Source organism: Pecten maximus, chromosome 8, assembly GCF_902652985.1.
Source record: "Pecten maximus chromosome 8, xPecMax1.1, whole genome shotgun sequence".
Taxonomy (NCBI): domain Eukaryota; kingdom Metazoa; phylum Mollusca; class Bivalvia; order Pectinida; family Pectinidae; genus Pecten; species Pecten maximus.
In genome coordinates, this window is record NC_047022.1 from 12,103,447 (window position 1) to 12,175,535 (window position 72,089).

The 72,089-nt window shown below is 36.9% G+C and overlaps 4 protein-coding genes across 4 annotated transcripts in view; 1 reads left to right on the top strand and 3 right to left on the bottom strand.

Moving 5' to 3' along the window:
- Positions 1 to 18,439: 18,439 nt before the first annotated feature.
- On the bottom strand, positions 18,440 to 20,464 carry LOC117333776 (acetylcholine receptor subunit alpha-1-B-like). Its single transcript, XM_033893200.1, has one exon. The coding sequence runs from the start codon at positions 20,160 to 20,162 to the stop codon at positions 18,738 to 18,740; it is 1,425 nt and encodes a 474-aa protein (XP_033749091.1). The 5' UTR covers positions 20,163 to 20,464; the 3' UTR covers positions 18,440 to 18,737.
- A 4,252-nt stretch (positions 20,465 to 24,716) lies between these two features.
- LOC117332122 (acetylcholine receptor subunit alpha-1-B-like) lies at positions 24,717 to 25,736 on the bottom strand. Its single transcript, XM_033891005.1, has one exon. It carries the CDS (start codon positions 25,734 to 25,736, stop codon positions 24,717 to 24,719), a length of 1,020 nt encoding a protein of 339 aa, XP_033746896.1.
- Positions 25,737 to 40,267: 14,531 nt separating this feature from the next.
- Positions 40,268 to 48,864, bottom strand: LOC117332471 (TLC domain-containing protein 2-like). Its single transcript, XM_033891388.1, has 4 exons — positions 48,580 to 48,864; positions 47,137 to 47,219; positions 46,426 to 46,508; positions 40,268 to 45,154 (listed from the first exon to the last, which is right to left on the bottom strand). Exons 1-4 carry the CDS (start codon positions 48,792 to 48,794, stop codon positions 44,759 to 44,761), a joined length of 777 nt encoding a protein of 258 aa, XP_033747279.1. The 5' UTR covers positions 48,795 to 48,864; the 3' UTR covers positions 40,268 to 44,758.
- Positions 48,865 to 71,258: 22,394 nt separating this feature from the next.
- LOC117332472 (C-factor-like) overlaps positions 71,259 to 72,089 on the top strand; it is a 10,331-nt gene continuing 9,500 nt past the window's right edge. Inside the window, exon 1 of the mRNA XM_033891389.1 lies at positions 71,259 to 71,675. Within this exon, the coding sequence (XP_033747280.1) occupies positions 71,535 to 71,675 (141 nt within the window). The 5' untranslated portion in view covers positions 71,259 to 71,534. The remainder of the gene's footprint in view (positions 71,676 to 72,089) is intronic.

Here is a 72,089-nt window from a genome sequence, read left to right on the forward strand (position 1 = left end):
GATTGCTTTATAAGTACGTCTCTCTTGATCCACTGTTGCCCTTAACCTTGAATAACTTAAAATACGCAATGAGGTACAACGCCTTCTGTAGTTATGTCCATTATTGAAACAAAACTGGGAAAATATGATTACACAGCGGTTCTAACATCACTGATATTTCTAGAATATTGGTAAATTCTCATTTTAAGTTGAATAACTCTTTGATATAATCTTATTTCTCTTTACAGTAAGTGTAGTTGCAACATGTTGTTATAATTTGTCACGAAGGAGATTACACTCGCTTGTTTCCAACGAAAACCAAAAGTGGTTGATATAAGCTGAAACCTCGACCCATTCCATTCCAAAGTTTTTATTGAAAACGTCACTCAGTTATTCACTGGACAAAGCCTAGTAATTTTGACAGTAAATTGCTTATTATAAATTTGGAATCATATAACCTTTATTTCGATTCTCAAACTAATCTCCTTATACATTTGTATCTAAAAAGTATGTAAAAGAGAATTAAAAGAAAATACTATGTCTAATTTCTATGTATTTAACCTAGATACACTTTCATATTTTTCTAAACACAAAACGTTATTAAAGGTAATGAATGTAATGGAAAACATAGAATGCATCTCTCAACGAATACGAAACATTCAACTAGCGGAAAAAACAAAATGGCAAAACGTATTTTTTTTTTTAGAAAAGAAATCACTTTTGCATGCATATTTCCCATTCAGATCGCACGCTTAGTTCGTGTAGTATTTATAATAGGCGGTCGAAAACCTCAGTAATTATACGGCTAAAATTTCCCGATAGCAACCACGCGTTCTGCGCATGTCTAGAGGTGCGTTCGATTGGAGCAGCACGCGAACTGTTGACAGATTCACGGTCTCTTGGAACCATTATGAATATAAGAAGTCTAGAAGAGTAATTTTAAGGAGAATTTCACATTTCAAACCGTCACGCTAAATTTCCTAATTATATCCACCTTTCACTTGAACAGGAAACAGACATGTTTAGACCAGAATAGTTGTCAAACCGAAACACAACAAGAAACCCTTTGATGTAGGCCAATGTCACCAAGATCGCAAGGACAGACATGCAAAAAATACAGGCATTATCCAAAATGGTTTAATTATGAGAAAAAAATAATCTTTTTACAAGGGACAAATTATAACAGTTTTTCTACAAACACACCCGTTAACGTGATACGGTTCATGCTGGTAATTTCGCTGTAACAAAACGCCTTGGTAACGTATTAATAAGGTATTATGTAATGCCAGAAAACAAATGCCGGTCACGCATGCCCGGAAAAGGTAATTGGCTGATGGCGACACATGCTCGTGACTCTATCTTAATTACAGAAGTATGTACATTACAGTACCATGAATTAAGTGTAAACAAAAGAATCAATATGTACATTGTATCAACATTCACCAAAACAGCACGATGTCACTTTGAGTTGATTTAATTACCGTGAATGATTTTACCATTTTTTTCGAGCTTATCTTTGTCAAAATTGAACCAAACAGAGTATAATCATTGTACATATTACTGAATAGATATACCACAAATTGGCATAGTGTAAAGACAAAGGTATTTATCGAGTGGCCAAATAATTTGATGAATTCAAGCATATAGAATAATCAGAGTTCTTACTGACGATGAATTCAAGCATATAGAATAATCAGAGTTCTTACTGATGATGAATTCAAGCATATAGAATAATCAGAGAGTTTTTACTGACGATGAATTCAAGCATATAGAATAATCAGAGTTCTTACTGAAGATGAATTCAAGCATATAGAATAATCAGAGAGTTTTTACTGACGATGAATTCAAGCATATAGAATAATCAGAGTTCTTACTGACGATGAATTCAAGCATATAGAATAATCAGAGAGTTCTTACCGATGATGAATTCAAGCATATAGAATAATCAGAGAGTTCTTATTGATGATGAATTCAAGCATATAGAATAATCAGAGTTCTTACTGATGATGAATTCAAGCATATAGAATAATCAGAGCTCTTACTGATGATGAATTCAAGCATATAGAATAATCAGAGCGTTCTTACTGATGATGAATTCAAGCATATAGAATAATCAGAGAGTTCTTACTGATGATGAATTCAAGCATATAGAATAATCAGAGCGTTCTTACTGATGATGAATTCAAGCATATAGAATAATCAGAGAGTTCTTACTGACGATGAATTCAAGCATATAGAATAATCAGAGAGTTCTTACAGATGATGAATTCAAGCATATAGAATAATCAGAGTTCTTACTGATGATGAATTCAAGCATACAGAATAATCAGAGAGTTCTTACTGGTGATCTTATTAATTAATATGATATGCGATTGGCTATCTTTCGCAGCTCTTGGATTAGAATATTATCTTTGAATTTATACAGGTAACTTTTTGATTGAACATTTCCTGTAGGCAGCGTTCGCTAAGTTATTGCCTTGATTATAATACAATTAACTGATATTTTGTCTCAGTAACTTTTCAATGTTACAACCAACAAACGGTTGTTTTCTTGCAATTCGTATACACGATTCATGGATAATTTTTATTCTCTCTAGTTATTGCCCAGACGAAATATTTGGTAACGTTAATCAAATATCGCATGTGTACGGAACTTATCTAAATTTCAACACTACATTTTCACGTTTGACATTTGACTCTGGAACTAGGTAAGGAGTAGTATTGTTTTAATAGAAGTAAGACCCTAACAGTTGTGCGATATTCCTTTAAAAAACCAGAGAATTCTGACATAATAACGAAACCGTAATTCAAGCTAAACATTGATAAAATGAGGGCAGAATAAGGACAAACAAGAAATATCTTTAAAAAAGATAAACGGCATAGTTTTAAACAATGCTGGTGGTTATAATATAAAACTGCTGGTGAAATAAATTAACAAACCAATGCGTTTCAGCACAAATAACAAGATTATATCAGTTTGAATCATTTTTGGTGATAATAAGACTGCATTTGAATCAGGAATATAATTTTATTAATGTATCATTTGAAAAGATACATCCACTCTTTCAGCTTGCATTCAATCTTAACTTTGTTTCGTTTTTAACTGCATATCTGCATTTTGCATTGACCGCTACATTGACCAATCACATACTGCATCTTGACCAGTAACGCTACCTGTCGCGTCATATCCGGGCCAAAAGAAGTTTATACGGCTATGCCGAAAAATAAACGTTTGCATAGAGACCATTGAAAAAGTCCGAGGAGAATAAGGCCGGCTGTTCCGAAAGGATAAGCGACTTCTGCCTCATTAATGGCACCCGCCATACAAACCTAGGTCAAATCAGGGTCAAATCACATTCTCAAAATGAGAATTAAGGCAATGGCAAGAAAATTATGTTGTTTTATTTCCAAAGACATAAACTGCATCGAGGTAAATTTAAGATCCCCTCGAATCGTATAATAAACTATGTGCTTTAACTGTGAAGAAACAAGCTGCCTTGTTCAGTTGCGTACGTTGGTTCAAACACCTTGACATCAGATGGAAGCCTCAAAACGTGATAAAGGTTTCTCCTTTTAATGCGTATTTAAGGTGATAGGTGATTCTTCTATAAATTGTAACTATTAAAACATGCATAATTAGTATACAGGATATCATCTCAATTATTTTTATTTGTTTAATTGTCTATTTATTTTAGATTGTTTTTTTTTATAATAACCTGAAGCAGTACAACACCAACTTGCAGAAATGACTCATGCTCGGTCCCCATCGCTGTCAAGCTAGTGTTATAAGTGACTCAAGTGAATATTTGGTATTGTTTTTTCGTAGTATATAACAAGTTATTATAGTGATATAAGTCATTGTATTTGATTGATTATTTCCGTGAGACAGTAAAGGAACTGCCTAGGGAGTTAGTCTGCTGAGGTATTTTAGTTTTCAGAGAAGTACATAGTTGATGGACTAACACACATCACAGAGAAGGCAGGACAACAACGAACTAGTTTATTAAATTTGGTTTCGTAAAAGAATGAATGGAAAGAAGCAAATACCATTGTATACGTTCAATAAGCAATTAACCATTTGCACTATTACGTCTCAAACCTTTGTATATTTTCCTTATGCCAGTATAGCCAGGTCAACATCAATGACACTAAGTGCAATTATATCAACTTAAGATTTATATCAAGGTATATAGAAATGTGTTTAATAAAGATAACCAAACAAGTACTTCGGTGCTGACAAAGAAAGGAGCAATTTGAGATCAAATGAAAATCGACAGAAATGAACTAATTATTGGACGAGTACGTGGTGGACCGTCATGATTGACGCTTCGGTACTGAAACTGACGTTACCCATACATATGAGCTTTCCAAATACACCTCCTCACGGGAATATCATTATAACTGTTGGAGCCGGGGCCATTGAGGCATTCCGGGAGGTTTCAGAATCCCTGAGGTAAAGACCTGCTAGCTATTTACTATTACTTATACCGTAAACCTTGGCCTACCTGTCATCGCGTCATGTGTAATATGCACCCCAGTGAGTCGGATTCGGCCAACCGGAATAGGCATACTATTTGTCGAGAAAGGCTCCTTCGTATAATCCCGAACACTGACTACAGATTATAACAAAATTATAACAATGAAATTGAGGTTATCAAAATGTTGAAGATAAATATTTCTTAAGAAGATTGATAAATTATACTTTTCGGAACTTATCAGTAAGGAATGAGTGTCTGATGTTAGAAGGGACATTTCTTATTCAGCAAGATATTCATAATGTTGTAAGAATCCAAAAATATGTCTTTCGTAACACACACCACGACAATAAAGTGTGTTTCTTGTTGTCACGTGGTCTGAACAGTTTTGATTAACGTTATATTTATAACTACTTAACTTTCTGCATAAAAATAATATGATTCAATACAAAGTCGGTCGCTGAGAACCTTGAGAAAAAAAAGGCAGGAGGCTCAAAGTTCGTCGAAATAAGTCAATCCGAAAAAGATCACCAACGATGTGTCCATGACGTGAGTTTCACAGGCGAGGGAGGGGCGTGAGGAGAGATAATAAATTCCTCATAAAAGAATTTGATCTATTTTCTATACCACCATTTTATAATTGTCAACTTGTCGTCTAAACATGAAGCGGGATGCCTGATGGTGTAGTGACGATTGATACTCCCTGGTACCGTTGCTGTGAAACTGACATCTCATGTGACCTCTGACCTCTCTCGCGCTATCGCCTCGGTATCAGCTTACCGTAATTCATCAATTGCGTGACCTAGCGGCGAGGGGTCATTTGCCTCCCTATCAGCGAATTACACGCATGTTATTACGTAACGAACACGATTTGGTATTTAAAAGGTTGACGTGATCCTATTATAAATTACCTCCGTAGAGAAAAAAAACGCTTGATTCAAAATTTTATATTTATGTTATAATTTCTCAAAACGTCACTTAAAAACAGCCGGATAGGCAGATTGTTTATATTTGAATTTGAATGATTAAAGTTTAACCTCTGAAGGTCGAAGACATTTTAAATAGATGACTTCCATTATCAGGATGAGAGAATTGATCTTTTGAATATATTTATAAATATATAATCACATATCAGTTGGATGGATAACTTTGTTGGCCCATCATACAGAATCGTTTTATTTTAGTATATATACATATATATTCATATATTTCTATTTTTTTAAATGTTTCGGAAAGACGCAATAAAATGTTGCGTCACTTGTCCATAAGGACCTCTGGGATTCGATTTCCCGATAGGACGTGGAAAATGTATGGGGTCACTTGCCAGACCTGGGTTTTCTCCGAGTAAACGAGTTTCCTTCCAGAGTAAGACCCCTCGCGTGTATCCAGGCCAAAAAAGCTGATAGAAATAAAATGATAAATATTGTTTTCGTAAATAAATAAACAAATAAATGAAGTTTACATTCAATAGAAAAGACAAACATTATTAATATTACGGAGGTACCGTCTAGTGCAATAGCATTGGGCAAACTATTAATACCCTACCTAATCATGGCTGATGGGAATCAAACGTGTTCATTATATAGGCTAATATACCTGGAATGAAGCATGCAACATCTAATACACGAAGTGGGTCGGTTGAGTATGAATCACGTTTTTATTCACAGATTTATTTTCTATATTTTCTTTTTCTTTTCTTTTTAGGGGGGGAGGACGGGGGTGTGATAGGCTCCAAAAAGACTCAGTGAATAGAAAAAATCCATATGCACATAACTTCATAACGAGCGACGTGAGATGCGTTTCATTTGAAAAAAAAACTAAACTAAATTGTATGATGTCCAATAGCAAAACATTAAATTTCATATTTAAAACTAAAGACATTTTGCGTAAGAATCGCGGGCAGTGTAATCTTTGCCGACGTATATTGTAAAATGTAATGAAAGGTGAAAATGGCGGGAAAGCATTGTGGAGGAAGAATTTGTAACATTTAAAGTTGAAAACTTGGGTAGCTAATAAAGACCTGATATGGTAAGTGTTTGGTATCCTGATAACCAATCACATATTGCATATTTATACTTAGCCCGAATTTTGCTTTAGCTGATATTTTTTCAAACGTTTTTACCATTCAATAAGTTAGTTACATATTATAATTTCTGAACAATTATTAAAACTTACAAATTATAATTTCTGAACAATTATTAAAACTATGGGGCATGTCTATTGCGTTGTGGAAATCCAACAGAAAGATTAGAACCGTCTAAATTTCCCGGAATCCAAATGTTGTTAATGATATAACCACAAATTTTAATCTACGTGATACATTTTGATGATGGATAGATGTTCTGACTTCGTGCCACTGTTCGGAAAACGTTCTTTGCGTGATTTTATGAAAATATTCATATCTAAACCATCGCTTGCAGAATAAATCATTTTTGTCAGGTCAAACAATTACTTCGGGGTTTTATATGATTGCCTACTGTCAAAATTGTATAGTGCTGTTTCCGTGTAATATTGATTGAATATAAGTTGTTCAATTACTTTGATTTTATAAATTCTATTTCATTTAATTGTTTTTTTTTAAATTTTAGCACGATTACTACCGAATGAACTAATTATACATACTTAATCATTTGTATATAGAAATTTATCATGCAAAGCGTGCTGTAAAATAGTAAATAAACTGGTCATCTCAATTGAGTTTTAATCGAATATTTCAATTAGAATGAGTCACTGAAAAGAGGGACAATAAACCGTTACAGACAGACACACGTATAACTTGTATAAAATAATGAGAGATATGACGTCAGGAATAATTTAGAAAGCATAGCAAATCTAGGTCAGTGGAAGGACAATGATGTAGAGACTGGTGGTAGAAAAAATATCAATTGATGGGGTTGTTACCAAGCGAGTTCACTGTGTGGCGTGATTCTGATAAATCTCTACCTTATGATGTATGTGGACATTTATTTTTGTATTTACTTTATTTTAATTTTTTGTTTGTTTTTGTTTAAAGTCCTATTAACAGCTAGGGTCATTTAAGGACGTGCCAGGCTTTGGAGGTGGAGGAAAGCCGGAGTACCCGGAGAAAAACCACCAGCCTACGGTCAGTACCTGGCAACTGCCCCACGTAGGTTTCGAACTCGCAACCCAGAGGTGGAGGGCTAGTGATAAAGTGTCGGGACACCTTAACCACTCGGCCACCGCGACCCCCCAAAAAAAATGATTGAATAATGGTGGCCAGTGTTATTTTAAATGTTGTTTTTCATTTCTATGATTCTATAATAGTCATTTTATAAAGAACCTTGTCATTATGGATATTCGTCTTATAGAGTGATTTTTATAATGTTTTTATCATGTTTGTATTCTACCTTTGTATGATGTCATCTTTATGATATTTATTATTATATATGAATCATTGTTATTCTTATGAGAACGTGTAATAATGCTTTTGAATCATTCATGATATCCTGATGATAAAACGTTATGATGGTTTTAAACGATTCGTGCTATTCTTATGTTAACATGTTTTGATTTTTAATGATATATGCTTTTCTTATAACAGCATGTTTTTTTATAATCATGTAATTCTTCTAATAACATGTTATGATGTGTTTTAATAACTCTGACTAACATGTTACGATGTTTTTGTAATAAATTGTCATCTTGCATAAGCCTTTTTTAAATTCTATCTCTTGTTAGAGTGTTTAAGTGGAACATGCATTAAAGAATTTAGCGGACTCGTCGGTATTTACTACATTGATCCGAAGATATGAAATTTGCTTTGAAGTTGATATTGTAAACAAGTTTACATGTATATATATTTACCAAGAATCATGTAAACAGTTATAGGTACATCACGGAGCAGATGTTCGGCGAAATATTGTTTCCAATACATTAAAGCGAATTTTAATAAACGAGGACAGTGTTTTCTGTATGTGATAAATTCATTTTTGGCAAAATGGAAAAAAAAATATCGACTTAAAATTAATTGCTTCGCCTTTATTTTAAAATAAATGGACAGGAAACGTCTGAGTAAAAGAACGAGTTTCGTTTCTGTTTCTATGATTGCTGGTTGTTAAAAGATGAAATGACCAAGTAAATGGGAAAATGAAATAATAGATTAACACAAATGTTACAGTTCCGGAATACTTAAGGCTAGGTGACGAAAGTCGTGAAACACCAACGACGGTGTTAGGTAAAGTTATTGGTGTTGTCATGGTGCCAACATAATAGACATTTTTTTTGGGGGGGGGGGGGGGGGGGGGGGGGGGGGGGGGGGATTGAATCTCACCACAATAAAGATAAAGAATATCCTTACCCACCAAGATCACTACATAGGATAAATCAAGGGCGTGCAGTCATAAAAATGATTTTCATGAGAAGAAATATAGTGTAATTTGCATATCAATATTTTAGCCCATAGGTAGTAGTTCGATACCTGTATGAATATAGTATCAATATTTAAATCATGTAATACAAAATAATTAACATCAACTATTCCAAAATAGACTTGGAATATAACGTTGTCGTCATTCTTGATGTTACCGTATATTGACTATATATCAAGCCTTCCAATACCATACTGATAATACATACATATGATAAATAAGAATTGGGGCGCGAGGATTTATTTCAGCTGAAAAGATTTAAGGAATCTGTACACACAGCATTTTAATGTGTTGGTTTTTATACAGCGTTTTATACAGTTAAATCATCATATATTTTGTATACAGATGTATTATACATTTAAACTTTCTCCTCCTAACTGATACAATGTCTATACGTTAATTGCTGTACATTTTTCTCTGTACATTATATTTTTTCAAAAGAGAATTCGATAATACACTAGCCCCTACCTTACTTTATCATTATTTCAACTAATCCCCCCCCCCCCCCCCCCCCCCCCCCCCCCCCCCCCCCCTCCTTTTTTTTTTTTTTTTAATTTTTAACTTGTTTTGTTTCAAAGATCGGGAAAATTGTCTTGAAAAAACCTTCTTAATCAGGGTCATTTTTTAAAGCAGTTTACATAATGACTTATCGATACATAATTTTATAGACGTCTATAATGATATACAATAAATCGCATTCATATCTTATTTTGTTTCCAAATCATTTAAAGAACGTGCTTCTAACCAGATGGTCGTGTTCTTTTTCTGATAAAGATAATCAACCAAAAGTGTTTCCTCGACTCGTTACCATTGTAATAAACCAATCAACGGATCTAGATTTTTATTTGCATTTTATGTACAAGAATGCTAAAATGACATTTTGGTCAATGTATCTTTTTTCTTTCTTTAATTTTCCAGAAAATAGTCTATTTGCCTAATGTTCAGTTGTCACTGACTGACAGTTTGGCGTGACCCATAGAAAAGCAGCAGGGATGCTGTACGGAACGGCTACAAGCGTGGATAAATGGTTGTTCGCCCAAGTATCGCCTCCCCACTTCGTCCTTTGCTAGTCACCTACTGAAGCTTAGCAGCAGTTTTCGTTATTCGAAATTGCACGCTTCACTGCACTCAAGTTAATCTCAATGTTCCAGAACTTGTCAGACCTTGTAGATTTCATAGATAAACCTTCAGTTTTTCTGCTAACTTTGCATAACATGGATTTTCTAATAATTTAAAAATATAATTAGAAAACCAGCGAGTGATATTTGGCATTTTAATGAGGCTTTTTCGTGGTAATGTAGAAAAATTGTGTTTATAAAGGCTCGATTTTTTGGCTTTGGAAAAAAGTTTGTTTGGAAATTCTCATGAGAAATACTGCTACAGTAAACAAATGACATCTATAAACATGTGTTTACAAAATAAAAAAAATGTATTTACTTTGAAAAGTTTCCGTCAAGAGGCCAACCAACCCTGAGAATCATCATATGCTAGGTCATATATTCTCTAGTGTTTTTGAAAAAAATTCACACGAGCTGTTAAAAATAATAATTGCAAAAAGAAAACTTGGAGATAATGAAAATGTATTTTTCGATTGAATAAACAGTTAGCACCGGTAGATCATTTCCATTTTCTTGAATATTAATAATGTGTTACAATGATATTCAACAGAATAGTTTTCATATTCTCAAAATCTCGTACATCGACAAGATGTGTCACTGCAACTTTTTTTATCATTCTTTCAACAAAATTTAAATAATACATTTAAACCAAAGTAAAACAAAAATAAAAAAACTAACAAACCTACAGACGTTTCTCCATTTTACATAATTAAAGCGTGTCTGAAAATCCCTCGCCTGTAATGAAACATATAGAGTTTCCGTTAATAATTGGATCCACTACTCTCAAGTTTTTAATTTCCTTATTTTCGTTCCCGTTCCATTTTGTTTTTATTCAGGGAATTGCAATAATCATTTATGTAACAAAGAATAAAGTTCTATCACCGCATTTCTTATGATTTATAAATCATAAAAATGTATGCACTTATATACAAATAAAAAAATACTCCTCTTCGTAACAATCATTTTTTTGTTGGTTTTAATTTTGGTTCGTACTTTCTTTCGTTTCAATGTTGAATAATCCATCTGACCAGCAGACGAAAGTATCAAGAACATTAATTACGTAGGACTAAATAAAAATAAGCTCAAAGTGAGCATTAGAAAACCCTGGCGTTTACTTGTATAAAGCTTTGTCAAGTAAAAACCTGAGGTTGTATTATAAATCATACTGATCTTGATCAAATGTTTCATTGGATTAAACGAAATCATAAATCATTTTGGGTTTTAAAATCATTAAATCAAACTGTAATATAAATATTTACATTAATCACTGTATATAAATATGAACTCATACCAGGCTTTACACGAAAAATTAAGATAAACAAAAAAAACTCTGAAATAATCAATTTGTTTGAATGTCAGAAAAACATTGTAGTATAATAAACAAAATGAGGAGTTTTTGGGATCACAGCATCATCAACAATAGAACAATTACCTGTCAGTAATGGATAGTCAATGATAAGACTACACTCATTAATACCCGGGATAATCACAGTGTTGTATCATAGTGTTCTTCTCAATGATCAAAACCAGAGCATTCATGCATATATCTTAAGAAATAAAATAACATGTTTTGCAATTCCGACTTTAACACTATACAGTGCTGAACAACCTGGTGCATTTATCTACGTTTTGATCTACATGCACTGGTATAGGAGTGTCAAATTGTAGTCTCTAATTTCCTTTGGGGAAAAATCATTTATTAATTCCCTAATCAGATATATTTTTATGGCATAAGTGTCTTTGTCCCATCAAAACATAGCTCCTTTTGTCCCATCAAAACATAGCTCCTTCGGTCCCATCAAAACATAGCTCCTTTGGTCCCATCAAAACATAGCTCCTTCGGTCCCATCAAAACATAGCTCCTTTGGTCCCATCAAAACATAGCTCCTTTGGTCCCATCAAAACATAGCTCCTCTGGTCCCATCAAAACATATGTAGCTCCTTTGGTCCCATCAAAACATAGCTCCTTTGGTCCCATCAAAACATAGCTCCTTCGGTCCCATCAAAACATAACTCCTTCGGTCCCATCAAAACATAGCTCCTTTGGTCCCATCAAAACATAGCTCCTTTGCCAAGAAAACACAGTTCTGCTCAAAATACATGTCATGTGTTTAGGCGTTTCAACGGTGGACACAATTTTTTCCTTTACAGTTTCAAATTTATAAAGGAATAAATACGCATACACAAATTTACATTAGGGTAAGAGATTACTGTTATGACGGGGGGGGGGGGGGGGTAATAAAAGGTAGTTACAGTAAATGTCGTTACCCCTGTAAATGAATTGTAAGGTAGTTACAATAAATGTCGTTACCCCTGTAAATGAATTGTTTTGGATCAGAGAGGGAAATCGATAATGATGCTTTTAAAATAGGTATGATGCTAAGCATGCGTTTTTATAATAAATGATGTGTTTTACACAAATGGTTATAAACTTATTTTGTTTTGTTGCTTATTATGAAAATGTATGTTTGTTTTTGGTTTAACGTCCTATTAACAGCCAGGGTCATTTAAGGACGTGCCAGGTTTTGGAGGTGGAGGAAAGCCAGAGTACCCGGAGAAAAACCACCGGCCTACAGTCAGTACCTGGCAACTGCCCCACGTAGGTTTCGAACTCGCAACCCAGAGGTGGAGGGCTAGTGATAAAGTGTCGGGACACCTTAACCACTCGGCCACCGCGGCCCCGATCAGAGAGGGAAATCGATAATGATCCTTTAAAAATAGGTATTATGCTAAGCATGCGTTTTTATAATAAATGATGTGTTTTACACAAATGGCTATAAACTTATTTTGTTTTATTGCTTATTATGAAAATGTATGTCATGAAGGGTACTTCGTGATACATCTGAATATTTTTTGATGAATTCATTTTCATAACTTTTGAAAATTAAACCAAATATAACTGTAAAAATCACCATTGAGCGTTTTTATCACCCGTAATATGTGTAATGTATAACTAAGACTTTCCCTTAATTGCGAAAATCAACGTCAAATTTTAATTATATAATATGATGAAGGTAGTAGACGGAAGACAAAGAACAAAACGTCCGGCTCAGTGACCATAAAGTGGCCGGGCAAATTTTAAATTTTCCTCATTTGACATCAGCATGCCAAACGTATGATTTGTGTAGTCTTAATCCTACACTCATGAATAGTTGGTTTTCATGATACTGTGTTCTGTTACCTGGATTGTCAGCATACCTGATGCTACCTAGTCTATAGCATCTTAGCCTTATAAGTTTGAAGGAGATGTATTCCATTGTTATTGCTTTTGAGTATTGTTCTGATATTCAAGCCCTGTAATTACAATATCCAGTATACATCTATGTTGATATCCTCATTCCACCACTCAGGAAGGATTTTACTATAAAAATGAATTCATAAAACATATTCAGTTGCACCAGGAAGTATACTGTGCGACAAAAAATAAAAGGCTATATATTAAATTGTTTAAAATGCTATTTTCGAGGCTACCTTTTACTTGTTAACAGCGTGCCATTGTATTAACACAGAACAACATGTGACAAATTAGCATGAATATATCAGTATTTATTAGTGTATTTGTTGTACATTAATAAACCAATGTTTGAAGTGAGTGGAAGACCATGATATCGTGTCCCAGTGCCAGCATGGAAGCACTCTAACATGAAATATTTCCCATTCATCCTTGAACACCGTTTAGTTTAAGTTGATTACCAGTACCGGGTCTATCAACATCCCCTTATCCTGATTATACAATAACAACAATAGTTAATCAATTGTGACAATGGCTCCGATTTATTTCAATTTTCCGACCTATAGTAATATAAACATTCTTGATCTGTCCGATGCATATATATTTCTTACTTATATGACCTTCCTTATTTTGATGACGTAAACACTTTAAGGACCTAGACATTAATCAATACAACCATTAGATAAGCAAGTCGCAATATCTCCAAGTCTAGTTTATCCGCCAATTTGTTAATTAATATTTCCCAACATAAACAATTTCCAGCATTAAAACATGTAATGTACATATATAATAAGTGAAATCATCAATCTTTTTATAAGGTATAAGTATATACTATTTTTAAGTTATTTTCATGCAATATATTCGAAAATGGGTTGTTCTTCAATTTAAAGTGATACTTGGCTGGGAAACAGTACCCACGTTTGTGCGTCATTATTGAATGTATTCAGTTATTAAGTACAGCTATAACGTTAAAATTCGTTATCTCAACCTCTGGTAATTCGAAGCCCCTGTTCCACACGAATCGAAAAAAAATCAGTTCCCAGAGTAAAAGTTTTATATGAAATATAATTGATTATCTCGAATATTCTGGATATGTCGAACTCTTACAATTGGAAGAAACCTGTTTACATCGAAAATGTGATTGGAACTTATTTTATTTGCCTATTTAAAAATGGAATTAGGCACAGAAAAAACTGTCTTCTACCGTGATTGTTATCATATATTGTAAAGGAGCATATAAACAATGATATATAATTATTTAATCAGTAATATATTATGATGCGGTATACACTGAAACGGGTAATAATCAATCTATTATGTTACAGTATATACAGAAATGTGTACGTATCATTATATCATGATACAGTATACACTGAAATAGGTAATTATCACTATATCATGTTACAGTATACACAGAAATAGGTAATTATCAGTCTATTATGATACAGTATACACTGAAATGGGTAATTATCAGTCTATTATGTTACAGTATACACTGAAACGGGTAATTATCAATCTATCAAGACACAGTGTACATTGAAAAGGGAAGTTATGGATCTATTATGATAGAGTTTACACTGAAACGGGAAGTTATCAATCTATAGAGGATATCTAACAGTGTTTTCAGTAATACAAAATATATTTCACGAGTGGGCTAATATTTGATATTTTTCATGAGTGTGCAGCACGAGTGAAAAATATCTAAATATTAGCCACACGAGTGAAATATATTTGGTATTACTGAAGACACTGTTAGATATTCTGTTTATTACATTTTTTATCAACGAAAAACCTACCCAGTATGCTAATTAACTAGGCCTACAGCGATAATTTGTAAACAAAAAATGTAGTTCCCCCTGTCCAGGTGCTGAGATATATGTCGGGCTTTCTGATTGGTCAATTATTTTGGTATTTTCTCATCATTAATTTGATTGGTCAAATCAGCAAAAGTGATATTTTTCACTAATGAAAAATATCACTTTTATAGAATGAATAATTTTTTATATTTCACTGGTAAAAATGTAATACATTATGATACAGTATAGACTGAAACGGGAAGTTATCAATCTATTATGATACAGTATAGACTGAAACGGGAAGTTATCGATCTATTGTGATACAGTATAGACTGAAACGGGAAGTTATCAATCTATTGTGATACAGTATAGACTGAAACAGGAAGTTATCAATCTATTGTGATACAATTTACACTTAAATAGGTAATTAACAGTCTATCATGATACAGTGTACACTGAAATAGGTAATTATCAATCTATCATGATACAGTATACACTGAAATAGGTAATCATTGAAATTGGTAATTATCAGTCTATTATGATACAGTTTATATACACGTTAATATTTTAATCTTGGTCACTTCACCTTGAGTAAACGTAATTAAACAGTACAGACAAAAAGTCATTTCGGTTTCCATGCGGTTAGGAAAACATTAAAATCTAAGAAAGACAACTCGAACGGGCTACTTGTATCGGATCCAGCTTGCAGAAAATCTGGGGATTTTTATACAATATCTAAAAATTCAAAACAATTTCTGCAAATAGAAATTGAGTAAGTGATCTCGGATTAAAACTTTTAAGGTTTGGAATTATTTTATTAAGTTGCTTTTAGTTTAAAACGATATACAATGTATGTATTATCTTTGAAATGTATTTCATATAATCTATTACAAATACGATGAGAGTAAGAAAATAAGGCTGACCAGTCGAAGTGGCTTTGGTCAATCTTCCATACATAAAAGGGTTCATCAAAAGCAAAAGTACTGGTCAAATTAAGGTCACAGAGTTGGCCAAATATTTTAACTATACCATGAATAAATAGTAAACAATAGTTTAAGTATTTCTACCTACGTGTACATGTTTGTTTAAAAGCTCAAACTAGTGCTGTGTGAAAGGTTTTTGAGTAATGGCAAAACTTTTCTTTTAAACATTGTTCCATTTTAACCTATAGATGCGTTTATGTTTACAATGTGTGTGTGTGTTTTTGTTTTGTTTTTGTTTTTATAACCTCATGTTACACAAGAGAAGCTTTAAGATAACAAGTGTAAAGTTAATGGTGATTTCCTCCTTAAATATTATGCTGATGATGTGGGAGTATAGTAGGCTAACATATGTATTTTTTATTGTGACCTCGTATGGGTGTCAGATTTTATGTTATAAATTTTGGCACATTATCCTCTATAAAGAAAAAAATTACGTTGCACAATATGCACATTATACCTATGCTCTGTGTTTGAGTTAAGGAGTAATGCTACATTAAAATGTATGCAGCTCTCCCGGAAAAGAAGACCAAATCAGAATAAGGAACCATACTTTCTTTACCTCACATGCATGTTAACTTACAGTACCTGCTTCATTACTGTACTGACACGAAACAGGTTTAAATTACAGGAACAAATATTTTACCTGTCATACAAACACATAGATCGCTTCCTTTTATCCTCAATCAAGCTAAAGGAACTATATGTACATGTATTATCTTAAAGGCTTTGGGGAAAAGTCATTATTTTCATTGTTAAATGTGTTTACAAAAATCCAATACAACTAAGTATATTTCAATCATATGAACACACAGATAATTGTAGTTATATATCCAGTAGATTATAATTCTCCCCTTACATTTCTGTCTCTGATCTCTTTTCAACCCTTCACAAAGAGCGTCCTTCAGACTTGTGTATGGTTTGTGTATATGATAATCAAATATTGTCACAATCCAAGGTGTCTACGAAGTGGGATTTTTTTTCCCAAAATGTTTATTTGCTGGACGTGAACTCTCCATTGGTGTTACCTTTGGTCTGGAACACGCTGTTTGATAATTTATAAGCGATCACGGTTCGCTTTGGTTTGGTTTAGTATTGTTTAACGTCCTATCAACAGTTAATGTCATTAAGGGCGGACTCCCCTGTGTGCGAGATGTATGGGAAGGCTGCAGTATAATTGTGTTTGCCTCCTTGCGATATCGCGGACATAATGTCTATTTTATAGTGCTACCTCACTGAATGATACTGCTGAAAGCATTTAGATGCACACCTCGCCCGGTCACATTACACCAACAATAGGCAAACCAGTTGTACCACTCCCTAAATGCTCATCGCATTATTGATTATGATAATTAGTACAAAAGACAAACGGCAATGCATTGAATGTATTTGTTTAATAACTAATTAATATTTCTGTTAAATAATGACATAAGATACATTTGTACATCATCACACGAACCACACAAACTCTATAAACTAACAATGACTTGTTAATGTTATTGATTATTCTTTAACAACACAATAAAAGTCCCAACATCCCATATATATTGTTTGTATTTACAATCACAGATTATTTTATTGATGTGTAAATGAAGGATACAAATATATGAAATATTATTACATTTATTACATATATGACATTTGAGTCTGAAGCTCATTTACATTGTATCATTCAAACTACGACACAATTAAATGTTTAATTAATCACATATACAATTGAATCGATTTTTATAATTTTGATCACCATATTAGCGACATTGTTTCCAAATAATTGATTTTAGGTGAACATCGTCAAATTCGCCATCTTGTTTTAAATTCTATTAAATTTGAAGTGACTCCACTAATATAACGTCATGTTTTTTAATGCCGATATCTTTTCTGATAATATTGTATTATATATTATCTCATTGTTATGTAAATAATTACATTCACTGGCGGAGATGATGCCCATGTGATAAAAAACATAAATTTCTTACATTTCACATATACAAAATAACAATAGATATGTATACATGATACATGTATATATTGACATTTTTCAAATGCATGTATGGACATCTACTTCATGATTAAACGGTTATTTCATTTAAGACTTCTGTCGATATAATTCTCAAAGTCGATAACAAAAATCAATCACCACACTTACAAAAATGTATCAATACTTATTAATACTTGGCAATATTTACATTTACACTGCAGCCCCACTATATAACTTTACCAAGCTCACTTGGAAGTTATGGACTCACTTGGAAGTTATGAGTCCATAACTTCCAAATCTTTATTATGACGTCATTATTATAGTGACGTAATAATTGTAACGTCGGCGATAACGAAAGATGGCTACATTGAAAAGGCTGTTCCGTCTTTGACGATAATAATTTGTTTATTCATTATCAGAGTAAAATTCCTGGATATAGTCTTTCAAATTCGTTGTCAAATGTAAATATAAGCATTGAACTGCTTTCATTTGGAAGTTATGGGCTGATGAATGCCAACTACGCGCTTCATGTTGAATTTGCCTTTGTCCAGTTGGCATTCATCAGCCCATAACTTCCAAATGAAAGCAGCTGAATGCTTAAATAACAATCTAGGTGCCTTGATAAACCATTTTCGAGATTGCCATTAAAATGTGGGGCGAAAAATATCTGAAATGTCAGTGATTTATGCTTGGAAATTTAGCATTTTTCCATGCAGATGAAATTTCAAGTACCATTTAAAAATTACAGTTCACTCTATATTTGCGAAAAACATCCCAGACGACGTCAAATTTTAAACAAGATTTGTAAACATTGTGTAAACTACCATGAGGATCAGAACGACCGAAATCCCGAGAATGAAACAAACTTTGTCATAGATATTTGCCACAGTTTTCCACGTATATACTTCTAGATCATCCTCCGTAACCTCTTCCTGTTCCTGTTCCTGTTCCGGTTCAATTGGAACTGGAAGAATTTTTCTATCACGTGACACGTGTAAATGGTTTCCTTTGGATTTTGATCTTGGTGTCAACTCAGGGCTATTACTCATTCTGTCTGATTGGGCCATTTGAACCATCACGTGAATATCATTTGTTGATTTCGATGAAGTATGTTCTGATCGGATAGTGTCATCGCCGCCGTTTTCCTCGGCTTCCCGAACTCTCGTGATATGTCGATGGTGTTTATGTGAAACACATATCTTACACGTGAAACAGTCCGTGACGCGTCGCACCCACCTAGGTACTGGCTTCGTGACGTCTTTGTGATGAAGTGTAAGACCTAATATAGTGAATATACAGATTGAAGTTGACACGACGAAATCGCACATCAGAAAAAACGTCAAAACGGACACCGGATTAGAAGCTTTCGGTAACGTATCTGAAACTATGGTCAGAAACACAGACACGGCGAGAAGACACGTGACACTGTATCCAACACGCTCACCCGAATTAGCTGGTAATAAAAACACCATATTGCTCAAAAGAGTCAACATAATTACTGGGATGAACACATTGACAATGAAGAATGTGTACCTTCTTTCCATCGTCACTTCGTAAACAATGAACGCGTGCTCACGTGACGCAAGTCCGTATCCATTTGTTTTAGTGATAAGCCATTCCACATTCTCCGAAAATTGTGTGAAATCAATATTTTCTTGTGTTGCTTGAAATGTTAACTGACTTGAGGTGTAACCCCAAGCTGCAAATTCAAGTTTACATGTCTGTTTGTCAAACGGGAAATACGTCACATCCACGTCACAGGTTGTATCCATTACTTCGCCCACCATCCATCTCGCTGTTCCATTAGAATAATACAATATTGGCAGATCGTCAAACCCGACTGTCCTGATGAATTGATACGCATTCACTAAGGTTAGTTCCGGTTTCCATACCAAACTCTGTGGAATATAAAGTTTATCAACGTTGTCATGGTTTGCTGGAGTCCATGCCATTCTCGGGTCATTCCAGAACAGATTGAAATAGCCAACGACTGAGAATTTTCCAGTCACTTCGTCAAAATCCTTTAGACTTAGCATAAAAAAACTCACATCGACATTGGTACTTTCCGACTGGTTTTCATTTGGCCTGACGAACCGGTTATAGTTGGTTAAAACGTTGTCATAGAGGCTCTCAGTGTAGCTTCTATTCTGTCCAGAACACAATCCAGTAAAAATGAAAATAAAAATAAAACAATTCACTCCATACAATGGACACATCTTCGTAGTTTTGTTTGAGATAAATAAACCAGATTCCTTTCTCTGGCAAAAAAACTAAATCAATCAAATTACAAGTAAATTTAAAACTCAGTTCAAGGCAATTTTTGAAAGGATTCCATTTCAACGATATCTATCCAAATCCATTCTTCATATTCCTCAAACAATCTCCCCAACATTTACAAAGACCTTCCTATAACTGTGTAAGTAAAGACCGTCTGGTATGAAGTACTTTCAAATGTCTGCCTGTTTTGTTGACTGTTGTAAGTGACACGAAAATACTACGCCGTGTAGCAGCTAAGAGTTGGTTGATCTAATAGAATTGTTAGATAGTATTCCGAAATAAATGATAATGATATATGTACACAGCAGACTATGAATTAAAGCCGTCTTAAATCTAAACGTAAATCTGTGTAAATACTTTATCGATATACGTCATGGTACCTGAAAACCAAACTGCCTGAGGTGGACACCTGTGGACAATGTGTCGAGAACACTGAGAATGGGAACGTCTCATAGGTCAACAAGAAATTCTTTCCATTTAAAGTTCAGTTCAAGTATGTGAAAACAAGATCTGTGTATTAACCACATTGTTTTGTAAGTCTTTTACCGATCAAACCCACCTCATCCGTTAAATATTAAAATGTATAAAATGGAGAATCTAAGTGCATCAATTTCACGAAATGTTAATACGTTTCCGAATAAAAAAAAATTGTACGTTGTATGTCTAAATCCGAAACTATATTTGGTTGTCTGTAGTCGGTGTCTGAATGACTGAATCGAAATACAAAAACAAACAATAATTAGATATAGTAATAAAAAAGATAAAACATCTACCATTGGCACATGGTTATAAGGATAGAGGTTATTCAATATGTAGGTGTTGTATATGTATTTCTTTCACTCTCAGCAGTCATTTTTCAAAAGTTACAAAAATAGACTCGACCTTTATGGCAAAAGATGTGGAAATATAATCTGTTACATAACGGTTTACGGGTTTATCATCTTTAAAAAAAACAATAAATTGATAGAAATCCATATAAAATCCAAAGTATTACAGATACTTGAATCGTCAACAAATTATTGCACCCGCGTGTCCTATTTGCAATCTGAAGACAAAATATTCATATGATGATAATATCAAAAATATTCTCGAAGCATATAATAAGGATGACATGACTCGCACACAGTTGTTGTGGTAAGCTTTATTTACGAAATGTCTAAACTGTGATTGCCATTGTTTAATACACTTAATGCATCTGGACCTTTAGGGAGACGGTGCAGAAAGGATTGCAGGTCACCGCGGCATCAACAAGGACCCGCACATCTGTCCGTTGTTACCTATTGCTTTGCTTACATCACCTCGAACAGTTGATTGCCACTTGGATAGAAAATGGTTAAATAAGTGACAGATCGACGACCCCAGACAAAGAACAGATTGACATCGATGAAGAAGAAAAAACACCGCAAATCTTTCGTGAAAATCAAGAAGTCTCTGGTTTCATTTAAACAGTTCTCAGTTAGTCAGGAAAAAGGTAAACAAATCCATAACAACATCGCATGTACAATATTGTACTATAATGTATAAATAAACATTGTCAGGAGTTACGTTCGTCTCCTTTAATACAACCCGTTACTCGTTTTCTGATATGATGTGGTTTGGTTTGTTTTTGTTTAACGTCCTATTAACAGCCAGGGTCATTTAAGGACGTGCCAGGTTTTGAAGGTGGAGGAAAGTCGGAGTACCCGGAGAAAAAAAAACACCGGCCTACGGTCAGTATTTGGTAACTGCCCCCATGTAGATAGTATGTGGTCCTACATGACATTTGTTGATTGGCCTAAAGGGGGTCAAGAGTAAATAGACAGCTACGTTTTTTTAACAAAACCTACATGCAAATATTAGTAGATATTTACCAAAAGTAGGTACCAGGTAGATATTGTTCAGAAAGTAGTTTAAGGTGGATATGTGTGGGTAACGTCTTACCTAGTTATTTTCGTCATATACTGGTGACACCAACCACAATTATCTTTATAATCAATCATCAATAAGTGGTGTCACGTATCCGCAATTACGTTCAAAACCTATAACGAATGGTTAGGGTTTTTAAATGAAGTACGCACTTTTAAGGTGATTTTTTAATCGTAAATTTTATGGAGTGTTCTTCAAATCTGTCCTAAGCGTTTGAAGCACCAATCATTTTTTTTTTTTTTTATTATTATTATTTTTCATTCAGCACACTTTTACCGGATATAGATGTCTTTGAAATTCGATGGTTGGGTGCTTATTAAATTTTTTTATTTCCAAAGAGTGTAGTGAACACGAAGCCCCTGGAACTTCAAGGTCGCAGCTTAGGGGTGGGGAGGGGGAGGCAGGGGAGGAGGGGTGCAATAACTTTTCAAAATACATTCATAATTACTTCGCTTTATAGATAATGCAGATATGCCATAATTTGTATAAAACATACGCATTGCATAAAGAAACACTAAACTTTGTCATTTATTTTCAAATTTTAAAGACGATACCCATTTTTCGTCTTTCACAATCGCGTTTTGATTTTCCATTCATACATTTGCAACAAACTTTACTAGTTTTCACCAAGAAATTAAAAAAAAATACAAATTAGTTTCTATCTATTATATTATAAAACAAACGAAATTAATTTATTCATTTATATTTACATTTCCGGTGTGTGTTTATTATATAACCTTACTAACGAAAACTTCGTTTACAGGTGTGTAAACATCAAATTTGACGCGTAGGAATACATTGTTCAAAGCCGGATCGGTGCACACATGCGCAATTAGTGTGAATGAGCAATGACTATTTTCGTTTCTGTTTTGACTTTTTTTCCAATGAAATATAAATGGAATATGGTAGAATCAACTAAAACGATGAAAAAATAAAATGTTTGAGATATCTTACAGGAATCAAATTTAAAAAGATGTTACTTTACAACTGTATTTTGCTTATTCCTATAGTTGACAACCTTTCCCGCAAAATTGAAATCTGCTGTTTAGTGATACTATTGATATTCCGGCTGTGACGTTTATTCGTACAACGCCGAAAAAAAGAATGCCGATTTAATTTTTTCATGACACAATGTAAATATAAGGAATAATTCTTGTGTTTTATTCCAAACCATAAACAAGGCCAACTGACAATCCTTATTTATTTGTAATAATATACAAACGTGTATCATGTCCATTTTAATATAAGCCTTTAGTCTAAAAATGTACTTTTCGTTTTAATTCTTTCTGAAAATAAGAACTATTGATTTCGTTTGCACTTAACTATGAGAAAACAGTATTTGTGTGTACAGTGTAGATTGTACCAAAGCTACCTGTAAATGACTTGCCGATATCAACCGATAACAAATGAACTCGATACAGGATAAATTCTCTGTTCACAAATCTCACGATTTCTATTAATTCCTAGTACAAACATTATATCTCGAGTGTTTTCACGGCTCGTCGTTGAAAGTTCGGTCGCACAAGGTGAATATATATGCAAGTGGCTCTTAGGAGTATAATGTCCTATGAATATCTAAGTTCAAATGAAGGCGTATGCTTCGGAAACGGAAAGGGTCGTACTGGAGTCATTCTGTGCTATGACATGGTAAATGACGTCTTGTTTGTCAATGAAAATTTGATAAAACTTCTGGGGTTTTCTTTGTTTTTTGAGGGGTTGTTTTTGTTGTTGTTTTTTTTTTTTTTTTTTTTGTCTTCTTTTTTGTCTGTTTTTTGCATCAAATATCGAAACGGAAGGTTATCAAAATGTTATGATAACATTTTTTTCATTATTGACCAGTCAGATAGGTACTTGTTATTCAATGCATTCGCAAATGCGGACTTTCTGATACAGATTCACCATATTTTCAATTTATTCAGTATTTCAATTTAAACACAAGGTTGTACTTTGATACACTACAAAAATTTGCTTTCTGTGAGAAAATAAAACATTATTCTCTCTATAAACTTAAGATAAATAAATGATTATCAAGAAATTAAATTCATATAAATAAATATATTATATATTAAAAATATTCTCGATTAAACCTTTCACTTTGTGTTTTGTGCCCGTAGGATCTGGCTGAAAATGGACTGGGAATCCTTGTTCTTAGCTCGAAATAAAACATGTCCATCAAAACAATTTATGTGACTATGGAAATTCTCGTTTCAATTGATAGCTGCATGTAGAATTTTCATTCAGTAGCAATTAAAGTTGGTTTTTTTATTCTACTTTATTTTATTTTTTTACAAATGACACAACCGAATACCACATTAAAATATATATTTATTAATGGATGAATTGTATGCCGAACAATGGATAAAAAACTGCATCCTCCTGCTGTTTCATCAGAGATACAAGAGGTCAAAACTGCAGAAATAAAGACGGAGATTAGGAAACTCAACATGGGCCCAGTAATGTTCAATACATCTGGTAGATGTTTGATATATCAAAACTTTTTTGAAATAATATGACGACTTCAAACATTGCACAAACAATACGGTATCAAGTCTCTCTGTCAATTCTCCGTACTTTACTACTGCAATACCTTAAACGATATTCGTGTACATTAAGTAAATAACCAAAAGTACAACACATGCTCCGATACTTAGAATAAAGCACACAAGGTCAAAAATCCGGGCAACACTTTTCCATGTAACTTCCTCTTCCTCGACCCTCCTCTCCTCAATAGCTGATGCTGTGTTTCTCTGTGTAGAACCTTTACGACGAACACATTTGAAGGATGCTATTTTCTTTAGCAAGGCAGGTATTTCGTGTTCTTCATCCTTCCTGTGGTAGATTTGGAGCCCGAGTACAGTTAAAACACAGAGGCATGTTGCAAGAACTAAGTCACACATCAGGAAAAAGCTTAAGACTGAAATCGGACTGGAGGACCGTGGAAGACTTTCAGAAACTATTGTAAGGAACACCGCAATTGCCAAAAGACATGTTATACTGAAGCTGATGCGTTCCTCGCTCTCTGCAGGAAGTAGAAACACCAGCGGACAAAGACCCGTTAAGAGTACTACCGGAATATAAATACTGATGATGAAAAATGTCGATTTTCTCTGAAGATGAAATTTATAGACGATGTAAGGGCTACCACTGACTACAACTTCGTTCTCAGTTTTAATAACATCCCATTCAGTATTTTCTACGTAATATCTAAAGCCAACCTCGTTAGCTGATGGTGTTAGAACGATGTCGCTTTGTTCGTAGCCCCATATACGGAAATATAACGGACATACTTGTTTATCAAAAGGGTAATACGTCACATCTACGTCACATATTGCTTGCATGACGTCACCAACGTTCCAGGTTGCATCACCGTTATGTTTGTACCGTATGAGATTGTCGTTTGATCCGAGAGGCTTCAGGCGTGAGAACGGGTTTGACAGGGTCAGAGCCGGTTTCCAAACGTCACTTTGAGGGAATTCCATTTCGCTTATATCCCCGTATGAACTAGACGTCCACGATAGTCGTTCGTCGATCCAATAAATGTAAAGGAAAGCCACAACAGTAAAACGACCCGTCATCTCTTCCAGTTCATGGATACTGGTGACATGCATATCGATTGTAACCGAAGTTGCATTGCTTTGATCCACGTCCGGACGAATGTGTTTGTAGTAAGAGGCACCAGACGGTTGAAGCGTTCTATACAACGTCTCAGCTTCAGACCGGTTTGCATAACCATGACAGGTCCTAAAAGTTCCGCTCATAAATAACATTAATAGTTGCACAATCGTCTCATATACACGTATCCAGTACATTGTTCTTAGTTAAAGGTAACTGCAAATAGTTTCAATTCAGGTCTTTCAAAACGTACTGCACTGAATGTATAGCCACTCGGATTGCCCTTATGTCTCTCTCGTTGTACTCAGGATCGAATACTTGTTGACACTTGTGTGTGGTTTGGTTATTTTCATACAGATGTACCATACCCACATGTATTTGAATACTTCTGTTCGATAAGATTAGCTGAATGTATTTGGTCCGTGGTCCGTCATGGTCCAATAAGGAAACAGTTTGTTATGATTTCCCTTTTAATAGAAGTCGAGATCGAGGGAAGGCCGAGGTTAAATGTAGATAACCTACATTATGCGTTAAATCTCTTTACCAAATTTCAGAGTCTTTAAAAATGGTAGTTGCTACTCCTGCTTAGCGCTCAGCATATTTGGAGTTGGACGACTGGTTCGCCTGTTGTCAGTATAATGTGACCGGGTGGGGTGTGCTGCTGGGTGTCTTCGGCAGTATGCTTCAGTGAGGTATCACTATAAATCGGCAAAAGTTCCGGTCTATCACAAAGAGACTTAACACGAACATACCGCAGCCTCCCAAAACACACATACACACTCACCACACGCATGCATGTTGCACGCACAGGAGGCCGTCCTTAAATGACCTTAGCTGTTAATAGGACATCAAACTAAAAAAAACAAACCAAACCAAACCAAACCAATACGCGAAATTATCTTTATATGAACCATATAGACTCTATATGTATTTTGTTTTCTTTCTTATTTTTTTTTTTTTTTTTTACATTTATAACACATTTGACATAGATCTTACCTTTATTTGTAGATTTTATCCTCTGTTGTAATCAGATCAGTTTTGTCTGCCTGGAATAAATGGTGTAGTTGTATGACTAAATTAACCATGAGTTACTACATATCATTGGCTACATAAGCCGTGGGAAGCAGTGATTTGTACATAGTATACCTTTGTAATAATGAATGCAAATCTAAACTATTATGCCCATTAGCAAACCATACGCCGAGTAGACTATTATCGCAGTCATTGGTATCCATCTCAATTCAATTCAATTTTATTCCTAAAGTTTGATAACTTAATGAACAGCTATCAATTATTGCTTCAAATGATACAAAGGATATACAAAGGTATTTTTTGTACATTCAACCACCATTATCACTCCAACATCATCATCACGTCGTCGTCGTCGTCGTCATCATTAGCAGCAGCAGCAGCAGCGTCGTCGTCTTCGTCATCATCATCACCATCACCACCGCTGCCACCGCCACCGCCGCCGCCACCACGACCATCACCATCACCATCATCATCATCACAACAGCAACCTGCCTGTGGGTTACATCATTCGTTATAAGTTCAACTAACATGTTATTTAAGCATTGAGCTGCTTTCAGTTGGAAGTTATGGGCTGATGAATGTCAAAGTCAAATTTAATGAAGCGCGCTAGCGCTTCGTGTTGAATTTGCCTTTGTCCAGTTGGCATTCATCAGCCCATAACTTCCAAATGAAAGTGGCTTAATGCTTATATTTACATTTGACAACGAATTTTAAAGACTATATACAGGAATTTTGCTTCTACGATGAATGAACCAATTATTATCGTCAAAGACGGAACAGCCTTTTCAACAGCCATCTTTCATTATCGCTGGTGTTACAATTATGACGTCACTAGAATAATGACGTCATAATAAAGATTGGGAAGTTATGGACTCGTAACCTTCAAGTGAGCTTGGTAAAGTTATATAGATGGGCTGCAGTGTACATTTAAATATAATGCCATTAAAACGTTATAAACATCTACATAAATTATAACGATATACAAATGTACCTTGTTAGCGTCACACATGTCTTATTAGCCTCAAATATACATCTGGCAAGTCTATGAGGATCGCTAATATTATCAACACTAAGTAACTGTTTATAAGTTTATAAAGGATTGTGCCAGTAATATGGTTTTATTTATTTAACTCTCAGAGTATGATGATTCCTGCATCTCGACAAAATATGATATTCGTCTTCTATATCTAAATTGCAGCTCATTCTTGGTGTTTGTTCTCTAGTTGTATTATTACATCTTTTAGTTTCAATAGCTAAATTAAACAGATTTTGTACACACATCTAAAATACGTCTATTTTATACAGAGGTAAAAAGTTTACAAAGATAGCTTATAAAACTAATACGTCTAAAATTATTAGGTTCGGTAAAAAAAACTTTATTATGAACAGGAATAACTATGTATGACTGACGACCAATTAGAAGGGTAAAACAGATTCTTGTATATAACCAAACATCGTAGATAAAGTTTGAAAAAGTAATCCCAGCCAGCTTTTAAACATTCATTCAACAAACCACCAGATCAATGCGATTTAACACTTTTCAATTTCCGAGTAGCATTTTGATTCTTGTAATGAAAAATAATTTTGGACTTAAAATCGAACCCTGTGGAACCCCGGAAGTTATATCGCATCGACCGGAATTACTTTTTATTAATGATTTGCCATCTGTTTTCAAATTTTCGAACTCTTTACTGTTTGCTGGTGATAGTTAGTGTTTTCAGTCTGTTAGTGCAGTATCATATCGTGACCTATTACAAAGTGATATTAAAAGGGTGCATGAATGGTGTCATGACTGGGGAATGAAAGTGAATGTGAAAAGTGAATTTATCTATGAAGAAAAACAAAATGTATTACAATATTACATAATTGGAAGGGATATATTGATCAGGGAACAGCGTGTGAAGGACCCTGGTGTGTGATTATCTCAAGAATGAAGTTTTGACACTCACATTAAAAACTTACATCAAAATCTATGCAAATGTTGAGCTTTTTAAAACGTTCCTGCAAACATTTTACATGTATTTCTGTTTTAAAAACTCATGTGTATTACACGAGTTAGAAGCAGATTTGAGTAATGTGTAGTATCTGATCTCCTTATCAGTCCACTTTTATCAAGCATTTAGAAATGGTCCAAAGAATTTTTTTAAAGATTTTTATTTTTTAAAGCCAAAATAGTATTTGAAGACCAATCTTATACATGTGTTTGTAAACATTTTAAGTTGGCAAGTCTCGAATGTCGACAGAATTACTTAGACACTGTTTTCCTTCTTAAATGTGTCCATAGCCTCTTCGACTGCTCTTATCTGATAAATTCTGTATCTTACCATGTACCTAGTCACCATTTCAGGAAGAGTGCAAAATCGTTATTTTACAACTCATTTAGCAGATTTAATGTACGTAAATTCAGTCTTTTTATGAGCAGCCAAAAATATTTTAATGTTATCATGGTATTTACATTGTAGACTTTATGTGCCATTCTCTGTCAACTTTTAAGAAACAATTAAAATAATTACTATTTTAGGTAATTGTTGCTATCTATTTTATGTCATAATTGCTTCCATCTTTGTGACTGTATCACAATCAACAAGGGACCGCGGTGGCCGAGTGGTTAAGGTGTACCGACACTTTATCACTAGCCCTCCACCACTGGGTTGTGAGTTCGAAACCTACGTGGGGCAGTTGCCAGGTATTGACCGTAGGCCGGTGGTTTTTCTCCGGGTACTCCGGCTTTCCTCCACCCCCAAACCTGGCACATCCTTAAATGACCCTGGCTGTTAATAGGACGTTAAACAAAAACAAACTAAACACAATTAACATGTGGTTACCATTATATTATTGGACCTTACGGTATGTTGAATTGAAATGAATTAAAATTGGCATTCAAAAAAAGAAATAGGATCATCTGATTCATCAAAAAGTTTGTCATCGTCTGTAAGGTTAAAGTCGTCACTATGGGCTAGATCTTGTACAAAAGACAGGTTTTTGAAATGATTGTACAGTTGCTTACCGTTTAACACTGGTGATTTAACTTTCTTCTTACCAATTATTTTATAAAAATACTAAAGTTTATGTTTTCTAATATACTCCAACATATCACCTTCGGCACTCAAATATTGCTTCTTTGACTTACTTTCCAGGATTCAGGCACTCTTTCTTTTACGGATAGGAACAGAATGTGTCGAATAACATTTCTTAATGTTGAATTTAATCTGCGTCGTCGTCGTCAGTTACAGTGAATTTCAATATAAGCATGATCGGAAAATTCAACAAATTTGCAAATCATGATTTTTTTAACAACAGAAAATATCCTGAATGGTATGAATACAAAATCAATAACACCCATGCCATTTGCACCGCAGAAAGTAAAATCACTACAGAATCTATGTCTCTACCATTCAAATTTTTAAGATCTGAGGATAAACATAGGTTTAATAATCGAGTACGGAATTAGTAAACTCATGGATCAGGATTATTTCTGATCGACAGAATTCCTTTCTTCATCGGTATCACTTAAGTAAATACAAATGGGTTAAATATGTGACTATATGCGTCATGTGAGTTATCAAATGAAATAAAATCATCATTCGCATGGGTACGACTGCTTAAGTCGCTTATAACCATTACATTTGTGGATTCAGAATGTTCGTTTATAAAGTTTTCAAGAATTGATATCACATTCATAGTGTTAATAATTAATTTTTCTTTGTTTTCATGGTAAATACTGAAATGTGATTGGTCGAAAAATTCTTTTCATTCTTCTATGAAAGAAATTCCGAGAATGGCGCGAAAAATGTGACGTCACAATACGACAATTGACGTTGCGTATTGATTTGAGAAAAAGAATCCCAATTAAAACCAGTAAAATTATACATAAAACATGTTTTAAATTAGAAAATCATTTTCAAAAATTAATTATAAGCGTTGATGTCAATTATTTTTTAGTTTCATCGGGGTATGAAACAAATTGTGTTTGCAAACTTCTGTAAGAATCCGCGTAGCGGATTCATACAGTTTGCAAACAAAATTTGTTTCATACCCCGATGAAACTAAAAAAAATGACATCAATGCTTAAATAAAAACGACATGAACTAGGAATACACCTGTATATGTAAATAACAATATTAGATTGTCAGTACAACTGGTCAAACGTTGGTCAAGAGTAACCGGTATAATTGTATCAAACCAAACATGACCTACATTTACAAAGGAGGAGTACCAATTTGGGTCCTCTTGTGACTATCACCGTTAAGTTTTATTTTCTTGTATATACATGTAGATATATTGAGGTTAGGTGGTCACGACACGAGATGAAATTAAGGTCGGGTCAAAGACCATTTCGAGTTAAGAGGAGATATAGCGGAGGGCCAGTTTCCTGATTGGTCCAATTTTGATGAAACTTAATGATGTCTTGGAATCTTTCTTCATAATTATGACGCATTGATATGTTGAAAATAACACCAATTGAAAAAAACAATTACCCTTAAAAATGCCTATCGACAAATAAAGTTGATCGGTGATAGCCACCAGAGGGACCAAATTGACACCCCTCCTTAAGAATAGTATAAAGAATTAGTAACACAAGCCCGCCGCCTTGTGTACAGCGAGTTAATTTCCTTGGTACGACAACTAAGTATGTCCTCAAATTCTAACTCAATGTCTTTAGGAATCACAACACTCGGATTAGAAAATAACATCGTAATTAGGTATAACATTGTGGAATTCGACAACTTTAAGTATGTTTTCAAATCCACCATTTACGTTCAATGATATGATTATCGGTATCAGTCACATGTTTTGCCCGGTCACAGGACTGTCATTAATACCCCCGATATCCCTATATCGGCGAGTGCGTACTTAATCGACGTTGACGCTTGGAATGGCGTGGACCAGAAGAGGGCGTCCGGTCCTATGGCGCGGGAAGGATGCCATAATTAAATATTTCTGCCTAGGCAAAAATCGAATATTGCTTAGGCAAAAATATTTCAGCCTAGGCAATATTCGATTTCTGCCTTGGCAAAAATCGAATTTTGCCTAGGTAGAAATCGAATTTTGCCTATGCAGAAATCGAGTTTTGCCTAGGCAATATTTTATTTTTGGCTAGGCAAAATTCGATTTCTGCCTAGGCAAAAATAATTTTGCCTAGGCAAAAATGTTTAATTATGACATCCTTTCCGCGCCATACGGTCCAAACTAGGACTGCTGGATGGTTTCTGTCTGTGTAGATCGAGATGTAAGTGTCTCTCTAACACCCTACAAGGGGACATCATAGTAGAGCTTACCATTCACGTAGAGTCGATCATGTACCAACTTAACTCGACACCCTTCACTTCTGTAATGCTTAAGCACAGGGTATTACTTACGACGTGGGTCCTCCATTACCGCCGAAAAGTATTCATTGGTCCAGTATCCAGAACTCCTCAGTTTCGAAGAACTTTCTCGAACAATTTATATGTCATTGTGGTGAATAAATCCAGTCACTATTCCTCGATACTTGCCACTCACAAACTTACCAAAACGGTGCTCATTCCGAAAATCCGTGCGAATCCATCCCGTGCTCATAATAAAGGAAATCCCTTTCAGTGAACTCCCCTGGATTTTCCCCTTGTAGTCCATGGAATATGAGGTTGTTTTTCATCAACCTGCATTGCAGGCCTGCGCAAGATCTCTCAATGTAATTCTCTCAGAATGCAGCTCTTTTAAATCGTCAAGAATTTGAGTGGTGTCAACTGCGTGCTTGTCATCAGCAGTTTCGGGATTGGTTAAAGTGATGTTATTCTGATCAAAACAAGACTTAACATCGTCATAGATATCACTCAGGTCCTGGGCATCATTTTGAGATAGACTGTCTGATAACACTTGATACAGAATCACGAATTTCCCTGTACTTTACATCAATATTCTTCATCTCATGTTCTAACTGATGAACTTCAGCGGCCAAAGAACTTGATCAATCTTTATCACTTAATTGGTTTTCAATCTGGGCAAGACCTGAATCTAGTCTATTAAAAAGTTCAGTCATGTGCTTCATAACAACCGTGGAATCCTCTGAAACACCTTCATATAACACTTTGTGTGCCTCACTAGCAATACTAGATTTTGGTTGATGGATGTGGTAGTAAGGTTTTGGGGGCCAAAATATGATATTTTACACCTAAAATACTATTATTTCCAAGCGGTGGAAACTAAATGGGATATTGTTGTCTCATGTACAAAATATTGCTGGGATACATTACGTTGCGAATGCCCTTGCATTATTAGAGCGACGGCCCTACCCCTATCGACTTCACACAATCGCGACATTTCGCTGTACGATCGCTTCGGACAGAAATGTTGTGTAACTGATCTGTACTGTTCCAATGTTTGATTTGTTATTATTTACCAGCACATATGGTGCATGAGTACCCCGGATGCACGCTTTCTTCAATAATCTGCTGAAAGCACGCAGCGTCAAGCGACGTCACGAACGACTAAATTTTAACTGAAAATATTTTCACAGTGCACGAAGGTAGCTCAGTGTGAAATTTAACTAAATTTAGACCACATCTCTAAAAGTAACATTTGAAAAACCGAATTTCCGTTTCTTTTTTCTGCTAGTATAAAATTTACTATATCAAATGGTAAATGGCAACACGAGCGTTCTCCACGTGCACGGGCTAAATACGATCGGGTGCATATTTTGACCATCAACAAAATGATTTAAAATGACGGACATAAAATGATGATCCTATCTCATTTGGTATTCAACTATGGAGCTCTATGGAGAAAATCTGCTGCCCCATAGGTTGTTTGTATTTGAGGCCAGGATATTTTTCATTTCTGGGCGGTGTGTCATGGTACTGTGTCCGGAAACTGAGAGTGTCTAAGCTGTCAAAATGTTGGCCATTTAACTACATGTAGTTGATACGAGTCAAAAGCAAAACAGAACATTAACAAAACATTCACATTTACTGAGTTGTCGATACAGGCCATCAACACTGACATGTGACAAATGGAAGACCATGTTCAGGCTAATGAATTACAATAACTGCAACTTCGCTTGAGCCACGTTTTTTTTTTTTTGTTTTTTTTTTGTAAATAAATAATTGGCAAGCACTGATTTATAATTCTGAGAATATCACGTATAAATCATTACAACTACAGTTAGGAACACAACAAACAAGTGAATCAGCTTCTATATATATTGGCGATATATTAACAAACGTAAACTTTATATGCACATATACATGCCACACAGACAAGCTTCAATGTACACAATCATTGAGTGTGAGATTATAAAACTACCCTTAGAAGTGTTGGGAGTTAACTCCGTCATTCCAAGATTCCAAGACTGTACAACTTATTGGATCCAACAGTTTTGTTTACTTAATGATAAAACTTGTTTTCATGGTAACAAAAATAAAGCAGTACTGATCAAACCAAATTTGCACCACATATACGACAAACAACCAGCTTTATACAAAAGTTTATAAAAATATCTATGAAAAAATAAAAAGACCCCTCTATTCTAAGAAGTTTTCTGTGCAATTATGCATGAGGTCATTGATGCCAATCTAATACATAGTCGCATTTCATCTGATTTTATAAAATATTCGACCTAATAAGCAGACTTATAAATAGCTTGTTATGCTCAAACAACCTGGCAATACAGGAAAAAACGTTGAACGTTCAAACCAGCAGCATCACACAATGGTAGAGCATCAATACCATAGTTAAATACAGAAAATAACGATACATTTCAGTTTATTAAGTGATTGGGAGTTTAAGCTGTTTGATGAGGACCTTGAATACAACTTCTAATATCCAGATTGGCTTGTCCTCATAGGAAATTAAAAAAAACAAAGCGGTATACAAGAGGCCCATGGGCCTAAACGGTCACATTTGGCCCCTGTGACCTTGAATGAAGGTCAAGGTCATCCATTTATCCTAGCACGCTACAGACATAATATTAGGTCTTTGGGCCTCTTTGTTATCAAGTAGAAGTTATTCTAAAGATTTAAGCATATTTGACCCCTGTGACCTTGAATGAAGGTTAATGTCATCCACTTGAACAAACTTGGTAGCCCTTTATCCTAACATGCTACAGACATAATATTAGGTCTGTGGGCCTCTTTGTTATCAAGTAGAAGTTGTTTTAAAGATTTAAGCATATTTGACCCCTGTGACCTTGAATGAAGGTCAATGTCATCCATTTGAACAAACTTGGTAGACCTTTATCCCAGCATGCTACAGACATAATATTAGGTCTGTGGGCCTCTTTGTTATCAAGTAGAAGTTGTTTAAAGATTTAAGCATATTTGACCCCTGTGACCTTGAATGAAGGTCAAGATCATCCATTTGAACAAACTTTGTAGCCCTTTGTCCAGCATGCTACAGACATAATATCAGGTCTCTGGGCCTGTTGGTAATTGAGAAGAAGTTGAAAATGTAAATTGTTTACAAAGCACAATGGATGATGCACGACGCCAGACAATAGGTGATCGCAATAGGTCAACTTTGTCTCAGGTGACCTAAAAATGGCTACAGGGTTACTTAGCCTCGAGGGATACTTAGCCTGCATGCTGACAGAACACTAACAATAATTGGTGAGAGGAAACTTAGCAATAGGTGGAGTCAGATAGATCATAAACCAGCATCTAACTAACTTAGCATGTACAGGCCTTCGTTCTCAAAACATCAATACCTTATAAAACATGCAATAAGAGGAAGAAATGCTAGATCAAGATCTTTCTCCTTCACACTAGATAGAAAATACCTTAGATAAGTATTTCCCTTTTAGATATTTCATTTGTTCACATATTGTGAGTGCATTTAAATAAAATTTCATAAATGAATCTTAGTGAAAAAATATGTTTGTATGCCTTAAATACCATATAGCATCACTGTACTTGTGTTCTAGAAGCTTCCGTTTTAAATGGGAAACAAACAAAATATACAAAAATTGTTCAATACTCAAATATCAATCATTAAAGTTCCACATTTTTGATTGAAATTTTCATTTTCTGTAGTTCAAACAACTGTCATAAATGTTCCATTGGTAGTTGAGATTGTGACTTAACAGAGGCATATAATGCACTTCTTAATTACAGTAAAATACCTTACCTTTAATAAAACAAACACATGGTTCATAGTCATGTTCTGACATCAACAGAAATTATATCAATTTGAGATTTGAATAATAAATTATATATACATTTCATAATGGTTTGTATTTATGGTTTCATCATTATATCAATATATTATTGATAAATAAGCATACATATATACCGGTAGTTACAACATCATTAAATGATTTAAACAATACAAATTTTTATCGCAAAATTAAATCGATTAATTTACGGAAACACTTACTTTCATTATTTGGGTTCGAATAATGACGAACACACATGTAATGATTTACACAAATAACTGATGTACAACCATTGCTCAAGAGAAGCAATAAATGTTAGGGAGATATCAAGTTAACTGTCATATAAAAATAAGTATATTCAGAATAAAAAGGTGATTTGCTGGTAAGTGTAACATGTGTTCGTCAACAAACACTTCTTTCGAAATAAGATATACATAGCCATAGTTATACAATGTATGTTTTATAAAAAAAATATACAAACACTTAACTGATGTAAGCTGTTAATGCTGTCTGGGACACCGGGATAACCCGAAATCATGGAAAAACACATCTATCCTTGGTTAACGTAATTTGATATTCACCTCAGATCTAGATATAAATAATAATACTTATATAGGTCAATGACAATTTCTAGTCACATAACTACTTTTTTTATTGATAATTATCTTTTTATCCCTGTGATTTCTTCATTCGCATAAATATTTATTATATTAATTATCCCATCAATTAACTGATTTCAATATGCATTGTTAAAATTACACTAAATAATTTGCACAAGTCATCATACTAACTCGTTCTAACTTGTAACTAAATATATGATTTATACTTAATATAAAAGGTAATGTAATCAGTTCTGTTAAGTTTGTCTCCACTTCCACCAATATACAATGGTTTATTTAATGTGTTCTGTTGATGATTTTTGTGTGTTATATCCTCTAACATACTATCTTCTATAACCAATGAAGACTAGGTTATATTTGATCAAAACTGTATCCTTACCTTCATCTGTGAAACACAAGTCATAAGCACAATTAAACTACCAATTAATCTTTTTTCATTTCAAAGGTGTCATTCATATTTCTCTACATCCCTTTTAATGACTTTTTAATATCAAACTTTGTTCTACCATGTATCAAATACATTTTTTTATTTTAATCAAATACTCATTAATGAATCAAATATTTAATATGAAAACAATGAGAACTGTTAGGATATATTTTCCATGACATTTTTGTATATTTGCTCAATGCACATCTGCACGATGTATAAAATCTGGACATCTTACAGTAACATATGATTGGTTGAATATCTTTCTAGCAATTCTATTTATATTTTCATGTTTCAAAAGTACCTGTTATTATTTGAAATCTTTTGTGTACTCTGAGCACTTAGATCTCGAGTTTCTGAAAGACAATACATGCATAGATATAATTCAAACATTTAAAAAAAAAAAAAAACATATTAATTACATTATTCTATTTTTTGCGAATAAAATAACATCATACCAGAGGAAAAAAATCAATTTTAGTTCCTAATTTAAATCTTTCAACCAACTAAACCCTATCATTTACAGGCATAATAAGCATGAAGCTTGTGCATGAATTGATCAACGTACCTTTTACATCTTAAATATAAATCTAAAAATATAACTACAATATGTAAAAGCTTCATAAAACACAAATACACATGATTAAACACTTAACTTAAAATGTGAACATCTTAAATAGTTATTTAAGTCATCATGATATTGGCAACCGATGGGAAAATACTTATAGTTGATGTATTACAGTTGTTTATCTGCAGAATGCTGATTCACTTGAGAATCCAGAGGACCCGCTCCTATAATGACTTTTTTTTATGATTGGAATCCGATAAAAACCATTGGTTTACGTTGCTTCTCGTAGGATAAATGATGCTAATTTAACAAGTATAATGTTTTCTTTTTAACATCACACAAAATTGATTGATAGCAAGGCCCATATCAGGTAAGGAGACATAGACAAACTCTAAGACTAGATATTGTTTTTGAATATATAAATGTGACAAGCAAATTGTGACAACTCTAGAATAACGATGGTTTATAATTAATTTAAATTTTCTTACAATTCCTTGTGATAAATATCAAAACTAACTTCACGTGTACGATATAGATACTTTAGTATAGAACATAGAGATGGGAGTAGAAACAAATTTTGACATCTATTTTGGCAATATAGTTGACTAGGCGTTTTTTTCAAAATCTGTTTACTACCAGAAGTCAAAAAAGTATTTTTTAAATATTCCCCATTAGTATGTGATTTAACAAAGTTATGTCCAACATTTGTTATCAAAATCAAAAATAATTTAAATTCATGCATTATTTTTATGTTTAAATCGAAACTGCTGGTTACGACCTTCAAAACATGTTGATTTATTAATGAAATAGACAATGAATTAATATATATCAACTTCAGTCACTAAATGTCAGTTACTCTGCTGTAAAACTATGTCAAACATGTGTCAGAACAGTTATAAGACCGACATGATTCACCGGATATCAAGTAGACATCAATGGCCAAGAAAAGCTCAGACCTTGTACTAGGTATAGATAGTACGCATAGACATAAATCAACACTGAGCTGTATAGATTTCTATTCCCAAAATAATGAGATTCATGAATTTTTTTATTTTTAGTTCCAAGAAGCTCTATCCTGCTAATGAGAAAACTTTGAGATGAACGCCAGCAGTCTTATTTTTCTATAGAATAGTTAAAATTTCAGATTTCACAGAAAAAATACTGTTCTTGTATATAAATTAATATATGCATGTCTTTAATCCAATGGAGATACATGTAACTCTACCAAAACAATAATAATTTCATGAATAAAATATCAAATATCAATTTCACTAATAATGATACAAAACTTGCAAAACATGTTTTACATTAAACCCATCTTAAGCAATCTAGTGTTGGTTAAAAAAAACTGACAGGTTATTGGTTTTCATAAATAGTCGGTATTTGCTTATGTCTATATAGGTATAAAACTACCTTAAACCCTGAAAACTTAATGTCTATGCAAAGTGCACCAGATATGGTATCCATATTAAGTACAAAATAGACAAGAGGCCCATGGGCCTTAACGGTCACCTGAGATTTGAAATATTTCAGTTTATTTAATTGACCCTTTTTGCCCCCCCTATCAGCCCCTAGGGGTCAGTCAGGGCCAACATATGCATATTATTAAACTTTCATTCCATGCTGAAAATGTTAACCAGAATTAATTCCAATAGAAATCAAAACAAATCAGTCAAAAATGTGATTTCCCTATATAAACTATAGTAAAATTTACCACCTCCCCAGGGGCAAACTTGTGACCCCAGGGTCATGAAATTTAAAATTTCAATAAAGCACCATAAGACCCTTCAATCTATAAAGAGTATTTGATTCCACCTTATTTCAGTCTTGAGAAGAAGATTTTTGAAATTTCAGTCAATTTGGCCCTTTTAAGCCCTGCCCATCAGCCCTGGGGGGTCAGTCAGGGCCAACATGTGCATGCCATCAAACTGTCATCCCATGCTGACAATGTGTACAAAATTAGAATGAATTCCAAAACAAATAAAACAAATAAAAGTCAAAAATGTGATTTCCCTATATAAACTATAGTTAAGTTTACCCCCGCCCCAGGGGCAAACTTGAGACCCCAGGGTCATGAAATTCACAATTTTGGTAAAGCACCTTCAGACCCTGCCATCTATGAAGTGTATTTGATTCTATCATATCTGAGAGTAGAGAAGAAGATTTGTGAAATTTCAGTCAATTTGGCCCTTTTTAGCCCCGCCCATCAGCCCCTGGGGGTCAGTCAGAGCCAACATGTGCATGCCATCAAACTGTCATCCCATGCTGACAATGTTTACAAAATTAGAATGAATTCCAATAGAGATAAAATAAATTAAAGTCAAAAAAGTGATATCCCTATATAAACTATAGTAAAGTTTAGCCCCTCCCCAGGGGCAAACGTGAAACCCCTGGGTCATGAAATTTACAATTTTATTAAAGCACCTTAAGACCCTTCCATCTATGAAGAATGTTTGATTCCAGCATATCTGAGAGTAGAGAAGAAGATTTTTGAAGTTTTAGTCAATTTGACCCTTTTTGGCTCCGCCCCTCAGGCCCCTGGGGGGTGGGGACCATATAATTTACAATTTTGGTTGACCTTTAGCCATAGAAGCTTCCTGCTAAATTTCATAGAATTTGGTTGGTGGGTTTTGGAGAAGAAGTCGAAAATGTAAATTGTTTACGGACGCACGACGCACGACGGACGACGCACGACGACGGACAAAAGGAGATTAGAATAGGTCACTTGAGACTTTGTCTCAGGTGACCTAAAAATGTACTCGTACGTATCTTATATATTACTCATACCATCAATGGTTAAAATATAAATACATTTCACACCATAAGTATTGAAACTAATGTGTGTGTACCAGAACAAGAAAAAATATTTAAAAGCCTTGATTGGTTCAATGAAAATTGTCAATATAAAATTATCTATGTCATATTTAATTTAATGGTAGATACAATTCAGCCAATTTGGATTCGTTAAGAATAAAAGTCAAGACACAAAATGGATTAGAACTATATAAGGTAACATTATTACAGAGTACCAGTATATCTGATTGGTTAATGAATCAGTAAGGTCCAATTTGATTGGTTTACATCATATTTGACCCAAAAATAATTAACCAATCATAAGGCGAAATTTGATTGCTTTATGATTTTAATAAGGCTAAATTTGATTGGTTTTTATTTGTTCTCATTGAAAACAGCATGAAATGAATACATCTTAATGAAAAATACTAATTTGACTTAAATTTACATACAAAAACTGCATTAGATGCACAAACAAAAATGTAACATGATTACAATTAACATATCTAATTTTATATCTATATAATTTTCATTTTTTTTTTTTACAAAACAGGGATGTTATATATGGCCTATATATTTAGGGAAGGGATATGCATATATAGAAAAAGTAAATCGGATGGAGGCGGAAGTCGCAACTTACTCAATGTACAAAATATTTAGTTAGTAATAGCAGAAAATAAAATAAAAAGGATAACCCTTCTTAAGTGTGCCTTGAAATAATTCATGTTATAACCCTAAAAGTGAATAATTTACTCCTGTTCCAATAATAAAACTGTTTATGTAAAGAAGCCAAATTGACTCAAACACCTTGTTTGAAATTGCAGATTTTTTTCAAAATGAAAGAATATTTCTTATCATTCTTTTGTTCTGCTTGTCGTAGAAGGGAAATATTGTTAACAGATCATTCACGGCCAAACAGAAATAGTGACATATTATATTAAATGCGTATGGTACCTTTACAAAAATATTAATGGATCAACATTTAAATTGTCTTTACTCTAATATACCACTATTTTCATCAGTTTACTGGCACAAGGATATTTGTAAAGAATGAAAATGACTATTCAAGAAATAAATTATTTTTATTAGAGCCATTTATTATTAATAAATGTCTCTTGAAAATGTATCTTACCCAAAAAGCAAATTACCAGTTAACTCTATGCTTTTTACGTTTAATGTATTTTGATACAAAAATGGTTTTGTTTTATCTTAAATAACAATAAAAATATGGTTAATAGTAAATGATAAACATGGATAATTAAGCACACACACATCATATAGCAATATATAATTTACTGGTAAGTTTGTACAAAACTTGGTATATACAAATAGAACACATAAATCTACATAGTTATGCCTAGAAAATAGAATTAGACAATTAACTTTAAATCTTACACACAAAATTTTGAAAAAGAAGATACATTCAAGTACTTAAAAATACTCTTCACATACATGTACAGTACACAAATAACTTTTTTATTCATGTAAACCATACCATATAGCTCCTCATCGTAATTCTCTCCATTCATTCATTTTTACAGACATTAATATGCGAGTAAATAAAAAAAAAAGAGACATCTACAGTCCTTAGTGGTACAAGATCTTTTGTCCAGCACATGTATAAACATCATATTCTCAAACAAATGAAGAAAAAGATTTCAAACATAACAATGAAAATAAGTTGGTTTTGTTCGTGAATTCACAACAATGATCCTTATCAACCATTACATACAATCATTTCTAATAAAGAATCTTATCAAGTCATAACATTGTCATCAAAAAATTGGAGGAAAAAAGTGAAAAATAATGTTAACAGTGCAGCAGTCCGAAGAAATCAAATCTTCAGAAGCAATTCAAGGGAGATTATCTATCCTCCATGTTTAGTGCTCACTTCTAATGTCAAAGAATTCAGACCATAGACACCAGGAATTGGCTCAACTTCCCAGCCACAGTCTATGTACTATATCATGCAAGCATTCCCCAGTCAATGGTCTATATCTGTATTACGTATATATCATATAGTACACATGTAATACATATATATGGGCCGTCACATGGGTCGAGAATTTGTCCCAAGTCGCTCGCCAAAGTAATAATTAAATATATAGTAACTGATAGCAGCAGATTAAAGTAGAGTATGATGAGAGAAGTAGATTAGTTATGTTTTAGTAATATTTTACATTATATTTACACAGCACTAGATACGACTACAACACAGCTAGCTTATATATATGCATCACCAATATAAGTCCTACCCTGTATTAAACTATTAACCATCAGCTTGTTATGTTTGATTATGTGTCCCTGCTTTTGTTCTGAAGCGAGCTGTTTGCCACCATATCCGCTTGATGTGTAAGTAAAACACTGAAAATTACCTTACCCAATATTAAACCTTTACGACAGTGGCTGTTCCAATAAGGCGAAAGGTTTTAAAATGTAACAGATAATTCTTTCAACTGGCCTATTTCCATCCGTTTGCCCAGGAAAACAATATTATACTTGAACTCTTTAATTACTGAAGCATCAACAGCGGATTGTGACCAAGGGGAGGTAATCAGATGACAATGGTATAAGTAAGGGCAGATAACTTGGATATGATTTTCAAGCTTCCTCCAGGATGAAATATTGTTACTTTTAAAATTTTGCTTTCAATCGATTACTTTCTTGATAAAAACATGAATGATTAACCTACAAAATTGCAAGTTTTAATTGAATACATGACGTACAAGAAAAAAAGACTCAAATAAGTACAGACAGGGCTCATGTTCAAAATCTTCAGACTTCATGGTACCAAGATATTTAAATAAGGGCAGTAAAGGAGAAAGGCTCAGTAAAAACATATCAAAATATAATTTTCAAAATTGATTTTAAAGATGTGTCATGGTTTTATATTGCTGTATAACATTATAATTCCTGAAAATTTATTTTCTTCAAGACTACAACAGGGAACAACATTAACAGCCGACCAGCCCTTCCTATTTCTGTGGGAAACTCCCAATTTTACCTTTTTTTTTACATTAACTATTACTTTTTTTAATCATTAATTGCAAAATTAGTCAATGAAAAAAGCATTTTGAAGGTTTTGGTTTTATGAAATAGTCTATAGATGTGATTTTGTATTATAAAATTAACTTATCTATTAAATTATTCATCTAGCTACAGACTAACATTTTTTTCTTGAAGGCAAGAGATTTATGACAATACTTAGACAGTGTTATAGGCTCATGGATACATACTTTGAATTACATGGGAGCTTATCTAACCCATTATATCATTAATTGTAACCAATTTTAATAAAAACTATCAAATCAGAAATGAATACTGACCATTATGTTAGTGTCCGACCAGGCCCTGGTTTCATCAATGTTTCCTAACTAAACAAAATCCCTTAACACAAAGTTTTCCAAAGAAAAGCATTCTCGGATTTAAGGAAAAATGCATATTTAAGGAGCTTCCCTAAATTATGTTCATGCTTTCCTATAGAAAATTTTAAGGAATATTCTTAAATTCAGGAATATTGATATCAACCTGTCTTGTGCTAGATGACAAAGACAGTTTTTCCTATAATAATCAAACATAAGTATTCACATATTCAAATCATGTAACATATCCTAAACATATGACATCAGTGTTTTTATATTTAAGTAAACTTATTATACTAAAACAAATAATTAGAGATTTATATAGTTATGTCGAGCATGTCTTCAGAGTTAGTATCTGAAAATTTTTACAAATTTATTACACTATTACAAGAATTTTAGATTGATATAGTGATTTGGAACAAATCTTCAGAGTTAGTTATATGGCAAGTGTTTTAAAAATTTATTACACTAAAATAAAGAAATGGAAATAAATTTAGATATATATGTACATAACAAATAGATGATAGCCGTGTTAAATGTTATTTACTTTAAAGATTTATCTTCCTGGTAAGAACTGTAAAATTCTTATGAATCTACAAAACATCATAAGAAAATTAAAAACCAAAAATATTCTTATCTAAATTGTTCAACACCAAACTTTTCAAAAAGTTTAGTTTTGGTTTTTAAAAAAAAAATCTAATTTGACTTTGGAAATTTCAATTAACAGGAAAACAATAGATATGCTTGGTTGAAAATCTGTTTATCAAACCAAGATTTGAATTTTACACAAATAATATTAATACTGAAGATATGATTACATCACAGCAAACACATACAACAAATTATGACTATTCTCCATTCTTTATACTTCATTGTTATACTGGGAATAATAGAACTCATCTTTATGGGTAAGTTATAACTTATTGATAAATCTACATGAAATACATTTAAGTATATGACCTCATTGCCCTCTCTTCATTTGTAGACTTGATCACAGCTCAGCACATTCAATCTCCAGTCCTGTACTTCAAATTTCTATATCATTCCTTTTTCATATGTGCCATATGACGATCACCATTCATATTTCTCTCAGCATTTTTTGATTTCACAGCGGAGTTTCCCTGACACTTTTACCCGCTTACGAAGGAAATCACTCTTCAATAACCTCCAAAACAGGACAACGTTAATCAAGGTCATACATGACATCGACATTGTAAGACATTTGAAATAAAATCTTGGGACTCTGTCGGCTTCTAAGAACATTCCAATCACTATTCGCACATTGGAGTAGCCTCTAAATAGAGTGAATGTCACAATATTACAGAGGCACACTAGTTTATAAAATGTGGAGTTATAGTCTACCTGGATCATCTGTAATAACTTCCGTGAATGCAAGAAGAAGCTGTTTATTTCAGCCATCAATGCCAAAGCATTATACGCAATGCATATCTTCTGATGGAAATTAAACCAAAACATGGATGCCACCTGCAAAAAGAAATAAAGAAAAGATAAATAAATAAAATAGATAAATAAATAAATAAATAAATAAACCTAGTTAGGTAGTAATGTTTTCTTTTTTAAACTTGAGAGGAACTTACACAGTTCATAGTCGGAAAAAAATATATTTTGTTTGCTATGCCTTTTCATTGCTTTATTCTAAAAGCGAAAAATTATTTTAAACATAGAAACTTATGACAAAGACTTCCCCCGTGCATATAATTTTATGATGTATAAAACATGTGTAAGAAAAGAATTACATTGATCACAGAAATAATCCAAGTATACAGATCAAAATTACAAGATTAACAAACACATAAAAGAGAAATAACCCCGTTTACGGTAAGTACACTTTTCAATATGATTAGATTTCACAAGATACATTGGTTTTTTTTACTATTTTTCAGACAGCAACTATCTTACACAGAAAAGTGTTGACCATTCACCTGTTTTTTTGTTTTTGTTGCTGTGTACCAAAGGAACATTTGTTCCCACAGCTCGAATGTAGAAAAATTTAAAGGTGACATATCGCATGTTATTTATACATTGTCGGGGCCTACATTTGCAATCAGCTGTCTCGTGGGTGGTGTATTTTGCAATGTAACAAAAACTAAATTAACACTAAAATATGTGGCATATATTAAATCACAGACGCATTCTAATGATCACGCATACAATCTAATAACCTAAACGTGCTTGTTGATCAAATTTAAATCTTGGCATTTTTTCTGGGTCGGTCATCGGGGCAGGCTGGTCGCGAGCTTTCAATGGAGTTTGCCGGTAAAAATGTTACTTTACGTTCTTCATTTGACAAGTTCGAACTATCCGAAATGGTGTCTGTTATAAACAGCCAGAGTTCGAACTATTACTAGCTAAAAAATTACTGTTTTTCTAGAAAAAAATGTGTGTTTGAACTATCCGCGTGTTCGAATTAATCGGAGGTTTACCGTAAATTACCGGGAAAATTTCAAAAGTTAAGTATTAATACTGAAAATATTCGCCCATCAATGCATTAACACTATATAATGGTATAACAAACAAAAATAGTGACCTTGACCCCAAAAACCCTTAAACTCCAACTTGATCTGTAGCTATATCTACTGAAGTTATATACCAACTTTCACCAGCATACTTTGGAGTATGGCTGGGTAAAGTGCAGAAAAGAGACAAGGAGGAACCCTATAGTCCTCCCGGTTTCACCAGTAGGGGACTAATAAGATTCAATAGTGGACTACATGATTTACATATTGTACACTTACAGCAATATGATGAATTGTGACCTCCCAATTCTGACGTAGTTTCTTATTGATCAGCATATCAATGGAATCATATAGAAAATATCCTGCAAAACACAAAACATAAATACAGTACAGGATTGACTAAAACAATTTTTTTTCTAATACATGTACAAATCTGATATTTTCTGTGGGCTTAACATTTTTTTGGTTATCCAATTTCATAAATTAATATTAACAAAAACATATCTTGAAATTTTGAATCTTGAATTGAAAGCACTTTTCAGTACTGGAAGTGATAACATGTCTCTGTGTTTACATACTGGTGGAGATACATAGAGAAGACATTTCAAACTCATATTCATTTTCTAAAGCATAATTTCATATAATTTGAACTGATTCAACAAATATTCATTGAATTATGTTTTAACTTATTAAGGGTTTACTCTAAATGTCTATATTTGGATGGCCTGTCTTACACACACAAAGACATTGATCAAACAATTTTCAGTAGTAAAAAAATAAACATGTATATATCTATAAATTGAAGTTTCCTATAACTTATTTATAGAACAGACTATTCTATATCCTTCTAGGCATCAGATTATCATAAATGTATATCCAATTAAGTATGTTGTTGGCCAACATATGAAGATGTGTCAAACACTTTTGAAAGTAGGTCAAGAAAGCTGAAATTTACCATCACCCAAGGTATGTCAGTTCATGAACACTTACCTGTTGAAAATGGAATCATAAGAAAAGCGATGTAGTTTGAATTAAGAATCAGGTCATCAAATAGATCTGGATACAATATTAAACTGAAAAATAAATTAAAATAATAAAATTTCAGATTTTTTAACAAAAGGTAGAACTATTTCTCAAAAAGTAAAAATGCTTTTTGTATTGGAAATTTTCTTAGAAAATTAAGGCACATAACTTTAAAAAAAAATCACAGGTTGTGTTTATTATCCTGTGTTGACCATAAACTGAACTCAGGATTAAGGACTGACAAATAAACATACACTAGGTCAAATTTGACAGCATACATTATCCTGTATTATAATTATGTGTTTACAAGGTGAGGATTTCTACATATGTACCACTTCCATTACCAAGGAACTAAAGCCCACATGCCAGGTGATGTAGGACCGTGGATTTATCCACGACAACATTATTTCCTGTTGCCTCACACAAGAAGCAGATACATACATAGGATGGGGGTGGGGGGAGGGGGGGGGGGTGTGTTGAGGGGTGCCTCTACTCTCTAACATTTTTAAAAAATCAATGTCATGATATCAATGTCACTCTAGGGAACCTGAATTAACCAGTCCAGAGAACTGTTAATTAAAGTTCAATCTTGCATTCCTATTTAACGAAGATGTTTCCTGTGACTGAAATCTGCCTAGTAGTTCGTCAGGATGTCACTGGTGTTATTTAGTCAAACAAAAGTTACAGGCGACAAACAGATATTTATCTATGAAGGGCAGTAATGCACAACTCATGACAACAACAAATATCAAGATTATTCATTCATTATTAACCTGGATTCATTCTTTGCAAAGCAAAATGAAAATTGACATTGACAGGTGTTTAATAATTACATGAACTGCAGTTTTCCAACATCGTTTACTTAATTCAATAATGTCAACGATTATCACACGTGCTTATAGCTTGTTCTTACATTGTAGTACTGGATTACAATCACTGCCTGGGATGGCAATCATTAATATGTACTAAGCACTGATATATGATGATTGTTAGGTTCTTGTTTTTGTAAGGAATGCTTTAGAGTAAGTCACATTATGATAAACCCAGACAAACAGCAATATCCATGATATCGGCTTTAATAGTTGATCCGAAATTAAACATCAACTAAATTTAGCTTGTCTTGCATTTTATGCACCAACTATTGACAGCAATCAACTGAATTTGTTTCTAATGCATGTAAAAATATAATGACAGCCTAAGATCAAAACTGGACCCTTTGATATGCTCGGTACGTCATGTTGTTAAGATATATATGTGTTGATGATGAATGCTAAATATAATTTTTTTGATTGATGTAAGCGACATAATTTTCTGAACACCTACGCGATGAATCATTTCGGTTTTCTCCATGTCATCAGGGTTAGAACACGTGTATGACACAGATCAAAGAACAAAATATGTCAGATTTACCATGTAATATCCCATATACTGCAAACTAATGCATGAATCCATGAAATAACGATATTCTTCCAGCGCCATGGGTCTTCGCGAACTGTCTTTGGGGTACCAAGTCTGGTTATGACGAGATTCAATCCGGTAAATAGAGTCACGGTGCCAAACATCATATAGTAACCGTGCATCATATCTATGTCCTCTGCAGCCGTTATATTTCCCGGAGAGGCCATCGTATTTATGCCAAGTTAACGGCAAGTTGTCTGATGTGGGTTTTCTCACCGGTGCACTCGAAACCCTAGGCCCTTGTAGCAAGTCACGTGATTTGACAAAAAGCCGCTTATGTATGAGAGAAAATAAACATAGTCTTCCTTGTTGCTATGTTTATCATAGCAAGTTCGGATCTGAAAAATGCCAGTTGTATACAGTCGGGACCATGAAATATATGTGCATTGAATGAGCGACCTGAGTTTTATTAAGACCCATAATAAGATTAAATGGGAGAAACCTCCGTATGAATGGTGATTAAAATAAGGTGACTTAGAATAAAGCACGTGCTGTACTGTATATAATAATGTACGTATACATTTACATATGAGCGATGTTATATGATTTAATTTACAATTTTTTTCTATTCAATTTCATAATCAAACTTGTTAATTTATTTGTATCTATTCATTTATTTATTTATGACGGACACACAGCCTATAACTACATACAGTACACCTTTAAGAGTTTCTTAACTTTTGTTACCTAAATGAAAGTCTAACGTTAATGTACAAATGTTACATACATGTATGTCAGCTACATAATTGTACCAACGATTGGTTACAGTCAGTAGTCGGAAATATAAGAGCAGCGGATTAAGCTGCGGGTATTTCTGGCTAGGCGATTGGGTGTCGTAGATCGTGAGTTCCAGGCCCGGTCAGGGCGAAAATATAAACGTAGTTTAAGTCCGTGGCATCTGTTAGACTCTAGTCTTCAAAATATAAACAAGTAAAATAGAAATTTTCATTTTCAGTTTTCTGTTTTATATTTTTTAAACTTATATTTAGTTTTACAAAATATTTCCCAGCTACAAAAAGCTTGGGAATTGCCTCCCTTAGCCCAACAATGATTATGTGCAAACCATACTGCATGCTTATAGATGAAGAGTGATAATATATTATATGTATGGACGTAGAACTATAAATGTCGCACCAGTGCTAGATCTAGTACCATCAAATTATCTTTACAATTGTATGGCACTGCCACTATATAACCCTACCAATTCAGTTGCGAGTTCACCAGCTTATGAACTGCCAACTGAAATTTGAATTTGAAAATTTCAAAAAAAAAATCGCACGACAAATAAAAAATCGCAGATGGTAAATATAAGCATTGAACGGCTTTCAGTTGGCATTCAAAGTCAATATGAATGCCAACTGGACAGAGGCAAATTCAACAAGAAGCGCTAGCGCGCTTCATGGAATTTGCCTCTGTCCAGTTGGTATTCATATTGACTATGAATGCCAACTGAAAGCCGTTCAATGCTTAAATATACAATACATTAGTAGCAAATGAGATACTCGCGCTTTTTTGCCTTTTTTATGATATTCACAGTACAATGTATATATGATATACAAAATGTACCATGCAATACATTGTATTATTTCTTATAAAACGAATAATATAGACTTTATATTATTATGAATTATAAGCATACACAATATCTTTTGTATTTTGTTAAAGTCTTTTAAATTTGTTTAAGAAGATAGTTATAATTTGATTTAATGATGTACTGCCATATTCATGGACATAGGTCTATATAAATTATATATACAGACTTAATTAGTCCAACGCCCAAAAAACAAAGAATATCAACATAATGAACCAATAATTAAAACTCAAAATCGATAAATTGAGGATTAGATATGAACATAATATTGGTGTGCATGGAGACCACTGAAAAAATACAAGGAAAAGATATATACATATATATATAATCAGACCAGGTGTTCAATGAGAGTAAGCGTCTACTTCATCGGCGATACCCGTCATACAGATCTAGGTCAAATCCGGGTAGAGTCACATAATCAATATGAGAACTAGGGATATCAACAAGTCTGACCTCACGTCGACCTTAAAGCGTGGTCTTCATCAATCTGCATTCTCCGTCAGTAGTGAACATCGATGGTGATTAATTAGAGTTAACCCCAATGCGACACGTATTTGAAACACTGTATTGTATGTCCTAGTTAATCCCAGCTGTTTTAGTATCGTACACGCCAAATTTGATATGACGGACGCCGCCTCAGATATGTTTATGTAAGCTCACCTGGTCCGAGGGACCAAGGTGAGCTTATGCCATACCGTGGCGTCTGTCGTCCGTCGTCCGTCGTCCGTCTGTCGTCCGTCCTTCCGTCAACAATTGACTTCTTCATAACCACCGATCGGAATTTGCTCAAATTTGGTCAAAAGCATCCCTATGAGGCAGGGACTCAAAATCGTACAAATGGTGGGACTGACCCCCCTCCCCACGGGGTCTTAGGGGCGGGGCCTAACGGGGTCAATTTGGCTAAATGATATAAACAACTTCTCCTCTGAAACCAAGCAATGGATATTGCTCATATTCGCCTGGTAGCATCCCCTTGGGGCAGGGACTCAAAATTGTACAAACGACGGGGATGACTCCTCTGGGGGCTGAAGGGCGGGGTCAAAAGCGGCCAATTTGGCTAAATGATATAAACAACTTCTTCTCTGAAACCAAGCAATGGATATTGCTCATATTTGACTGTGAGCATCCCTTTGGGGTCGGGATTCAAATTGTACAAATGGTATTGCTGACCCCCGGGGAGCTGTGGGGCGAGGCTAAACGGGGTCAATTTGGCTAAATTGATATAAACAACTTCTCCTCTGAAACCAAGCAATGGATATCGCTCATATTTGACTGTGAGCATTCCTTTGGGGTCGGGATTCAAAATTGAACAAATGATGGGGCTAACCCCCGAGGGGCTGAGGGATGGGGCCAAAAGTGGTCAATTTGGCTAAATTGATATAAACAACTTCTTTTCTTAAACAAAGCAATGGATATTGCTCATTTTTGACTGGCAGCATCCCCTTGGAGTCAAGATTCAAAATTGTACAAATGGAGGGGCTGACCCCCGGGGATCTGAGGGGCGGGGTCAAAAGTGGTCAATTTGGCTAAATTGATATAAACAACTTCTTCTCTGAAACGAAGCAATGGATATTGCTCATATTTGACTGTGAGCATCCTTTTGGGGTAGGGATTCAAAATTGTACAAATGGAGGGGCTGATCCCCGGGGATCTAAGGGGCGGGGTCAAAAGGGGTCAATTTGGCTTAATTGATATAAACAACTTCTTCTCTGAAACCAATCAATGGATATACTCATATTTGACTGTGAGCATCTCTTCGGGGTAGGGATTCAAAATTGTTCAAATGGAGGGGCTGACCCCCGGGGTCCTGAGGGGCAGGGCCAAAAGTGGTCAATTTGTTTAAACAACGTCTACTCTGAAACTAAGCAATGGATATAGCTCATATTTGACTGGTAGCATCCTTTTGGGGTAGAGATTCAGAATTGTAATCGGGGGGGGGGGGGGGGGGGGGGGGGGGGGGGGCTGAGGGCTGAGGGATGGGCAAAAGGGGTGGGGGAAAAGGGGTGAATTTGGCTAAATTGACATTTTCAGAATTACAATAAAACCAATGTACGTGTACCCATATAAAAATGCTTATGATATATTGTATTGACATAGCAATACTAGCGACAAATATACTTAATCATTATTCTTGTTTCATATCTCACGAAACCAGGTGAGCGATATAGGCCCTCTAGGCCTCTTGTTTCATCATTACTCTCTTTATATGCGTCAAGTACCCATCAACTTGGTACATTCAAACCGGTATATGTGACATATACAATACTTTTGCCGATTTTCAGTGAACCTCGACAAATTGACTTTGATATAAGCGAATGTCGTGCAAGTCTCGTACACAGTTTTAGTACAGAGATTTCTTGTCATAAATGCATACTTTTGATTTTTGAATAAGGTGGATGCTCAATCAATTTCAAGCTACAATCGTGAATGGCAGCCACGACAATGACAGTCTCCTTCACCCTAATCCTAACCCTAACCGATTTTGTCCATTTTGCAAAAGCCGCTTGTCTGGTTTACTTTAGAGTGCTACCCTCGTCGATATAAACTAACTAAATGAGACCAGTCCTTGGGTACACGGCCCTACATAGTCAGAGAATAGTAGGACTTAAAAAGAACATCCTTGAGTACCTCCTTCAATACGAGGCTCACAACATATCAATCAGCTTTCGTATGCAGCAAGTCATACCGATTCCGAAGCGGCCTCAGTTTTCATGTCAAATCAATGCATCCGTGTTAGACTATGATTCTTGATACAGATCATGTGATTAGATTTCTCTTACCATGTTTAAAGGTTATGTTTTGTTTTTTAAGACGCGATGGTAGCGAAATCCAATCGATGGTGCCACATCTATAAATAAAAACCTGACGAATTCGTTATCATTAATAAATATGTGATGTTGTTAACTCCGTGATAAAGATAGATATCATTTAAATGTTGCAGGTAGCACTGTATTCCTATTGAAGTTTTATCATCAGTGATTATTTTATTGTATGCTGGTTCATGTCTATAAATCCTTAGTATTTTTTCATATAAAAAATCCTTCTTTACACCAAGAAATCGATTGTAAGCTGTTCAGATAGAATCTGCTATTTCTCAGTACATTCGGAAATTCATAACCCAATTACAATAAAGTATATTCCTTTATTGATGATCAAATGTACATATGACTGTTAAAATATAGACAAAGCCATCAACCTAAGTGATCTTATTGCTGTGATGCAATACATAGTGTTTATAAAAAAAGTCTAAATCCAGCACTCTGGTCTCGGGAACCACGTTTTTTTTCCTCCCATTGATGGAGTGTCGAATATCCTTTGTAGGAGGGTGATACAAAATGAGTACTCTTGAATCCTGACATAAAGTTGAGAAATTTTCCGCCGAAAATGTGATAACCAAATTTCCAGAATATTTTCTTTTCAGTCGAATATCTCATTTGTGGGTTGTCACGGGTTGCAGCTATACCACTTGATTACTTCATGTCAGTCAATAGCAAAAATGCAATGTTAGTCAAAGGAAACCTGTCTTCGTTTACAAGTTTTAGAAAGTCAATGATGCTTTTATCAAAAGCTTCTTCAGTGTGCATGTCATTTTGATCGCAGCTATCCTCCTCTTGTATTGGCGTTATGCCGACATTTATATACATTCGTAATGATTATCATTTCGACAAAAGTAAAAAACACCGAGTAACCCTTCTATCATGGTTTAAATGTGGACTATTAAACGATTTCTTTAACTTCGTTTGACATGGTGACTGTTTATTCAGTCTAAGTGTGTTTGGCGATAGAAAGGAAAGTCGTTTTAAACAACCTCTTTTCCTTGGAGTTAAAATTCCAGATTGTAATTTGGGAACCGGAGTCTTAATTTCAATGTATCTGAACTCCAACTTTTAATCCTGTTAACCCTGACCGTTCCAGTTAATGCAGGCTGTTGTTCCAGTTAATCCCGAGTGCTGTACATTTAATCCGATTGTTGTTCTCGTACATCCGTAATATTGTCCCAGTTAATCCCGCCTGTTGACCCAATTATTCCCATCTGTTGACCCAATTATTCCCGACTGTTGACCTAGTTAATCCCGGCTATTTTTCTAGTTAATCCCGAGTGTTGCCCATTTAATCCGACTGTTGTCCTAGTAAATCCGTAATATTGTCCCAGTTAATTCCGCCTGTTGACCCAATTATTCCCGACTGTTGACCTAGTTAATCCCGACTATTGTTCTAGTTAATCCCGAGTGTTGCCCATTTAATCCGACTGTTGTCCCAGTTAATCCCGCCTGTTGACCCAATTATTCCCATCTGTTGACCCAATTATTCCCGACTGTTGACCTAATTAATCCCGACTATTGTTCTAGTTAATCCCGAGTGTTGCCCATTTAATCCGACTATTGTCCTAGTAAATCCGTAATATTGTCCCAGTTAATTCCGCCTGTTGACTCAATTATTCCTGACTGATGTCCTAGTTAATCCCGAATGTTGTCCTAGTTAATCCCAAGTGTTGCCCATTTATTCCGACTGTTGTCCTAGTAAATCCGTAATATTGTCCCAGTTAATCCCGCCTGTTGACTCAATTATTACCGAATGTTGTCCTAGTTAATCCCGGCGTTTGACCCAATTATTCCCGACTATTGTCCTAGTTAATCCCGCCTGTTGACCCAATTATTATCAACTGTTGACCTAGTTAATCCCATCTCTTGACCCAATTATTCCTGAATGTTGACCCAGTTATTACCGAATGTTGTCCTAGTTAATCACGACTGTTGACCCAATTATTCTCGACTTAATCTCGGCTGTTGTTCCAGTTCATCCTGACTGTTGCCCATTAAATCCGGCTGTTGTTTCAGTTTATTACCACATGGTGATTGTACTACCCACATGGTGATTGTACTACCCACACGGTGATTGTACTACCCACACGGTGATTGTACTACCCACACGGTGATTGTACTACCCACACGGTGATTGTACTACCCACACGGTGATTGTACTACCCACACGACGATTGTACTACCCACACGACGATTGTACTACCCACACGGTGATTGTACTACCCACACGGTGATTGTACTACCCACACGGTGATTGTACTACCCACACGACGATTGTACTACCCACACGACGATTGTACTACCCACACGACGATTGTACTACCCACACGGTGATTGTACTACCCACACGGTGATTGTACTACCCACACGGTGATTGTACTACCCACATGACGATTGTATTACCCACACGACTATTGTACTACCCACACGACGATTTTACAACCCACACGGTGATTGTACTACCCACACGGTGTTTGTACTATCCACACGGTGATTGTACTACCCACATGGTGATTGTACTACCCACACGACGATTGTACTACCCACACGGTGATTGTACTACCCACACGGTGATTGTACTACCCACATGACGATTGTACTACCCACACGGTGATTGTACTACCCACACGACTATTGTACTACCCACACGACGATTGTACTACCTACACGACGATTGTACTACCCACACGGTGATTGTACTATCCACACGACGACTGTTCTACCCACACGGTGATTGTACTACCTACACGGTCATTGTACTACCTACACGGTGATTGTACTACCCACACGGTGATTGTATTACCCACACGGTGATTGTACTACCTACACGACGATTGTATTACCCACACGGTGATTGTACTACCCACACGATGATTGTACTACCCACACGACAATTGTACTACCCACACGGTGTTTGTACTACCCACATGATGATTGTACTACCCACATGGTGATTGTACTACCCACACGGTGATTGTACTACCCACACGGTGATTGTACTACCCACACGGTGATTGTACTACCCACACGGTGATTGTACTACCCACACGGTGATTGTACTACCCACACGACGATTGTACTACCCACACGACGATTGTACTACCCACACGGTGATTGTACTACCCACACGGTGATTCTACTACCCACACGGTGATTGTACTACCCACTCGACGATTGTACTACCCACATGACGATTGTACTACCCACACGACGATTGTACTACCCACACGGTGATTGTACTACCCACACGGTGATTGTACTACCCAAACGGTGATTGTACTACCCACATGACGATTGTATTACCCACACGACTATTGTACTACCCACACGACGATTTTACAACCCACACGGTGATTGTACTACCCACACGGTGTTTGTACTATCCACACGGTGATTGTACTACCCACATGGTGATTGTACTACCCACACGACGATTGTACTACCCACACGGTGATTGTACTACCCACACGGTGATTGTACTACCCACACGACGATTGTACTACCCACACGACGATTTTACAACCCACACGGTGATTGTACTACCCACACGGTGATTGTACTACCTACACGGTGATTGTACTACCCACACGGTGATTGTACTACCCACACGGTGATTGTACTACCCACACGGTGATTGTACTACCCACACGGTGATTGTACTACCCACACGACGATTGTACTACCCACACGGTGATTGTACTAACCACACGGTGATTGTACTACCTACACGACGATTGTACTACCCACACGGTGATTGTACTACCCACACGGCGATTGTACTACCCACACGGTTATTGTACTACCCACACGACGAGTGTACTACTAAATACCCACACGGTGATTGTACTACCCACACGACGATTGTACTACCCACACGGTGATTGTACTACCCACACGGTGATTGTACTACCCACACGACGATTGTACTACCCACACGGTGATTGTACTACCCACACGGTGTTTGTACTACCCACACGACGATTGTACTACCCACAGGGTGATTGTACTACCCACACGGTGATTGTACTACCCACACGACGATTGTACTACCCACACGGTGATTGTACTACCCACACGGTGATTGTACTACCCACACGACGATTGTACTACCCACACGGTGATTGTACTACCCACACGACTATTGTACTACCCACACGGTGATTGTGCTACCCACACGGTGATTGTACTACCCACACGACTATTGTACTACCCACACGACTATTGTACTATACCCACACGACGATTGTACTACCCACACGACTATTGTACTACCCACACGACTATTGTACTACCCACACGGTGATTGTACTACCCACACGGTGATTGTACTACCCACACGACGATTGTACTACCCACACGGTGATTGTACTAACCACACGGTGATTGTACTACCCACACGATGATTGTACTACCCACACGGTGATTGTACTACCCACACGGTGATTGTACTACCCACACGACGATTGTACTACCCACACGGTGATTGTACTACCCACACGACGATTGTACTACCCACACGGTGATTGTACTACCTACACGGTGATTGTACTACCCACACGACGATTGTACTACCCACACGGTGATTGTACTACCCACACGACGATCGTACTAACCACACGACGATTGTACAACCCACACGGTGATTGTACTACCCACATGGTGATTGTACTTCCCACACTACGATTGTACTACCCACACGGTGATTGTACTACCCACACGGTGATTGTACTACCCACACCGTGATTGTACTACCCACACGGTGATTGTACTACCCACACGACGATTGTACTACCCACACGGTGATTGTACTACCCACACGGTGATTGTACTACCTACACGACGATTGTACTACCCACACGGTGATTGTACTACCCACACGGCGATTGTACTACCCACACGGTTATTGTACTACCCACACGGTGATTGTACTACCCACACGACGATTGTACTACCCACACGACTAATGTACTACCCACACTGTGATTGTACTACCCACACAGTGATTGTACTACCCACACGGTGATTGTACTACCCACACGGTGATTGTACTACCCACACGACGATTGTACTACCCACACGACGATTGTACTACCCACACGGTGATTGTACTACCCACACGACGATTGTACTACCCACACGGTGATTGTACTACCCACACGGTGATTGTCCTACCCACACGACGATTGTACTACCCACACGGTGATTGTACTACCCACACGACTATTGTACTACCCACACGGTGATTGTGCTACCCACACGGTGATTGTACTACCCACACGACTATTGTACTACCCACACGACTATTGTACTATACCCACACGACGATTGTACTACCCACACGACTATTGTACTACCCACACGACTATTGTACTACCCACACGGTGATTGTACTACCCACACGGTGATTGTACTACCCACACGACGATTGTACTACCCACACGGTGATTGTACTACCCACACGGTGATTGTACTACCCACACGATGATTGTACTACCCACACGGTGATTGTACTACCCACACGGTGATTGTACTACCCACACGACGATTGTACTACCCACACGGTGATTGTACTACCCACACGACGATTGTACTACCCACACGGTGATTGTACTACCTACACGGTGATTGTACTACCCACACGACGATTGTACTACCCACACGGTGATTGTACTACCCATACGACGATCGTACTAACCACACGACGATTGTACAACCCACACGGTGATTGTACTACCCACATGGTGATTGTACTTCCCACACTACGATTGTACTACCCACACGGTGATTGTACTACCCACACGGTGATTGTACTACCCACACCGTGATTGTACTACCCACACTGTGATTGTACTACCCACACGGTGATTGTACTACCCACACGACGATTGTACTACCCACACGGTGATTGTACTACCCACACGGTGATTGTACTACCTACACGACGATTGTACTACCCACACGGTGATTGTACTACCCACACGGCGATTGTACTACCCACACGGTTATTGTACTACCCACACGGTGATTGTACTACCCACACGACGATTGTACTACCCACACGACTAATGTACTACCCACACTGTGATTGTACTACCCACACGGTGATTGTACTACCCACACGGTGATTGTACTACCCACACGGTGATTGTACTACCCACACGACGATTGTACTACCCACACGACGATTGTACTACCCACACGGTGATTGTACTACCCACACGACTAATGTACTACCCACACGGTGATTGTACTACCCACACGACTATTGTACTACCCACACCGTGATTGTACTACCCACACGGTGATAGTACTACCCACACGGTGATTGTACTACCCACACGACGATTGTACTACCCACACGACGATTGTACTACCCACACGACGATTGTACTACCTACACGGTGATTGTACTAACCACACGGTGATTGTACTACCCATACGGTGATTGTACTACCCACACGACGATCGTACTAACCACACGGTGATTGTACTACCCACACGGTGATTGTACTACCCACACGGTGATTGTACTACCCACACGGTTATTGTACTACCCACACGGTGATTGTACTACCCACACGGTGATTGTACTACCCACACGACGATTGTACTACCCACACGACGATTGTACTACCCACATGACGATTGTACTACCCACACGACGATTGTACTACCCACACGGTGATTGTACTACCCACACGACTATTGTACTACCCACACGGTGATTGTGCTACCCACACGGTGATTGTACTACCCACACGACGATTGTACTACCCACACGGTGATTGTACTACCTACACGACTATTGTACTACCCACACGGTGATTGTACTACCTACACGGTGATTGTACTAACCACACGACGATTGTACTACCTACACGATGATTGTACTACCCACACGGTGATTGTACTATCCACACGACGACTGTTCTACCCACACGGTGATTGTACTACCCACACGGTGATTGTACTACCCACACGACGATTGTACTACCCACACGGTGATTGTACTACCCACACGACTATTGTACTACCCACACGGTGATTGTACTAACCACACGACGATTGTACTACCTACACGATGATTGTACTACCCACACGGTGATTGTACTATCCACACGACGACTGTTCTACCCACACGGTGATTGTACTACCCACACGGTGATTGTACTACCTACACGACGATTTTACAACCCACACGGTGATTGTACTACCCACACGACTATTGTACTACCTACACTGTGATTGTACTACCTACACGGTGATTGTACTACCCACACGACGATCGTACTACCCACACGGTGATTGTAATACCCACACGGTTATTGTTCTACCCACACGGTGATTGTACTACCCACACGGTGATTGTACTACCTACACGGTGATTGTACTACCTACACGGTGATTGTACTACCCACATGACGATTGTACTACCCACACGACGATTGTACTACTCACATGGTGATTGTACTACCTACACGGTGATTGTACTACCCACACGACGATTGTACTACCCACACGGTGATTGTACTACCCACACGACGATTGTACTACCCACACGGTGATTGTACTACCCACACGGTGATTGTACTACCCACACGACTATTGTACTACCCACACGGTGATTGTACTACCCACACGGTGATTGTACTACCCACACGGTGATTGTACTACCCACACGACGATTGTACTACCCACACGGTGATTGTACTACCCACACGGTGATTGTACTACCCACACGACGATTGTACTACCCACACGGTGATTGTACTACCCACACGACTATTGTACTACCCACACGGTGATTGTGCTACCCACACGGTGATTGTACTACCCACACGACTATTGTACTACCCACACGACTATTGTACTACCCACACGACGATTGTACTACCCACACGACGATTGTACTACCCACACGACGATTGTACTACCCACACGGTGATTGTACTACCCACACGGTGATTGTACTACCCACACGACGATTGTACTACCCACACGGTGATTGTACTAACCACACGGTGATTGTACTACCCACACGACGATTGTACTACCCACACGGTGATTATACTACCCACACGGTGATTGTACTACCCACACGACGATTGTACTACCCACACGGTGATTGTACTACCCACACGACTATTGTACTACCCACACGACGATTGTACTACCCACACGACTATTGTACTACCCACACGACTATTGTACTACCCACACGGTGATTGTACTACCCACACGGTGATTGTACTACCCACACGACGATTGTACTACCCACACGGTGATTGTACTACCCACACGACTATTGTACTACCCACACGGTGATTGTACTACCTACACGATGATTGCACTAACCACACGACGATTGTACTACCTACACGATGATTGTACTACCCACACGGTGATTGTACTATCCACACGACGACTGTTCTACCCACACGGTGATTGTACTACCCACACGGTGATTGTACTACCTACACGACGATTTTACAACCCATACGGTGATTGTACTACCCACACGACTATTGTACTACCTACACTGTGATTGTACTACCCACACGGTGATTGTACTAACCACACGGTGATTGTACTACCCACACGACGATTGTACTACCCACACGGTGATTGTACTACCCACACGGTGATTGTACTACCCACACGACGATTGTACTACCCACACGGTGATTGTACTACCCACACGACGATTGTACTACCTACACGACGATTGTACTACCCACACGGTGATTGTACTACCCACACGGTGATTGTACTACCCACACGACGATTGTACTACCCACACGACGATTGTACTACCTACACGATGATTGTACTACCCACACGGTGATTGTACTACCCACACGGCGATTGTACAACCCACACGGTGATTGTACTACCCACATGGTGATTGTACTTCCCACACTACGATTGTACTACCCACACGGTGATTGTACTACCCACACGACGATTGTACTACCCACACGGTGATTGTACTACCTACACGACGATTGTACTACCCACACGGTGATTGTACTACCCACACGGCGATTGTACTACCCACACGGTTATTGTACTACCCACACGGTGATTGTACGACCGACACGACGATTGTACTACCCACACGACTAATGTACTACCCACACTGTGATTGTACTACCCACACGGTGATTGTACTAACCACACGGTGATTGTACTACCCACACGGTGATTGTACTACCCACACGACGATTGTACTACCCACACGACGATTGTACTACCCACACGGTGATTGTACTACCCACACGACGATTGTACTACCCACACGGTGATTGTACTACCCACACGACGATTGTACTACCCACACGGTGATTGTACTACCCACACGGTGATTGTACTACCCACACGACGATTGTACTACCCACACGACGATTTTACAACCCACACGGTGATTGTACTAACCACACGGTGATTGTACTACCCACACGGTGATTGTACTACCCACACGGTGATTGTACTACCCACACGGTGATTGTACTACCCATACGGTGATTGTACTACCCACACGACGAGTGTACTACTAAATACCCACACGGTGATTGTACTACCCACACGACGATTGTACTACCCACACGGTGATTGTACTACCCACACGGTGATTGTACTACCCACACGACGATTGTACTACCCACACGGTGATTGTACTACCCACACGGTGATTGTACTACCCACACGACGATTGTACTACCCACACGGTGATTGTACTACCCACACGGTGATTGTACTACCCACACGACGATTGTACTACCCACACGGTGATTGTACTACCCACACGACGATTGTACTACCCACAAGACGATTGTACTACCCACACGGTGATTGTACTACCCACACGACTATTGTACTACCCACACGGTGATTGTGCTACCCACACGGTGATTGTACTACCCACACGACTATTGTACTACCCACAGGACTATTGTACTACCCACACGACTATTGTACTACCCACAGGACGATTGTACTACCCACACGACTATTGTACTACCCACACGACTATTGTACTACCCACACGGTGATTGTACTACCCACACGGTGATTGTACTACCCACACGACGATTGTACTACCCACACGGTGATTGTACTAACCACACGGTGATTGTACTAACCACACGACGATTGTACTACCTACACGATGATTGTACTACCCACACGGTGATTGTACTACCCACACGGTGATTGTACTACCCACACGACGATTGTACTACCCACACGGTGATTGTACTACCCACACGGCGATTGTACTACCCACACGGTGATTGTACTACCCACACGATTATTGTACTACCCACACGGTGATTGTACTACCTACACGGTGATTGTACTAACCACACGACGATTGTACTACCTACACGATGATTGTACTACCCACACGGTGATTGTACTATCCACACGACGACTGTTCTACCCACACGGTGATTGTACTACCCACACGGTGATTGTACTACCCACACAACGATTGTACTACCCACACGGTGATTGTACTACCCACACGACTATTGTACTACCCACACGGTGATTGTACTACCTACACGGTGATTGTACTAACCACACGACGATTGTACTACCTACACGATGATTGTACTACCCACACGGTGATTGTACTATCCACACGACGACTGTACTACCTACACGACGATTGTACTACCCACACGGTGATTGTACTACCCACACGGCGATTGTACTACCCACACGGTGATTGTACTACCCACACGATTATTGTACTACCCACACGGTGATTGTACTACCTACACGGTGATTGTACTAACCACACGACGATTGTACTACCTACACGATGATTGTACTACCCACACGGTGATTGTACTATCCACACGACGACTGTTCTACCCACACGGTGATTGTACTACCCACACGGTGATTGTACTACCCACACAACGATTGTACTACCCACACGGTGATTGTACTACCCACACGACTATTGTACTACCCACACGGTGATTGTACTACCTACACGGTGATTGTACTAACCACACGACGATTGTACTACCTACACGATGATTGTACTACCCACACGGTGATTGTACTATCCACACGACGACTGTTCTACCCACACGGTGATTGTACTACCCACACGGTGATTGTACTACCTACACGACGATTTTACAACCCACACGGTGATTGTACTACCCACACGACTATTGTACTACCTACACTGTGATTGTACTACCTACACGGTGATTGTACTACCCACACGACGATCGTACTACCCACACGGTGATTGTAATACCCACACGGTTATTGTTCTACCCACACGGTGATTGTACTACCTACACGGTGATTGTACTACCTACACGGTGATTGTACTACCCACATGACGATTGTACTACCCACACGACGATTGTACTACCCACATGGTGATTGTACTACCTACACGGTGATTGTACTACCCACACGACGATTGTACTACCCACACGGTGATTGTACTACCCACACGACGATTGTACTACCCACACGGTGATTGTACTACCCACACGGTGATTGTACTACCCACACGACTATTGTACTACCCACACGGTGATTGTACTACCCACACGGTGATTGTACTACCCACACGGTGATTGTACTACCCACACGACGATTGTACTACCCACACGGTGATTGTACTACCCACACGGTGATTGTACTACCCACACGACGATTGTACTACCCACACGGTGATTGTACTACCCACACGACTATTGTACTACCCACACGGTGATTGTGCTACCCACACGGTGATTGTACTACCCACACGACTATTGTACTACCCACACGACTATTGTACTACCCACACGACTATTGTACTACCCACACGACGATTGTACTACCCACACGACGATTGTACTACCCACACGGTGATTTTACTACCCACACGGTGATTGTACTACCCACACGACGATTGTACTACCCACACGGTGATTGTACTAACCACACGGTGATTGTACTACCCACACGACGATTGTACTACCCACACGGTGATTATACTACCCACACGGTGATTGTACTACCCACACGACGATTGTACTACCCACACGACGATTGTACTACCCACACGGTGATTGTACTACCCACACGACTATTGTACTACCCACACGACGATTGTACTACCCACACGACTATTGTACTACCCACACGCCTATTGTACTACCCACACGGTGATTGTACTACCCACACGGTGATTGTACTACCCACACGACGATTGTACTACCCACACGGTGATTGTACTACCCACACGACTATTGTACTACCCACACGGTGATTGTACTACCTACACGGTGATTGCACTAACCACACGACGATTGTACTACCTACACGATGATTGTACTACCCACACGGTGATTGTACTATCCACACGACGACTGTTCTACCCACACGGTGATTGTACTACCCACACGGTGATTGTACTACCTACACGACGATTTTACAACCCATACGGTGATTGTACTACCCACACGACTATTGTACTACCTACACTGTGATTGTACTACCCACACGGTGATTGTACTAACCACACGGTGATTGTACTACCCACACGACGATTGTACTACCCACACGGTGATTGTACTACCCACACGGTGATTGTACTACCCACACGACGATTGTACTACCCACACGGTGATTGTACTACCCACACGACGATTGTACTACCTACACGACGATTGTACTACCCACACGGTGATTGTACTACCCACACGGTGATTGTACTACCCACACGACGATCGTACTACCCACAGGACGATTGTACTACCTACACGATGATTGTACTACCCACACGGTGATTGTACTACCCACACGGCGATTGTACAACCCACACGGTGATTGTACTACCCACATGGTGATTGTACTTCCCACACTACGATTGTACTACCCACACGGTGATTGTACTACCCACACGACGATTGTACTACCCACACGGTGATTGTACTACCTACACGACGATTGTACTACCCACACGGTGATTGTACTACCCACACGGCGATTGTACTACCCACACGGTTATTGTACTACCCACACGGTGATTGTACGACCCACACGACGATTGTACTACCCACACGACTAATGTACTACCCACACTGTGATTGTACTACCCACACGGTGATTGTACTAACCACACGGTGATTGTACTACCCACACGGTGATTGTACTACCCACACGACGATTGTACTACCCACACGACGATTGTACTACCCACACGGTGATTGTACTACCCACACGACTATTGTACTACCCACACGGTGATTGTACTACCCACACGACGATTGTACTACCCACACGGTGATTGTACTACCCACACGGTGATTGTACTACCCACACGACGATTGTACTACCCACACGACGATTTTACAACCCACACGGTGATTGTACTAACCACACGGTGATTGTACTACCTACACGGTGATTGTACTACCCACACGGTGATTGTACTACCCACACGGTGATTGTACTACCCATACGGTGATTGTACTACCCACACGACGAGTGTACTACTAAATACCCACACGGTGATTGTACTACCCACACGACGATTGTACTACCCACACGGTGATTGTACTACCCACACGGTGATTGTACTACCCACACGACGATTGTACTACCCACACGGTGATTGTACTACCCACACGGTGATTGTACTACCCACACGACGATTGTACTACCCACATGGTGATTGTACTACCCACACGGTGATTGTACTACCCACACGACGATTGTACTACCCACACGGTGATTGTACTACCCACACGACGATTGTACTACCCACACGACGATTGTACTACCCACACGGTGATTGTACTACCCACACGACTATTGTACTACCCACACGGTGATTGTGCTACCCACACGGTGATTGTACTACCCACACGACTATTGTACTACCCACAGGACTATTGTACTACCCACACGACTATTGTACTACCCACAGGACGATTGTACTACCCACACGACTATTGTACTACCCACACGACTATTGTACTACCCACACGGTGATTGTACTACCCACACGGTGATTGTACTACCCACACGACGATTGTACTACCCACACGGTGATTGTACTACCCACACGGTGATTGTACTAACCACACGACGATTGTACTACCTACACGATGATTGTACTACCCACACGGTGATTGTACTACCCACACGGTGATTGTACTACCTACACGACGATTGTACTACCCACACGGTGATTGTACTACCCACACGGCGATTGTACTACCCACACGGTGATTGTACTACCCACACGATTATTGTACTACCCACACGGTGATTGTACTACCTACACGGTGATTGTACTAACCACACGACGATTGTACTACCTACACGATGATTGTACTACCCACACGGTGATTGTACTACCTACACGGTGATTGCACTAACCACACGACGATTGTACTACCTACACGATGATTGTACTACCCACACGGTGATTGTACTATCCACACGACGACTGTTCTACCCACACGGTGATTGTACTACCCACACGGTGATTGTACTACCTACACGACGATTTTACAACCCATACGGTGATTGTACTACCCACACGACTATTGTACTACCTACACTGTGATTGTACTACCCACACGGTGATTGTACTACCCACACGACGATTGTACTACCCACACGACGATTGTACTACCCACACGGTGATTGTACTACCCACACGACGATTGTACTACCCACACGACGATTGTACTACCCACACGGTGTTTGTACTACCCACACGACGATTGTACTACCCACACGGTGTTTGTACTACCCACACGACTATTGTACTACCCACATGGTGATTGTACTACCCACACGACGATTGTACTACCCACACGACTATTGTACTACCCACACGACTATTGTACTGTCCACACGGTGATTGTACTACCCACACGGTGATTGTACCACCCACACGGTGATTGTATAACCCACACGCTGATTGTATTACCCACACGGTGATTGTACTACCCACACGACTATTGTACTACCTACACGGTGATTGTACTACCCACACTGTGATTGTACTACCCACACGGTGATTGTACTACCCACACGGTGATTGTACTACCCACACGACGATTGTACTACCAACACGATGATTGTACTACCTACACGGTGATTGTACTACCTACACGGTGATTATACTACCCACACGACGATTGTACTACCCACACGGTGATTGTACTACCCACTCGGTGATTGTACTACCCACACGGTGATTGTACTACCCACACGACGATTGTACTACCCACACGGTGATTGTACTACCCACATGGTGATTGTACTACCCACACGGTGATTGTACTACCCACACGACGAAAGTATATACAATTCTCCTAATACCATAGTACCATAAACTAACGTGTTTGTTTATTTGTTTGTTTCATTTTGATGTTTCCGCCTTTGTAACAGCTTAGACGATATATACATTATGGTGTTAAACCCGGACATAGATACACATGTCTTTTCTAATCCTGCAGTGCCTTTTTACTTCATGTAGTAAGCTTATTATCAGACCTGGTGTGTTGAGGACAGGATGTATTGTGAACGTTTGTCTCCCTTGTGCACCGAAAGTTTAGCAAGATTAATGACATAGTCTTTGTTCTTTGTGACATTTTATCGTAATCCCAACAGGATAAAACATGTGTTACTAATCACAGAAAACCCACTGATTCAGCCGGATATTGATAGCACGTGCTGAATTCACGTTGCAACCCTCGTGATTTGTTTCAAAGAAAAGTTTTGTTTCCTGAAAAATTGAGTGAAATATTTAATAATCGTCATCCATGACAGTGCCACATTAATTCTATTTTTATTTTTGTCAGCTGGAAACGACAGCATTTAACCACATTCTGTTGAAATCCTTAACATGTGGTTAGCAGTACATTAGATATTCCAATATCACCTGTAAAACATTTTTCCGCTCAAAGCATGTTTCAAGATCAATGCCTTTTATTTATGCCTTTCTATATTGTTCGCTTACATACTCTATATTTCTTGGCTTTTCTGTTGAGGTTTAATCTCACAAATGCATTTGATGCCCTTCTAATTTTCCATGCTTGACCTTCAGCGATGCTTTGGTTTTTCCTGCGGAAATGTTGTTTTTCTTTTTATTCGGGCATATGTCAGAGTTTTAAAAATATATTTTTGGCTAATTAATTTCTATCAGATTACAGAAAAAATGGGGAAACATATCGTCATTGTGGAAATTTGAAACCATTTTCTTGCTAATATAAACAAATCAGATATAACAGATCAACAGGGGTGTAGTGTATTGATTGCTTATCTGAAATATTGACACAGTTTAGTACTAAAAGTGCTTTGAACAAAAAAGCTTTCAGATAAATACATTTTTCAAGCAAACAGTTTCACCAATGGCCACACTTGACAAATATTCACGATATTTGATTGCTAAACTGCTTCCATATTTCATTATTTTGATGCCCAAATCAAATTTACCTCACTGGTATTTTCGTGTCGATCTAGCGGGTTGCGAGTGTTGTAACCATGTGGTCGTTAATTTGGTGATGATATAGTTTTACTAAGAAATCCAGAAATATTATATTTTATGTATTTATCATCACAGTTCTATTGTATGTTTGTGTTTTAGGGAGTTTTGACTTTGTAACAGCCAAAGACATATAAAGGTGTCATAGAGTGAAGGAAGCGCTGAAGGGCACATTTATAGTGCAATCAGATCGGAATGCCATAACATGGAAATAGTAAATTCATGATTAGGAAAATAGTTGTTTTTTTGTTTTTTTTTAATTTCATCACAACAAGAAATACTGTATCAAGGAACTTATTTCAGAACAAAATACATCAAGAGAAATATTTCTCACGAATATTTCAGTTTTAATGCAGAGATTTGATTTGTTTTTGTTTAACGTCCTATTAACAGCCAGGGTCATTTAAGGACGTGCCAGGTTTTGGAGGTGGAGGAAAGCCGGAATACCCGGAGAAAAACCACCGGCCTACGGTCAGTACCTGGCAACTGCCCAACGTAGGTTTCGAACTCGCAACCCAGAGGTGGAGGGCTAGTGATAAAGTGTCGGGACACCTTAACCACTCGGCCACCGCGGCCCCGAATGCAGAGGCTCTTGTTCGTGATTAGTTAACAATCAACGTCAATGTCAATTCATTGTTGTATACATGACACAGGTATACGGGTGTATTTTTGTGATAAGGCACAAATCAATACGAGGTGAAAAGTAAATGATCCAAAACAGAAGATATACATCTGTTAAGTGACAATGGTCAGGTTGTTTCCATTCTGTTGTGATATGCTCAGAACACATTTTGTTGATTTCCATGGTTTTGGACCATTTGTAGATTATATTAATATATTTACCATTGTATGGCACTGCCACTATATAACCCTACCGATTCAGTTGCGAGTTCACCAGCTTATGAACTGCCAACTGAAATTTGAATTTGAAAATTTCAAAAAAAAAATCGCACGACAAATAAAAAATCGCAGATGGTAAATATAAGCTCTAACTTTCTGCACGGTCATGCTTTTGTATAAAGTAGGTTTCTATTTCGATTGATCATACGTATACAAATTTATACAGAATATTATGTGTAGATATCTGGAATTGTGCATAGAAATAAATAAATTTCATTTTTACGAATGTAATATCGAATTTATTACTTTTTGACAGCGTGATATCGAATGCATCATATATTTAACAGTGTGATCTCGATTTTTTTAAGTTTTGTTAACGTCATACGGAATTGATTACATTGTGATTTTTAAAGACTTTTTTGTCTCCCTAAAATGTGGCCTTAATTTGAGAGTTTGCCCCTATGTTCCTGGACCACGACATACCAATGTCATTCATGACGTTATCACTGAAAGGGCTGTACATGTACATGTGTCAATACAATGGACGATGAGAGTTTGGCATTTCAGTGATACAACACTTTAAAACCGGCCCTTAAAATGATCCCTTTCGAGTAAGCGCCACCCTAAGGGCGATACACTATAACAACCAACTACCTAAGCAAAACATAATATTTGTATAATATTTATACATAATCGGCATCCATCGTGATATGTGTGTAAGCCATTGTACCTAAGAGCGTGTAAAATGGCATTCCGCCACGAGGAACATGTCTCGAACAGGTGAGTAAATGCCTTGTACAGAAATACATGGATCGTAATGATCCCCATCAAAGCACTAATACAACTGGTGTTACGAGAAACATGTCCTGTGGAGCATGTACCTTGGCTGTCTACACGATTTCTCCCTTACCAGGCCTTTAACGTCCACGGGACAGTTGATCCGGGAAGAAACGGGGACATGTTACAAGAACTTCCCCGAACGATAGCATTAAGAATCCGGGAATACACGAGTTGAGTTGGTTTTACCGGTGACCTTTGTTGACGGGCTATTGTATAATGTTTACATAAGGAGATTAGCTTGTATATAAGGAAAGGCACGTTTAACATCAGCTATACACGGCCAAACATGATGAACTCACCACCAAAGACAGTGCTTGTTACTGGTTCCAACAGAGGACTTGGTCTCGAGTTCGTCAGACAATTTGCAAGTTCACCATCCTCTCCAACTTGTATCATAGCAACCTGCCGGAAACCTGACAATGCTGTGGTAAGTTTATGGGAGTTTATTTCGTTGATGGAATTTAAAAACACAGTTATGTTGCCATAAATTTTCATTTATGTACTATATCTAACAGATATTGGCGGTAATACACTTTGCTGTCCAATAAGCATGTAAATCATGTAATTATTCAACAGTTACAGGTAGCTTATTGGACGATTAAGGGAATTTTTGTGATTTCTTTCATTTAATCGACTGAAAAATATCACCCCACTATAATAATATCACTTTCCATGGTGTCAATGCCACAATTTAACATAAAAGGAACTATTAAATCCTATCTATAAAATAAAACTTTATAACTTATTTTAGCTTGTGTACCAAACAATATGTCACAACCCCATTGCATACAACAGGAAACTAAAGACAAATTAAATTGGAGCTAAGCATAGACACGTAGTG

Excerpts from the sequence above, each read along its gene's own strand:
- LOC117332122 (XM_033891005.1), bottom strand. The coding sequence starts at position 25,736 with ATGCATGTCACCAGTATCCATGAACTGGAAGAGATGACGGGTCGTTTT.
- LOC117333776 (XM_033893200.1), bottom strand. The coding sequence starts at position 20,162 with ATGTGTCCATTGTATGGAGTGAATTGTTTTATTTTTATTTTCATTTTT.
- LOC117332471 (XM_033891388.1), bottom strand. The coding sequence starts at position 48,794 with ATGGCCTCTCCGGGAAATATAACGGCTGCAGAGGACATAGATATGATG. Across the intron at positions 47,220-48,579 it reads AGTATATGGGATATTACATG|TTTAATATTGTATCCAGATC; the intron begins GTAAATCTGACA and ends TTTATTTTTCAG. Across the intron at positions 45,155-46,425 it reads TCACAATTCATCATATTGCT|GTGGCATCCATGTTTTGGTT; the intron begins GTAAGTGTACAA and ends TTCTTTTTGCAG.